Raw genomic sequence first — 72,089 nt, forward strand, 5'->3', positions numbered from 1 at the left:
GGTTAGCCATTTTTAAAAATTGGGCCGTTTAATAATACAGAAATTAACCGAAAAAAACTATGAAAAACCTCTAAGCGTAAAATCAGTCAAACTAGCAGTAGTTCTGAAACTTAATTTATATCTATAATTTGTTTGTTTAGTATACATCAATATTATTTGCAAAATAAAAAATTGCTAAAATGGGCATCATGTGAGTATGAAAATTATATAAGCACTGAATCTTAATATCTAAGTACGCCACCATATAATGACTGATTATCACTTACTAATATACCAATTATTCCACTCAATAAATAGGAATCAGGTAGAAGCGAAATAGAAACTATAACGAAACGCCTTAAGCTGAGTTTTAAATATCGGATTTTAAATTGGGATTGAAAAATCAAATATAAATTTAAATATATTAAGGTTTATTTTTTCCCGATTCAAAAAGATTTTACTATTCTTTATAAATCGAGTTATATTCTCAAAAATTTGATATAAATCACCCTTTTCTAAATAGATGATTAATTTCTGAGAGGATTTTATAGAAATAGAAAATTAAGAAGAGAATTTTATCAATTTAAAAACAAACTAGTTCTATTAATTATAGATTTCATCACTTCAAATCAAATATATTTTTTTATTTAGATGCGCCATTATCTTAAAACACCAATGAAAACCTTTTGTCCTAACTTTACAAAATATATGATTGAGAGATTGATTGTTTATTATTATCTAAAAGAGCACAAAAACACCAATGAAAACGCCCTAACTTTATAAAATATATAATTTATTAAGAAATTGGTAATATATTTTTATTTAAAAGTATCAATATCTTAAAAAACCAACGAAAACCCTTTTCTATGATTTATTATTGAGAAATTGAGATATTGATAATATATTTTTGTTAAAATGTTTACTAACATCTTAAAATACCAATAAAATTTGTGTCGTTTTATAGATATCTATAATTTTGAAATCTAAATTTATAAATTAAAATTTTGTAATTATACTTAAGAAAATTGTAATTTCACAATACTACACAGGTCCAAGTTTTTCTTACAATAAAATTTTTTTTAAAAAAGAAACAATTAATTTTTGAATAATTTAAAACCAAAATATCAGTATAAAATATTATACAATACAAATAAAAACAAGCCTCCATTTTTTATTTTTGGATGACCGTTATACGTCGTAAAAATTTAGCAAATTTGGGTTGCTAGCAAATATTTTAAACATCATTCATTTATTATGACCCGCATTTTTTATTTTCGAATAACCCTTTTTACCGGAAATTCAAGCAGGTGGCATAGAACAGAGTCTTCTTGGTAAATTTTTTAATGATCTATTTATTTTTATATAAAACTATTTATTTTTAAAATTATATAAGAAGAGTAAAATTGCTTAACTAATTTCTTATGTTTAAACTTTAGCATGGAATCCTTCGAATAAATGATGAACAATATGCGATTAAAAGTAGATATGTAAATAATGGGCGAGCAAATTACCACTTAAAACAACTATCCAATCTAAATAATGCGTTGCTAGCCAATGATCTTAAAGATTATATTGAATATAAGGCAACAAGTTAAAATAAAATAATTAACATTTATACATTATTGCCTTTGCGTGCCCATGTATATAGCGAAAACAGCCTTAATTAAATAAGAAGGAATATTCAAAGACCAGCAGCCCCATACTAAAATCTAGGCCGGTAGATATTCATACCCAATTTAGTCTGTATGTGATATGAATTTATAATCCCAGGCAAAGTTTTGAAATAAAATAAAGGGCCGGGTAGAATAAATTATTTTTAATATTGGACCCATTGTAAAAAATTTAAATTTTATCAATTATAACCATTGCAAAATCACATGATGGGCCATTTAAATATATATTTGCTTCTCGTATTCAATTTCATTTTGATGTTTTTTACAAAATTAGTCTAAAATTAGTAAAATGATCTAATTTAAAAAACCAAAGCCGCGCCTAGAAATAAAAAAAAATTTATTTTTATTTTTAAATCAAGACAAGACTAGAAAAATTTAAATTCAGGTAGGGTTTGAAAATGGGTCTGAGAATATCAAGTTAATTTGCTTAATATTATAGCGCTAAGATCTTATGGTAAATTTTTTAAAATGCCATTTTTTATTATTTTATTCATCTTAAAATAGCTATTTCGATTCTCAATTCCTAATTTTACTCTATAATAGAATTATTTATAATTATTAATTTCTCTTAAATAGAGCTGCTTAATGTCATTATTAATATCTACTAATTCTATCCTAGCACAGATGTTTAAATAAAAAAATAGTTTTGTTTCGAATATTACAAAATAAATATAAAAAATAGATTTCATATTATCAAAATAATTTGTCCATAGTTGAAATGATATTTAATATCTGTTTCACTATATTTTATAATAAGGGCAAATTTATAATTCACCCTCTCATTAAGTTAAAGTAACTTTCTTGTTATTTCGTTATTTTTTTGATGGGCTATTTGCTAATGTAATATAGTAAAGCGATTGGGGTAACAATGTTAACGCAATTAACTTCTTAACCCTTGAGCGCAAAGACTTTAAATTTGGTGTGAAGATGTATTTCTATATCTAATTTCTTACATATATTCATTTTTAAAAACTTTCTCAGTTGGGCATATTTTGCCAAAAAACCGTTAAAAATTATAATAATTACCCTCTAATTTATTTTGCTTTTAGTAAAATATTCTACACCTCTTTCTAAACCCATGGCTATAAAATAAAATTTATTGGAAGTTTATTGCTTAACCAGAAGTCACGCAATAACGATTTACACAATATATCCCCTTGGGGTAAAGTTGCTATGGGTAAAATGGTTAAAATGTTCCATCTGATTTAAGCTGTAAAAAGATAATGTTTAAAAATTAACGTCTACACCATAAATGATACCTTTGTGCAAAATGGAACATTAATAAATAGTTTATATGTTATTTGAATAAAATTTTAGTCTCGAAAAGAATAATTATAATGCACGATGTGCCTAAAATAGACACATTCAAAATATACTATTTTTGATATACATTCCGATATTGTATTGATTTTGTACTAAAAGTGATGAATAGATGTCAAAATTGCAATATTTTGTTCAATTAAACAATATAGTTATGTTAAATTTTAATCTGACCACTTTACCCTGATGCGTAGCCACTTTATTCTTGGTATGGAGTAAAATGGCGAAAATGGCCCATTTTACACAGTAAATACAGCTCCTAAAGTATTAAAGGTAGTGAGCTATACTTTTTTTTATTTTGTAGATGAGGAATTTGACTACTTATAAATATGTAATTTGTTCTGTTTTATTAATATTTAAAAATATTATGCTAAAAAATATAAATCGTTTTACCCCGGTCTCTCCTATATCATTTGACTTGGCTACTTTGGATATTAAGTTTTCCTCGAAATTTAACCTTATAAGAAGTTGGAAGTGAATTTTAATTATCCTAATGTTGTAGGCGACTCGAAATGTAAGATCTCGCAATTTTACCCTTTTAAAATCTAAATTTATATAATTTGTTAGCACGCGAATCGTTGAAAAAGGCAAGAGCTTCCGATCCTCATTTTGAAGGTCCATATTATATTGAAGCCATGTTCTACAAAGATCTCCAAAATTTGCTATTGTCCAATAATGAATTAATTGCCATTGCTGCTCAAGTATAATAATTTAACATTATTGAGTAATTATCATATTTCTTAATTAATAAATGCCGGATAATGGCATCAAGAATCGACTAAAATCTCAATGCACGATCTCAAATTTATAAAATAAAAAAAACAGTTTGAGTTTTCGAGATAATTTTGAACCTTCTGATTACATGTCTGACATATTGTAATTTGACTTTTGGTTGATGATAAAACACATAAAAATGATCATTTTTATTAAGCCTTCCGTAGGGAAAATCCTGGAAATCCTCCCAGAAACCGTCCAAAGAAAAACCAAACTTATTTTTGTATATTATTTTATATAGATTTTGTATGCAGTCAATATGTTTACTTCATGTGTTATTTCTTAAATAAAATATATTCTTCCAACCCTAATATCGATTATTGGTTAGATCGTAGTTTGTAATTTTAATATGCATTCATGGTTTCAAACAAAAATTTTAAAAGAATATAGGATCTCCTAATCAGGAGTGAGAGTTTATTGAATAAATAGTAAAAGAATAAAAGGCAGATAAGAATAGTAAGATCACAAAAATAGAAACTCGGTTCTAAAGAGAATTATATATAAAACCACCTTTAGTAAGATTACTCAGAAATTGGGTTCCATTCTATAATTTTAATAGTGACTCCAATAAATTTCAAAAACAAATTGAAGCCTTTTGTGTTTAAAAGAATAAACAAATTATGTTGTCTAATTTATCAATTTATGTTTGACTAAAAAAAAATAAAAAGTGGTACTTTTAATTATTTTGAATTTTTTTTAAATTTTAATACTGAGAGCCAATCTCTCGGGTGTTTTTTTTCTCCAATTTTCTGATTATCATATATGATTATTATAATATCTCGCATAAATCTGTTAATTCCTTCTATTTGAACATCAATTTATTAGTTTTAATTTTGTTTGATTCTATTTAAGGTTGAAAAATTTTTTTAAACGATTATTCCATGTTTAAATGGTAACTATTCAGTCATTTTATTACAACAAAGATTAGATATAATTTAAGTGATTATGTTTTTAGTAAAATTTTGTTCAATAATAATCAGATTCTTAGGCCTAACCCTATGTATTTACAAAATTTCCCAATTTTCAAGCATGGCGAATATATTTATGCCTGTATAACGTAATTTTAAATTTTTTTTCATAATTTTGAAATATTTGGCTGTATTTGTAAATTGTGAAAAATTTGAAAATACAACTAATTAATTTATTTTAAACTTTTTTTACATTGTCCTGGTTCAGATTTTGTAAAAAAAAAATAAAGTTCGGGTTAATATAAAAATATTTTAAAAATATTGGCATTTAACTGACCCCCACCCTGTTCAGGCCTGAAGGTCTGGGAAATTGATTATATATTTAAATATTTTCTATAAATTTAATAGGTGGATTACATTTTAAGGGACAACACATTTCAAAACGAGGCCTATTTTGTTCTCAAGGGAATCCAAAATTATGTAATTTTTTTATTCGAGATTTTATAAAATGGTATAAAATGTAATTATAATAAAATAAGTTAGAAATCAAATAAATATTGAAAATTAGATGGAAAAGTATCATAATAAAATAACCTTTTATAAAAATTAAATATTTAATATGGGCAAAATGATATATAGCGTTGGTCATCATGTAGCAATCTGCTAAACAACCACCAATTGTTATTTTAATTTAATTGACCATTTCCATAAAAATGGCCTATCAATGTAAATCTGAATAAGATGTTAATTGTTCAGCTGAATATAAGTGCTATTCTATCTTCTCAGTTTCTAAATTTAATGTAAAGAAATTTGGAAAATGACCATCCTATTTTCAAAATTGTAAGAAATAGGGATCCTTTTTTATTTCAAAAATCTAATTGAAAATAGAAGTGGATAAAATTCTCTTATAAAAGCAAATAAAATTTAAAATCATTCAAATTGTCAATGGAGCTAGAGAGAGAACAAAATACTTAAATTCAAATCGTAAAAAAAATTGTAGACATAATCTTTAATTAAATCATGGAGATATAAAAAATCTCTCTTGAAAATCAAAAAATCATGATTTTATATATATGTATATCTATGTAAAATCAGCATATTTTAGAAAATTAAAATTATTCTAGACTGCCTTAATTTATTTTTAATAGGTGTATTAGATGTTGTAAGGATTGTAGTTAACCCAGTGGCTGCAGTATTTGTTGCAAGGTTTGTAATTGTCCCAGTGGGGGCAGTAGTTGTAATATAGTAAGATCTGTAAGTTGTTTTCCTTTCTTTCACTATGGAATTAAGGAGTCTTCGTCAATGTCTCCATTATCGAGCTGAGAAGTCTAAAACTTACCCCAAGAATAAGATTCTCAAATATGGGATCTCATTTATTAATAATAAAACTGAGATAAAAATTTAATTTTTTAATGGGTGTATTATATTATAATCCTCAAAAATAATAAAACGCTGAAGATAAAATATTTTTATAAAGATATTAAATTCGTGAAAATATAATCATTTCTTAACCCATTATTTAAAGGAAGGGAAGGGAAAGGAAAGGAAAGGAAAGGAAAGGAAAGGAAAGGAAAGGAAAGGAAAGGAAAGGAAAGGAAAGGAAAGGAAAGGAAAGGAAAGGAAAGGAAAGGAAAGGAAAGGAAAGGAAAGGAAAGGAAAGGAAAGGAAAGGAAAGGAAAGGAAAGGAAAGGAAAGGAAAGGAAAGTAGATGAGAAGAAAATTATTATAGGCTTGGAAATTTTTAAAATATTAAATTTAGGCCTGGGCCTGCAAATTGTTTTTTAGTGGGAGCCTGGGCCGGGCCTGATCAAAAAATAGGCCCATGAATGTCTCTGTTATTACATATATAATTTTTAGAGAGGCCCTTCGATTAGACGTTACACGGAGCTTAATGTATTTTGTCAAGCTACTGCTAACGCTCGAATCCAAAAAACGGAAGACGTTTCTTATTTAATTTCAGAGTAAACAATTGAAATTTTAATTGTTAGGATATATTAATTTTATTCCATTTACAAAATTTGAGTTTTGTGTTTAGCAACTAGCAGTAAAAAATCATGCTCTGCGTGGTACTAATGTAACGTATTTAATTTTATATAAATATTCCGAAACAGGTTCTATCATTGTGATTAATTTAATAAACAGCTTAATTTAAAGGTTATATTAATTTTCAAGGGAAATCTATCAAAGGAAAAAAAATTGGAGGAAAAAAAGGGAAAGAGGAAGTGGAGTTTGAGAAAATTGAAAAGTTATAAATTTTTTATAATTTCCCCCCATAGATTCAGTAAGATTTTAGAAATGTTGAAATCACCACATAAAGGTGGTGCCTTTAGGCATAAAGTAAAGCATCTTTCATGCCATGTCCAGTCATTCAAGTTTCCATTTCATATACTAATTTAATTTATATTATAGTTATCTATTTGTCGTCCCTTTTTTGCCATTTCTTGTGCCGCCCTTAAGAAATGCCTAGGGTAAGCTGTAAGGATGATCCCGAATACAAGAAATTAATTATGGAAATAAGGATGGGTTTGAACTAACTCGAATAGGTGTTAATTGTTAAACGGTCGGAAAAATATTAATGTTTAAAAAATATCTTATTTATTTAAAAATAATAAAAATCTATAACAAAAAAAAGTACGAAATAAATGCATAATATAAGTTTATAGAAAGTTTTCTTTCTTTCTTTCTAAAGTTTTAAATATATATATTGTTCAACAATTCTCATTATGCAGAAATTTAATGTAGTATATCATATATTATGTATATATATTTATCCATACTCAAAAATAATAATAAAAGGTATAACATATTATTACTTTACGTTTCCACTCTGGATAGATAATGTTAAAAGGCGTAAAGCTCTTATAATTAGTTTAGACATAAGCTCTCAATTCCTGAATAAACCTTTTAAAATTAAATAAAGGATGACTTAAAGTGAACATGTTATTGACAAAATCCCCTATATCTTATTATGTTCAGTAATTTATATTTTTTAAAATAAAAAAATACTATGGTTTAGAAACTGGAAAGGAAATGATAATTTCATCGGTAACCAATAATATAATTATGCTAATTTTTAGTTTTCCTGTGTTAGTTAAAATTCTTTTTAATAAAAAATTATTCTTCAGTCGTTTTATACGCAATGTATGCCATATTTTATATAAGGATATGCCTTTATAGGAGGCTTGTGCGATCCTAATGTAAGCTGTGCTATAATTCATCCAACTAATCTTGAGACATCGATAACCATTGGACATGAAACGGGCCATTTGTATTTAACTAATTATTTAAATAATTATCATTCATTTAATGAGATCTCGAAATATTATATAAATTCTCTAAATGCAAAAAATAATAATTAGCAATTTCAATAAACGAGATTTTTGTTAAATAGATTTTTTAGACTCATAACCTTTTTCAGTCACATAGCTTTTAAACCTAATTGCCTCCTCTGGTCTAGTTCGTAGAAAAGGGGCACTATGTGTTTGAAAAAAGACACTATGTGACTGAATGATACGACAATGTTATATCTGGCAAAGAGTAAATGTAAAATTTGTATGTTTCATTAAGATCTTAATGTATTTAAAACAGATTTCGCAGATTATTGTATAAAAAGTGGTGTTTTAATATATCCAATTAAATGATGCAAATTTAATAATTAATTTTAATATAGGCTAGGGGCTGTGCATGATATGGAAAATCAATGCAGCTCTCTAAATGCCGGGGGTATAATGCACTATGAATCAAGATACCCAAGAAGAGCTGAATGGTCCGAATGCAGCGTTCGTGAAATAGGGACACATTTAGGGTAATTATATTTTTTTGGCCCTTATATCACGTTAGTGACATATTTTATCCAAATTGTAAAGGAAATAAGAGACCTATAACGTAAAAATTTTTTGGATATAAGTTAATGATATACCTAAAAAAATAAACCTCTTTTCGCAATATTTTATGTATATTTAAAATAATAAACTTTGGTTTCATTTTTTTATAAATAATAGGCTATCTATGTTAGATTATATATAATATTAATTTATCTTACTGTTTTTTATATTATAATTTTAAAGGGTTTAAATGTTAGAAACTAACCATTTCAATTTCACCAAATTTTATTCTCCCCACACCACCTCCCATATATAGGCAGTAAATTCTTTATTATTGAATATTGGTTTGGTAGCTCCACCCGTCCAAAAACTGTACCAAAAAATATATTTAGATGGAATGAGAAAGCTTTATAACATGTTGTTAATATTATGATTAGCATGAATATATAATATTTATACTGAAACACTTAGAAATTCGATGCAATGTATGGCTAATGGGGATAGCTATAGAGGTTCCAAGTTTTCTGCTCCAAGTTTTGATTTAAACAATGCTTGTCGCTCATTGGGGAATTATAATTTGCAGCTCGAATATGTATAATTAATATATAATGTTAAAATTGGCATATTGATTGATGAATATTTAGTATAATTTTTGTTTATTTCTAATTTTATATTGGCATTTACATATTAAAAATCAAAAAGCTAATAAAATTTAGAGATTATTATGCTAGAATTAAATTTATGAATCCTTTAAAAATACTATTTCATAAACGGGAGTTTTTTTTGACTCATAGAATTATAAAATGCCTAATTTATTTTAAAATACTTGCGGGATAAATACTTTTATTTTATTAACTTTAATTTAAAACAATTTAATAACATTTTTTTAAATTACATAAATTTAAATAAAATACAATGATAAATACTCTACTCACAAATTTTTTCTTACAATTAAATTAATAATTCTAAAAAAAATTTTTTAATTTTTAGAAGGAAGTTATAATTAAAAACTAAAATACGCCCTACCCACATGGTTACCAATATTATTAAGATAAATGATGAAAATAACATTATAAACAGTGTTTTAGAAAAGAATTATAACATACATGAAGGAATAGGAAAAAAAAGGAATGAGATAGGCAATGCCATCCCTAAAATTCGAAGATGTGCCTTTAGACTTAGAACATATTTTATGTCATGTCATTTTCGTTTCCATTTTTTTTAAAAATTATAATTATCTATTTGCTGCCTTTGCCATTATTTGTGCCGCCCTTAAGCAATGCCTAAACTAAAGTAAGCTATAGAGATGGTCCTGGATACAGAGAATTAACTATAGGATCAAGGATGGGTTTGATATGAATCGATGCTAACTGAACGGTTGGAAATTTATTAATGTTTTAAGCTGTAATTACGATATGACACCGCTGATTGATTTTTATATATTGTTAATAATATCAATTTTTCTCTATTAATAATTTTATCTTTAATTCTAATCATGATATATAATCTAAGAATTATTAATTAATAATAAAGAAAAATTGTTCTCATTAAAGGATTTTAAAAATAGATCAGCTGTTAAATCGTGTCGTAGGATCCCATTATGATTCCAGTCAAACTCTATTTCAAAAAAAAACAAATTCGTTCTATTTATAAGCAAATATCTTAGCATCCAATAATTATTTGCAAAATTAGAAGCACGTTAAAATCAGCACTTTCGCGTTCATTCATATCTAAAAAAAATTATTTTTTATAAATTTAAACATAAATAAATTGCATAATATAATAATATCATGTTAGCCGTTGGTATTGATATATTTTTTTTTGTAATGGGATATTGTGAAAAATTATGATTTAAAATAGAATATGTGATTAGATTTTTTTTCTCAGAATTTTCATCCGATTAGCTTCAACGTTTAAATTAAAACTGAACTGAATTAATTAGTGTTATTTAGGTTTTATTTCTGGAAATTGATTAAATTTTAAAGTTTTATATTTTGTTTCTAAATAACTTAGATAGAAATCATTGTCAGAATTTATTATTAATCTCTTGTCAAAAAATATAATAGTTTATTCGTAATTATTTTATTCTGCGAAAGCCTTATTTAAGTCCATTTGAGTTTAAATACGGAGCTGTATTATTGAGAAACTTAATATAAGAATAATTGGCTTGATATTGATAATTTAACTTGCATCAACCCAAGCAAAACTCATCTACTATTAAATGCAATAATTTAAACATACAATTTTTTTTTATCTTTGTTGTAAGAATCAAATAGATCAAATGCATTTTATCTTAACTTTCTAAAATGGGTTGCTCTTGGCTCGCAGCTATATTACTATTTTTATTTTAATATTCTTCTAAAGAATAAAAATTGAATTACTTATTGTAATTAAGCCATGAGAAAGATATATAATCTGAGACTGAACTCTCAGATTTATCTATAAAATAATACATAATAAAATAGAAATCATCTTAGAGTAAAATAGAAACTATTCAGAAAGGAAGCATGATAAGAAATAAATTTCTCAATCAAACTCTTCTTTGGATATAAAGTACTGGTATAAAAACCAGGCAAACCTTTTATTAATTTCATCATTCCATGTGTCAAAAATATTATTGTATCATTTAATAATAATTATTCTTACATTTTAGAAGATGTTGTATCCATTCTATTGCTTCAAAATTTAAAAACGTTTCAAAAAACGCAAGCTATTTTGTCTTTTAATAAATCATTTAAAATGCAAAACGTAAATATGCTCATTTAAACGAATGAATTTAAAATGCATTATTTGCGTTTTGAAACGCAGCGTTGAAGCGTTCAATGTGTGCAATAAGGATAAGAAAATAAAAAAAATTTATTAAAAAATTCAGATTATTTTTAATTAAAAATTTTTTGAATCGAAATCTTAACCATTTTAGAATATTTAAACTTTTTGAAAATAAAAACTTAAACATTTTTAATTAAAATAACTTAAAAACGCGAACGCGTTCATCAAAAAAAATGAACATGTTTACATTTAAAATTAGTCTAAAATAAAAAAAACGCCATTTACCATGTTTTTTCAAAAAAGCAAATTTTATTCCCGAACGCAACAATATCAAATTAAATAATGTAAAATAATATTTAATAGCGAATAAAAAATGCAATTCTAAAATAAGAGAAATCTTGTTAAAAATGTTTATATTTCAATTCGTAAAAACAAATAAAGCTTAATTGATATATAGGCAGAGACCTAACACAAAAATCTTCGACCGCCAAAAATAATTTTAAGAAAATTATTATCCATAATTTGAGGCATATCGAAGCACTGGCATGGGTCTCTCCATTTAGCAGGTGTTGCTGGGTATTTATTCTGCCTTTGATAAATAGTTTAATGGGTAAATTACAAAAATTTATTTAAATAATGATAAAAGGGGAATTAATAATATCCGACGTAAGATATTTTACGAATACCAAAAAAGTTAGTGTTTTATGAGAGGAAATGATTGGCGACCACACTAATTATTAATGAAATGTTTAAATTTTAAAATAGATTTAAAAAATATTTTACACTTTAAAAAAAAATAACAGAGTAATTGCACTGCTATTCGATGTATTTCGCATAATGGGACGTATTACATTCTACCGGAACCACTAAATTTCCTACCTTGCAACCAATCTTCTAATCAATTATCAAGTTCCGAAACCGGAGCAGTACATATACCTTTTTATTTTCTTTAAATATAATTTGTTTTTATTATAGTATTAGAGAGCCTTGATTTTTTCAGGTTAGCTCCGATTCGAGGACAAATTTAGAAAAGTTTGTTCAACCAATCAAATCAGAGTATTTTTTTCAAATATCCAAGTCCAACTAGATCCCATCCAAAAATCCGAATACATCCGAAATAAAATTATGTTTGAAAAAAAACGATATTAATAAGAAAGCGGTAATAAGCGCATAAAAAAATATAAAAAATTGGTGTTTTCTTGAAAATAACATTTATAAAAACATTAGGAAAACAGGATTTAAATATTGTCGAAGTCTGCGTCAGGCTCACCCTATTCTAAATAATTTTAAAAAGTCCAATCCGGAGTCTGATAGAATGCTTAACTGAGCCCACCGACTCGAGAAATTTCTGTTTCCCGGCCTCAGGATCCCTGAGCTTATCATTCTTTTAATCTGACATGAATTGGTTCGTGTATGTCTCTTATACTTATATACAAACGTATTAGTTTGCGTTCATTATTAATTTTAAAAGAATCAAATCTTGAATAACTTTAAATATAAATCTTATATCCATTTTATCATTTCTTTTTTTACAAGAAAAAAACACATCTTTTAAAAAAAAATTGGTAAAATATTTTATGTAAAAAAGTTTCTTTGCTTTCGACAATGATTTTAATATTTAACATCGCGATGCGAACATTAAGAGATGCTCGAAAAAAATTTAGCCTCCAACTATATTGAAAAAACTTGGCTATGCCATTTGGGTAATTAGGTTAATAATATATAAAAAAGAATGAAAATATATATATTATAAATATTGGCCTTCTCATCCAACAGGCTATATAGGAACTTACCCCAGTAATAATTTAATTTTTTTTGTCATATGCAGGAAGATATAATAAATAAGTATTAATGTTACATTCTAATTTTTAAAAGATATGCTACAAGGGTGTCTGTATCTTAAAATCCAATTTACAAGAAAAGGCCGGGGAGTGGAGTTCCTGGTCGTCTTGGTCAGCGTGTCAAGGCGATAACATAATAGGCTATGCTACAAGGGATAGAAAATGCGATAATCCAAAGTAAATAATACTTTTCTTAAAAATTTTATGAATAACATTTTTAAACATCTTCAATTAATAGATTTATTGGTTTAACTGCACACATTGATTAGAATTTAACATTTTCTGCTACTCGTCAAAAGTTTCCAAAATTTTTGATTCGTAATAACTGAAAGATATCAATTGAATTTATTTGAAATCAGAGATCTGCACAGCCCAGGCCGAAGCTTGGGAGCTAATTAGGCCTCGCTATTTTACGTAAAAAATTTTTAATGCACATATATAATTTTTCTTTCATAAAAATTATTATGGGCTGGGCAACTTATAAATTTTTATACCTATTTTATAAGTTTAAACAAAAAATGTTAAGATAAAATAAATAAAGAGCCAAAGCCAATCATATAATTTTTTTAAAGTGGCAAAAACAAATTTAAAATTCCATAGGCTAGCGGGATGGTTAAACCTTTTAAAACAAGGAAAGACGAGTCATAAATTTACCAATTGCTAAACTCAAGAGTGGAGCTCTGTAAATTCAAATTTCCCAGATGGGCCAAACTTTTTATTTATTTTCAAGCTCTAGGTCTCTAATTTTTATCATTTTTGGCCTGTTGAATCCCTCGTCTTTATTTCTGTGCGGAACGCACAGAGCGGGGACTATCGCAGTATCTGTTTATCAGTTATAAGGGCCGCTGGCTAGCTCGGGTATAATACTTGAGAGTTCTGAGGTGGGGAGAATACGTTGAGAGGATAGAGAGCCCAGGTTTATGGCTTTTACTATGATGGAGAAAGGGTGGCGTCTAGATTAAGAGAATTTACAACTAAATGAAATGACACAAGTCAGGTAAGATGTTTTTATTCTTTCAATATATATAATACATATGTCGTCGTAGGCACAACGTAATATGAAGAAATTATATTCTAGTTAGAGGTTTAGATGTAAGTATAATTTAATTAAAATAAATTAACCCCAAAGAAAAGTTAGCCGCTTCCCAAATATAAAAAAAAAACTCCTCTATTTATACTATTTCTAAATATTTATGTGTACAAGTTATCTAACAAATAGCATAATGTAAATATACATAAACGAGCGAGATATTTTGTGTATAAATTGTTCAGCCAATCCGACTGCTCGGGGCACACATGATAAGCAAAAACATAAATATAATTAAAATGATGTAATTATTTGATTATTTTCCACTTAATTAGTGATACAAAATTGCTCTCCTAGCCAACTCCAAACTGTTTAGCCGGGATTTTAAGCAAAAATATCGGTTCGTCTTGGAACGCGAATCAAAAAAAATTAGCTCAGTATGAGTGCAAGCCGAAAAAATTAGTCTGTTTAGTCTTCAAGTGCGAGCCGAAAAAAATTTCAGCCTTATAATACTAAAAAAAATGGCTAAAGCCTTGGAGATTGAGCTGAAAAAATCTGTTTAACCTTAAAGCGCGTGTCGAAAAAATGGCCCAGTCTTAGAGACAGAGGCGAAAAACTGGCTCAGCCTTAAAATACGATTCTAAATATTCGGGTCAGCCTTGAAGTGCCCGCCATAAAATCGATTCGCGAACCGCTTAAATTTTTATTTTAGAAATTAATACAATGACAATGAAGTAGATATTTTTGATCCTGAACCTGATAATTATATGTTATTCCAAAATATAAATCTATCAAGATAATCAGTATATTAAATTTTTTATAAGCCGCTAAAAATTGGAACTTAATAATTATAGATTTGTTAATATATTTGACTATTTTTTAAAATAAAGGAACATTTTGTTGGTTTTGGGAAAATTAATCTTGAATTCGATATTAAGTATTAATGAACTTTTATTAAAAATGACTATGACAATTGATTGGCTATTATGAATTTTTTTTTAAAGTCTTTAACTACTAATTTTTTCTAAATATTGATAACTATTTGGAATATTTTCAATTTTTTCCTATTTTAATTAATCATTTTAAACTTTTACATATTTTTGAAGTAAATTGGTAACAAAGATGACATGCCATTAATTGTGTGGTTGAACAAGGTTTAAAATGACTAATAATAATTGTCCCTTTAGCATTTCGGAAAAAATTGAAAATATTCCTAAATAAAAATAATTATTAATATTCACAAAAAATTATTAATAAAAGATTTTTTTTAAAAAATTATAAGTAGTCAATAGTCATCTTTAATATAGGTTCATTCATAATTTACACATTAAGTAATATTCTCAAATAGGAAAATTTCCTATCAATATTTTGTTTTTCTTAGAAAATAGTCAAATATAATAACAAGTCTATAAGAGTTTAATTAATATTATTAGGTTCCAATTTTGAGCTACTTGCATGAAAATTTAAATTAACACACTGTCTATCTTGAAAGATTTACATTTTGAAAAATATATAATCTCAGATTCAGGGGAAAAAATATATACTGCCATTATATTAATATTTAATATAAAAATTAAAGCGGTTCGCTAAGCACTTTTATTCTGGCACTACAAGGTTGAGACGATATTTCAGGCTCGCGCTCGAATGCTGAGCTCTTTTTCAGCTCTAGCTTCAAGGGAACCGTTTTTCTGCTAGCACTCCAAGGTTGAGCCAATTTTTTAACGGCCGGCGTAGCAAGGTTAAGCCGGTTTTTTCAGCTCTCATTCCAAAGCTGAGCCGATTTTTTGATTCACGCTCCAAGGCTGAGCCAACTGGAATATGCTAGCGTTGATGTGTTTTTTCTTACAATGTCTTATTTTTTGAGCTCATTTTTAATAATTTAAAAATCTGATTTTACCGGAAATGTATGCCGTCAAGTATGGAATATTTACACTATGAATTTCAGACAATCTTTCCATGAACTTTTAAACTTACTATAATTTATAATGAATTTTCCATATATTTTTTATATAAATTATAAATGACTCAAAGGTTAACAGCAAAATTGCCTACAATTCATTAGAAAGTTAGTTATTCCAAACATGATAGAATATATTTACGGTAAAATCCGATAATTAAATTTTAAAAAATGCGGTCAAAAAATGATTCATTGTAAAAATAACACATTGAGGGAAAAAACACATTGAGGGAAAAAAACACATTGACCCTAACATATATGACACAGTTGTTACTAATGTCTTTTAATAATAAAAAAAAGTATGTATTAACTTTTATAAAATAAAATACGTTTACCATTTGTGATGACCAACTAAAAAATATAAGTTGTGTTAAATACAACAAGAAGCCCGGCACGTTTCAAATTTTGAAAAATAAATTAAAAGCATTTTTATAAAGTTAAATAAAATTAAAATTCTAAATAGCTTTGTTAAGTGTAATTGTAATTTTAGGGCTGACTTTAAGGGTTCTAGTGGGGAGATATGAATAACATTTACCAATTACGTTCTAATAGTAAACTCTCCATTTGTGCATTTCATTTCATAAAATATACAATGTCAAAAAATTATTATATAAAAATTAAAGAAAATCTAATAAGTGAGGAAAATAGAAAGATGACAAACAAAGGTAAAAAAATTAATGAAATATAAAAAATATTATAATGGAGAAAAGAGAAAAATTTAAGAAAGATGACAAGAAATAATATATAAAGATGAAAAATAGAAAATAAATTATTAAATGACAAAAAAGTACATAAAATCGAAGAAGGATCAGAGGGAAGAGAAAAATTGAAGATGGTATAGGGCAAAGATAAAATATCAAAAATGAAATGAGAAAACAATAATTTGCAGAAAAATGATAAAAATAGTTTTAAAATGAAATAATATTAACGAGAGATGACAAATAAAATTTTAAAGGAAAAAAAGATTAAAATAAATTCCTTACAAAAAATTGGAAAAAAAATGATGAAGAATGGCATTTTGATATAATTTGAATAAAAATTTCCCTTTTTTCATTGGACCTTTTCCTTTTTTTCTTTGTATCTTTTCCTTTTTTTGATCGTACTATTTCTTAAGCTTTTGACATTTTTCCTTTATCTGTAGTACCTTCTCTCTATTTGAGGAACTGTCACTTTTAATTTTCCTTTACGATTTCTGAGACTTCATTGTTTCGATAATATTGAATTTATAAATAATAATTGTTCATTTTAATTTTGGTACCTGCCATTTTATTAAGTGTTGTGTGTTGTTAATTCATTCCACCCCCTCCAATATTTTATAAAATATAGGTGCACTTTTAATTTCCCCCGCATGTTATTATCTACATTTATTATTTAATTATATTATTTTTGCTAATATTTTTAAGGCAGGAATTCGGTGGACTTTACTGTCAAGGAAATAAAATCGATAAAAAAGTGTGTAGAAATAAGGTAATTATTATATTATATTTAGAATAGATATTTTATTATCAAAATACATTTAAATTAAAAAAAAAAAATAGGTTGATAGAAATAATCTACAAAACAAGGCTATCTGCAGTAAATACGACAGATCTTCAATTTATAGAGCATTTGGTATTATTTTATTCCTATTTTGATTATAAATATATTTTATTTAATCTTTTATACAAAATATAGATGCTCAACCATGTGTTCTATTTTGCTTTGTACAATCCAAAAATATCAACATGAATATTGGGAAGGCTGTCGATGGAACAATCATTAAAACTGAAGACTCCTTAGATATGTGTCTTAACGGCGATATTATTGTCAATTGAATTTAAAATATTTTAACTTTACCACAATTTTAATGTTTCACACCTATTTTATTTTTATTAATAGTAATCGATCCCCTCACCCCACACCCTCCTTAATAAACTTAGATAAAATAGTCATTCAAAAAAAATTCCAAGGGAAAAAAATTGTTAGAAAATCCCCCCCCCTTCCCCTCCCTCTCCACCACACTAGATTATATAAATAATAAGATAGATCTTGTACAAAAAAAGGTCAAATTATAAATATTCGATTCGTGCTTTAATAAAAATTATATATATAATATTAAGTTGGATTTAAAAAATTATTACATTCTTACAATATGGAGGAATAACGTGCGCATCTCTGTAGGGAACACCCTAATTTAGCATTGCAATTTTGCATACTCAATTGTTTATATTTAATATATTTTAACATTCGGTTATCCAATCCTTGCAGAGCTATTATAATGGGGAAGAGGTAACCTTCTAAAGCGTCCTTGATTTAAAAAAAAAATATTAATAGTAGATTTTATATCTATTTTCTTAAAAAATATTTAATTATTTAATACACCTTTTATAATATTAATCAACTTCCGTCTAATCATAATTACACTATAAAAATTCCTTGGTTAAATACATTTATAGTTGAATTTCAACTTTATTTTGTATTTCATCCATAAAGATAAAGGCTTCAATATATGATACATCCATTTCCCAATATTTTTTCTATCATAATTAAACAACTTCAATGCGGAAGTTGTTAAACATGAGCAGCTGAGATTGAGAATTAATAATAAAGTTTAATTAATGAAATTGTATTTGAAATCAATATTTATTTATTTTAGCCTATAGGTTGTGATGACCAGTTTTATTCTATAGCCAAAAGAGACAAATGCGGTATATGTAATGGAAATAATTCTCAATGTGTTACTTTTGAAGTTGAAAAGAAGATAGATTTAACAAACGGTAAACAATATTGTAAAATATTTTATAAATTATATTTTATTCTCATAGTCAGATTGTCGGAAAATAAAACTACTTGAAAATAATTAAATAAAAATATTTTAATTGTTTAATTATAATTTATATATATAAAAAGCCTATGCTAATCAAGAGGGGTAGAAAGGGAGGGGGGGGCATCATAAAAAAATTCCAAGGATTGATCATGACTTGAACAATTTGTGATATCTTATATCAATTTTAGTCCAATATTGAACTAATAGTCAGTTTTTGTATAAACCTATTTAGCAAGCCAAAGGTTCTTTCGAAAGTAATTTTATAAAAATAATCAGTTAGTTTCATAAAAATGGGGAAATTAAGTTTCGCAAATTTGTCAAATAGATATAATGAGAGCAGAAAATTAATTAATAAAATTCAGGCTTAATATCTGATAATTCAAACTCGTCCGATAACTCATTTTTTTCCTATTTATTTAATAAATTTCCTCGTTTCTCATACAATATACCCAATAAAAATTTTTATTGAAAGGATTGTAATTTCATGCTTTTTTCTTTTTTGGCTGACAGAAGTCTGGATACGCATTTGCTTAAAATTTGAGATAATTTTATGATTTATAGACAATGAATTCCTATTTTTGAAGTATTTAAAGTATCCTAATAAAAACAAAGGACTTAGAAATAGACAGACATTTACTTAGTCTATATTTGTTTATGATCATATGAATACAGATTTGACTGATATAGCTAATTTAACTCAAGGAATAACGTTCTTATATTTCAAACTAAAATTGGGTTATTTTCAAGGACTCAATGGACCCGGAAGTAGTATTGGTAAAAAAATAAAATTTGTTTCTCAGATTTAACCTCGTGTGATCATAATTTTTTTACACTTATATTAATTTTAATCATCAGAATACTTGGTTTATTCTGTTAAATTTTTAATCACTTTAAAAAGTGTCCATGAGAAGATAAAAATTTTGACTCGTAAAGGATTGGCATTATATCTGGCGATTAGTTTCCTTTTTATCAATATTATATAAATTGAAATAATTAAACAAATTATTTAGTTTTGGTCCGAAATGGAACGAGATACATGGGAATTCAGATAAGTAGCCTCACTGATATAACCTATGAGGTCAATACAGAAAATGAAATCATACTTTCGGAGGCCCTAAGAGGTTCTCTTATAATACAAGTAAATTATTTTAATAAATATTTTAAATTTGACCCGGTAATTTGTGATGTTACTCAAGTGGTCAAAATATTTTTGGAAAAAATTGAGAATAAGTGGTCATTTTTAATTACAAACTAAAGCTCGACAAGACAACCTTACTAACTAAAATATTATATATCTACTATATTTTTTTCTAATATAACAGCTTAAAAATAATTTGGTGGGAAAAAAAATTTCGGTGAATTACAAACTGAGATATGCAACTCCAAGATAATCCATTATTATTAATTATATCAACTAATTTGCTTAAATAATTCAATGATTTATATATCATATCATAAACAATATAATATTTGTTCTTATCCTTTCATTTAAACATACATTATATTATACATAATAGTAATCGTAAATTTTTAGGCTTGTGCTTGCTTATCTTTTTAAATTTCAAATAAATAAAGCTGTGCTCATTGGGGTTGATTATAAAAAAGAATATATTACAAGTTTAGATGATTACAAGATGTATAGTTGTAAAATTAAATGTAGATATTTGACTAAAATTTTGATAGCCTAACACCAAAATTTTTGAGGAGCTCACATTCTATAAAAAAATTAATAGATAAAAAAATTATAATGAATGTTACAAAATTGTTTATAGAATTAATTTATAAATTTATGCTAAATAATTGGTTCATTTAATAATTGTAACTAATATTTAAATAAAATTTAGGTATCAAAGTAAAAAAAATTAATATATGTCCAAAAGTATTATATACCAAATATAATTGTAATAAAAAAAAGAAAGGCGGAAGTATAATGTTATTTTTAAAAAAAATTAACTATGATAAATGAAATTCCACTATATCAAGATATAACTAAGTTTTAGACGATCCTTAAAGTAAATCATTATTTTCATTGGCGGATTTCCCAAGATTTTTGGTTTTTCATTTTCCTCTTGGTATTTTTTTCCTACAAATTTTAGTCATGGCCGTGAGGCAAGGTGAAAAATAGATGAGAAGCAATATTTGAGGAGAAAAAAACGAGTCAGAATGAAGGAGGGAAAAAGTAAATTAATTTTATTGATTATTTTAATGTAGCAATCAATAGTTATTATATAATATTGATATTTTTAATTAATTTAGTAAAAAGATATTTATAATTTAATAATCTTTATTCTGTTTCGAGTAGTTTTGTTAAACTGCTTGATATGAGCAGATTTTTAAAAATGGCTAACTGAGTATTTTATTCAGAAAAATATTACGCAGACCTGAAGATTTTGCTCATATAAAATAAAAAACCACAATCAATTCAATATAAAATTAAAAGTTAAGTACTTATTGCATTATAGTAACTTTATGAAATACCTATCAATTTTTTTTATAATAAACTTCGAAATCTCAACTGTGCATCATATCTCGCAAAACCTCTCAAGAAAATAATTTAGATAAGGTAGTTTAACAAAAAATCTAATTACTATTATATTAGCCCCCTATAGGGGAAAAAATATATGGACACCCTTTATTCTTTATAATAGTTGAACGCTCTATGCGTAAAATAGGGCCTATTGTTTTTAATTTATATATAAAACTTACATAATAAATAAATTCACAAATTATATTAGACCTAGATTAAAATCGTAATATTTTTATCGACTGATATAGGAAAAGTCTCTTTTTTAAAAAAAAAATCCGTGTAATCAGAGAGCATTCATCCTTTATTTCTGTATAAAAGTTTATAAATATGTATTGCTATTATATAAAAGAGTCGGACGTTATGCAGTGTTTGTATCACTATTGATTTGTTTGAGTTGTTTGAGCAAATTTTCGTGCAATTTTTTGCGATCATTTTTTTTAGTCATATTGCTTAGCAAATTGTCTCTTTGTTTTTCACCCAGCATGAGCCTAATAGAAAAGCAAACAATAAGTTAAATCAATTGAATAGTGATATGTAAAAATGAAGAATTTTCTTTTTTAAATATATCCCCCTCCGAAATCATTATGCCTTTTGTGAACAAATTATTTTAAAATATTTCCGTTAAAACAAGTTTACTAAGTTTTCAATGCTTAAAAAAAATCTATATAAATTTTTCACTAAAACAAACCATTAAAAAAAATTCATAAATAATCAGTGATGAAATTTTCAAATATTATTTCATTTTAAATGCAACGTTATTAACATTCAATCACACCTGAGTTATTACATAAAACGTGTTACATTATATAATATATAGTATATGTATGTATTTACATAATCTCGTTCATCAAAGTCCGTAAAATGAATATTAAAAAATTCAGTTAACCGAGACTATCACTCATACAAAGTAAGTTCGGAAAAGTAGTAAAATTATGCATAAATATATATAATATGTATGTGAAAAAAATGAATGCTGATTTAAAAATAAATACTTTTCGAGCATTAAAGAAGCGAGTTTGGAAGACACGAGGGAATAATTCGAATTTTGCTTGCCATGCTCGGTAATAAAATTGGCCCAGTCCAATTTTATAATCAGGTTTAAAAGCTAAAAAAAAAAATTTTACATAAGAGAAAAACAAATTATACGTTTAGTTTATTTTAAATTTTTAATTATTTTGCTACTTATATAGTTTTATGAAATCTTAAACTAGAGATGGTATGGAAGATAAATATAAAGGGCAAGTAAAAGAAGTAATTTTAAACAAAATCTCTTTTAAAAACTTAGCCATTATTAAAAGTTAATTATAATAAAAATTATTTTACTTTATAAATTTAAATGAGCCCAAGGGATGAATAAAATTTTTTCTACAGTGACACTTGATTTTTTTATATATATATTTTTTTTAAAAAACCTTCTGTTTCGAAGTTAAAAAATAGATTTTTATCATAATATCGAAAAATTTTAATAAATAATTTAGTATAATATCTCTTTTCAACCTGATTTATTTCACGGAAATGGCGAAAAACGTTGAGCGATTTTAATTGTTCGTTTTGCGATATGACATTGTTAAAATTTTCTAAATGTATTATTTTTTTTTAAAAATATGTAATTCAACAAAAATGACTAGCTCCTCAATCAAATTATTCAAAAAACCCTAAGTTTAAAGCTGTGATTTTTTTCTTTTACTATTTGTTAGCTCTAATGTAAAAGTTAAAAATAGTGGAAATGAATAAAATAATAATCCGACGTTGACAAATAGTGAATTAATTTTAAAATATTTTCGAGTTCAAAATTTAGATTCATTTTAATAAACCACCCTTTCAAAAATAGATAAATTTTTCAAAAAAAGGTATTTATTAACCGATGAGATAGGCTAAATTTTGTTGAAAATTTTGAAGGGCAGGTAAGGAAAACATTCGCACTCTGTCAGCTATCAGAAAACCCAATAAACTTTGAGCTAGGTATTCGAAAGCAAAGTCTAGACATAGTTTAAACATAGTTTCCTTTAGAAATATAGTTTTCAAAAAAGATATATGACAAACTTTTTATGATTTATGAATTAAAAATATAAAAATTTACCAACGAATAAAGCCATAGTGTTTAATAAAGTAATAAGAGACCCTAAAATATTTTATATTTGAATAAAACGCTTTTTTAAACATGCTTTAATCAAAAGATTGAACATTTAATGCCAAAATGGTCGGTGTTATAGCGACGCAATATTCATGCTTCCAAGAGTTTCAATTTAACTTAAATAAATAAGATTTATAATTTATATACGTTTGTATTGGGGAAAGATAAAACAGAGTTGCGTATGTCATCTTCGATTCGTAAGACAAAATTGCTGGGCTGTGTGCTTTCATTATTATCCATCCAATCGTATTTAGCTTTTACAAAAATAATTGTTTATTTTTATAAATAAAACAGGAATGCTTTTTTTGTACTTTCATAGGTGTGACGAATAGGGGGGGGGCGTCGATTCGAGGATTGGCCTGTTCTCGTAAATATCATTTTAAGCTAATAAAAATCTTACCTCGTAGAAAAACCTTACTCATCTCTCTTCAAAAATGTATACAAAATATTACTATTAACCATAATTAAAAAATTTCAGAAAAAAGTGAAAAATTAAAATTACTTTTGTAAAAAATATAATAGACAAAGGCCTGCTAAAGTGGACCTAAAGACCTCTTAAATATTTATAGGGTAAACTCACATAATAGTACCCCTCCCACTTTAGAAATTTCGATTGTATCTAAGACATTCGTTGGCGAATATAAAAAGTTTAAGATTATTTTGTACAGGAATTTTAGATAATCTTTTTGCATCCTATATTGTCTATAATAAATAAAATATACTTTCACCTATTATAATTTTTTTTGAATACAACATAATTTTACATATAAAATTTTCAATGATGATAAAAGCCTTTTTTAAAGGATAAATATTTAAAATTTAGCTTCACTTATACTATTTTTTACGAGTTTTCAACTATAATAAAAGAATGATCAATCAAATTTATAAATATATAGTTACCATTAGTAAGGGAGTATACTATTTTTTTGGATATCTCTTGCTTTATCCTAGATTCAGCTTCTTCCCTAATTTCCTATAATAATGATTCGTTAGATTAAATATGTTGCTTAAATTATAAAATCAATTATAATGTTTAACTAAGCTATAAAATTAACGAAAGATTATTTTTTAGTGACCAACTAAAGTATCAAATCACCTGGAATGGAATACAACATATTTTAAAAGCTAACTATAATTAAGGAAAATGCCCCCCCCCATACGGTTCAGAACCGGAATTAAAAATATAGATTTTTAATATAAATTTGCAAATACTTTCATGATGTTTTTGCTGTGCATGCCTGATATCTTGATACTTTGAGAAGTGGATCTAACAAAAAGGAGAAAAATTTAATAAAATTTTCTTAAATAAGCAAGTACGACTTAATATCTCATTTTTTGCAAATCTATTATTCAAACATTCTTATATTTTCTTTTAACCTGTGATTCACACTCTGATATCAAATATTTTACATTCTTATCAAATTTTTTCCCAATATTTTACACCATTTTAAGATGTTTAATTTACAGTAAAACCTCTAAAAACGAACGCCTTGTTAAATATTCTAATTCAGTTCCCAAATCCTTTAAACTAAGGTGACGTCACTCAATAGTGATAAAGGCGTGTTCTTTAAGTCTAAATTAAACCAGGCCTGATATATTTTCGATTTGAACAAATCTCTTTAAGCACGCCTAAATATCAAAATGACTTTTTTTTTGGAATATCACAAAGTTAAAGACGCAACTGAATCAAAGGGGCTTTGAGTATCAATTTATTAGAGGTTCTACCGTATTTTTGAAGTTATTTGGTCTCAAACTTTGTAAACTGAGTTATGTAATCGTCCATGAGAGGCATACATTTTTCAAGGTATTGGATATTTATCGCTATTTGAATCAACTTTTTCAAAAAAAATATGAAAATAAATGTCTAAAAAAAATAAATAATAATATAAAATGAACGATAGGACAAATAATACTCAAAATTAATTAATTTTTCCTAGATAGCTTTGTGGATAAAAAATAATGAAATGTGATATATGTTATTATTACTTGATTAATATTAAGGTCGGTTCTTTTCAGAGAAGCGGATATGCAACCGGATAAACTTCTGGTTAATAAGTTTAATACGGATTTTCTTAAGGAATCGTCGACTTCCGTAAAACTATTTTTAAATCATTTTTATTTAAATAAAAAATTAAAAAATATTAGTTATTGTTTTTATAGCTTACAACATTTGCGGATAAAACAAATAAGGATTAAAAAAAAATATTAGTGCATCTATTCATAAATGACCAATATTCAAGGTCGCTTGAGTCATCATGTAAAAATTTACTAACCAACGACCAAATTATATTATTTTAAGTTAAAAAATATTTTTAGCCATGTTCGGTCCGAGCATATTTAGTAAACATTGTTTTATTTTATTTACTCCTTCCTCATCCCCTTTCATTAGCTCAGGTTTATTCGTTTAGTTTTTTTTCTATCATACAAGTTTCAAAAAATTATTTTAAAGACTCAGGCTTACCCACCCGTAGAGGGAATAAAAGTAGTTAATCTGGGCCAGATCCAATGGTCTCTGAGAATAGGTTTCCATTTAAGGAATAATGGATTATGATTCATTTATCCATATTTTTTATTAATGTTTATAATAATAAAAAAATAGATCAGGCCGACAGTTCAGGTCAGAGTTGATAAGTTCTAACCACGGCCTGGCATGGTCTATATAGTCGTTTTTTGAAACTCGCATGATGTTGGAAGACAATTAAATAAAAAAACCAAAGTCGGGGCAAGCCCATGAGGGGGTGTGGAGTTGAAAAATATAATTCATAAAATAAAGAATATCTAAAACATATTTGTACCAGGCCTGGAAAATTCAACCTGGGCCTGCAGGTCTCTGACGCATATTGACCATACTCCCTATGTGGTTCACCTTTGAACCATAACTTAACCTCGTATAGGTTGGTTTCAGAAGAAAACAATCCACTGGGAAACTAGGGCCTGCTGTGCCTTACTGCATATCGTCCAAACCTTGGAACCTAACTGCCATTCAAAAAACTATGATTTAAACTACAATTTGTCTGAGAAATTTGAAAAATTTAGGACGCTCAATCAGCTTTGATCTCTAGCCTTCACAAACTAGTTCGAATAAATTAACATTTATATTAGAGATCTGCAAGGTTAGGCCCGGGCCGGGCCTAATTCTATTTAAAATAATCGAATTCGGGCCGGGCTTAATATTTTCAAAAAAATTTCGGGCCGGGTCGGGTCGGACCTTGAAAATTTTATTAGATATTCTAAATTTATCAATTTTATATTGAATTTTTTATGTAAAATAAAAAATTTTGATTTAATTTATTGAAACTAAACGCTATATAACATATTTCTTTTATTTGTAATTATAAAAATTAATTTCTATATTTAAATAAATTCGGGGTTGGCCGGGCCGGTAAATTTTTTTAAAAATAAATTTCGGGTTCGGGCCGGGCCGGCAAAACTTTTTTAAAAAAATTTTCGGGCCGGGCTTAAAAATTAGGCCCGATGCAGATCACTTTGCTGTTTGACATAAATATCTGATGTGGTGGTTAGAATTTTAAAATGATTTAGTGGTGGAATGACATTAGTCCGGGCTACCTTAGTCTGAAGACAACCTTAATTTCTTCCGAAAAAAAAAACAAGATATGCTATACGCCTTAATCTACGTTGGTAGACATAATATCTTACCAATTGAACCAAGGTAGCAATCAATAAGGTAAGATAATATTAAAGGTTTAAAATATGTTAAAAAAACACTTTAGCTGAAATTATGTAGTGACTTTCTAAAGTGAACCAAAAAGAATTAAGTGGTTAGATTGGAACAAAAAATTTAAATTATTATTTAGTATTTTAACTCAATAAAATCATTGTGAGATGTGAGGTTGGCGTCCCTTTTAATTCAACTACCTTAATTAAGATTCCTTTATGATTATCAGACCTGCAGAGGTACCATTTGCATGGCCCAGCCCGGATTTTTTAAAATATATAAATTTATTTTTAATTTTTATAGTTAATGGCATTTTAGAATATTCGGTTTATTTTAAAAAAAAAATTCTTAGGCCCGGCCTGGGTATATTTTTTTAAAAAAATTAAAATACGTCCGGCCTGTGGTCTCTGATAATTATAACTTACGAATTTCCTTAAAGATAAATAATACATTAAATTTAGTACATTTTTAACTATATTACAAGATTTTAATTTAACTAGTAAATTGTACATGAAGATGCTTGTGTTGTAAAAACACCATGCCAAAAAATAAAATTATATATGATCTATATATTTTACGAAAAAAACAAATTTTTTGAATTTCTTTTTAAAAAAACAGATATTTACGATCTCGACTCAAACTCAATAATGTTTAAAAGCAGATTTAGAGACCCTCTAATGATCAAAAATGGTGAATATATTTTTAAATTTTTTTAAAATTAACCTTAAATTGGGTAAATCCTTGCTAAACGTTAAACAAGTCAAGATGTAAGTCTTGATATGGTCGTATATGACTGGAAGACTACCCGAAAACGGAAAATAATACGGATAATTCTAAGTATTTTTAAAACAAATTTTAACGAAATAAAAAAAATAAATAAAGGAATTTATGAAAAGATCAATATAAGATGTAATAGCCATTTTTATGCAAATATTCTAGTTGTATTTTTCGACATTAAATTGCTGTACCGGCGTAAACTAAAGGAAAATCTGATACCTCAAATTCTGTGTATTAACTCGATTAACCAGATTGAGGATCATCCATGACCTCCTCAGAACTCCTCAAGAGTTTAACCTAGGTTTTATTTCAAACGAATTCCCTTAGCCTCCGAGACGTGAACCGATAAAATTAGTGATCTAGTAATCTAAAAATTTGGATGAATTCACAATCGCAATTCCCAAAATACGCACCATTCTTTTATTTCTTTTATTAAAAAAATATTCTACCGATCTTTTTCCGAGAGATTTAGCTATACTACATATAAATACATATATTCATAGGATGGAATTGAAGTTTAATTTTTTTTAACTTGGCAGTTAGCTATGTTGTTTGTAATTTTTCCTTCTCGCGCGTTATCAATAATTAGGCAAAAGTTTGTATTTTTTTTGGCTCAACAACATGGCGATAATGTTTCACCCTATTAGGATGGGAGGTTATATTTAAAGAAAGTTTATTTAATTATATATTTTAATTCACAAGAATTAATATTAACAAAGAACATTTAAAGATCGATTTCCATCTTAAATTCTAAAGGTTGTACTGAATGATTCATTAGGAATCCAAACCCCCAATATAATATTCAAATTTGTTTTTAAATTATGAGCCAATTAAAGATCGTTTAAACAGAGCCCATGTTATTCTTAGTTAAAGGTGATAAAGCACTAAAGGCATACCTTAACTATAACGGATGTCATTAGTGTTGTTAAACGGCTCTTTTAAAAACGGCTAAAATATTTTAGCGAAAAAAAATTATGCAGACCTGGATTTTCTCGTAGATGACAAAAAAATTTGGACATCGAATAACGAAATCTCGAGGCTTGCGTAATATTATTTTGGCTAAAATCTTAATTTAAAATTGACAACTGTTTAACAACACTAGATGTCATACTTATTGGGCGATAATTTGATTTTTAATTCAATCAATTGACTCAAGAAACAGAGTCCCAGTCTCCAAATTTTCCTATAGTTCAGGCAGTCTAAATAACCAACATCATCCTCAAATGAGATAGTCGGCCTAAATAAGTCTTCAGAAAAGAACCTATTTTTTAAATTTTTTTAACAATTACGTTTGCTAATAAGCTCTCATTATATTTTCTAAGAACAAATAATAATTTTTATTAAAATAGACTTATAATATACATAAGATCATATGGCAATTTATTTTATCAATTAGAAGCCATAATATTTTAACCTATTTATGCATATTATAATAGGAGAACCGTTGGTCACTTACATATGTTTCTTTGATAAAACTTTTGCAAATCTTCTCGATGAACTTTTTTATCATAGTAAACATAAGGCAAACTATTATAGGTTCTAAATGACAAATTTTAGTGCCTTAATTATCAGTGTATGTTATAAGTCTATGATCATAATATGGTAAAATTTATGTAACGGAAAAATTGTTTCACATATTCTTAAATGTAAAAATTTATCTAATTTTTTATAAAACAGTTTAATAATATAATTATCATATTTCCACTAATAACTCTAGTTAGGAGAAAGTCGTCAATTTATTTTAAAAATTTATTACAATTACATACAAAATTGTTTCGATTATTTGCATAATCAATCTTAAGAAAAGGAAATGTGATATTTAAAAAAAACATAAACTAACAGTAGTCTGAAGTTTTTTGGCGGAAGAACTTTGGTTGACGGAAAGTTGGTCGAAAAATTTCCCGTATAGTTTTTCGTCCTTTTTCAAATAGCTCTGCAAACTTTCTTCATTTTGACAATCTATAGGCCGATAGAAATCCAGAGCCAAGGCCTTGTGAAATAATTGCACCATTTGCATTCTTAAAATCTCTTGATATTGTTCTCTGTGGTAAATCAACGGGTGAATATATATATGCTTCAAAAATAAATTAAAAGGTTTTATTTTATGTATTTATTATTAATTGGAAAACAAACCTGATCTCAATGAGCAATTCATATACCTTGTTAACGAAAAACCCGTATTCCTTAATTATTTTTTATTATTAGTAATGTTTATAGGAATTATTTGTAATTATCTAATTGTAAAATCATGAATGATAATGTAATAATCTAGAGGCCTGCATCGAAGCTGTTTTTGGGAGTCCGACCTGGTCCAAAAACATTTCAGCATTTTGTGTTTGACGTATTCATTCGATAAATTAGGCCCAGAATTTTTTTAATTTCTATTTCAGGGTCAAAATTTCCTGATAGTTACAGATTAAATAAAAAAATATTATTTAATTTTTTGAGTGATTTTATATTTTTTAATAAAAATAAATATATTATACAATAGTTAGTCGCATTTTTCAGTTTTTTAATAGTTACATCAGAATTTTATTTATCAATCTTCAAAACTTTATATTTATGATTAACTTAAGATAACATAATAAATGTATAAAATCAAGGCTTAAATATAAAATTTTGAAATAAGGGGAGCTATGCCTCACTTGAATAATTCGAATTTAACAGATTAGTAACGAACACAAATAGTAAATTCTTCGTTTTTCAAATCATTTTAGGCGATTATCGATTATAATTATGTTTTTAATGAAATTCAATCATTTGTCATTTCTATTGATAACCTATCAAACGGACAGGTGATGTGATTAACAAGGATCATCATTTACTCGTGAAAGGCTTGTCTTAGTTGGAACTAGAGGTCTACAAATGTTTTAAAAATATTTAGATGGATGGGGACTAAAAATGTTAGTGGGTCCATTCATGAAAGAGTGATACTCAACGGCATTAAATTATTTAAATGAAAAATATAAATGACTTTACATTTAAATAACAATAGATGAGCAGGTGAAGTTGCGACAGAAGATAGAAGTATACACAAAGATATCACAAAATATTTGAATTTAAGAGTATTGGTTTGATTTGAATTACCCGTGTTTTTTGAAAATGAAAAGAATTTAAATATATTTTTCCAATCATAAAGAATATTAGCTATTCCGGTAACAACCACGCTTTAGCTTTGCTGGAAGATTTCTTCGACAAAAAACAACGCTTGAATCTAGAAAAAGGTGGATGCATTATTACTCTTATATTATAATTATAAATATTATCAGAACCGAATTTTATTAATTTTACCTTATAATTTTTTAACTATTTTGGATTTGATGAAATAAATTTAAACCCAACATTTATATCTTTCATTGTATTAGGAATTTATATACCTATTTTTTAAATTATTTATCCCAATTATAAAACTATACTATACTGAATAAAATCCTTAAAAACTGTTTAATTTTATTTTACAGTTGAATTCTTATGAATGGTATTTAAGCGAGCATAAGATTTTTTTAAAACCATGTCTGATTGATAACTTTTTTTTTTCAAGACCATTGATAGACAGGCTAAAAAATTGAAAACAATGGGCGGGCTGATATATATCTAAAGGTTATGGGAAGCAGGCTCCTTAAAAAATGTGAAAAGTGAGGGTGGGTATTTTTTCGTAAAACATGGAAAGGGGGGGTTAAAAACTTTCAAACGATAGATGGGTGGGTAGTTAATATTTTTCCAAAAACCATGGACAGGAGGGTGGGTTAAAAAATAAAACATGAACGGGCTAGATCGTGGGTTTAAAAAATCAGCTCATTGCAGACCTATAGTTGGTATTAATTGCTGTAAAAAATGGCATGTCTTATATAGAAGAAACAACTCTGCCTTAAAAATTAGCTCAGCATTATAAATTAAACTAATATGTCTTTTAATTTCGTAAATAACTTGATTGCGTGTTTTTTATCATCATATTAAAATAACTTTTTGTTTAAAATAAGATGTGCAATTTTAAAAAAAATCTGCCAGTATATTTTCGCATAAATTATTTATATAAAGGTTTTTAAAAAAAATTTATTCAAATAATTCGAATCGAATATAATTAGTAAATTATTCGTACGAATATAAATAATGCACTATTAGATGTGTATTTGTTTTAGCCCGCCATTGAAAGATATTTAGACTACATGTGAAGGGCATTTAGGGCATTTAGATAAAAAGCCTTTCAATGGCGTCTACTACAACCAATGACATTGATTATCGCTGACTTTCAATGTGTGTACACTAATGAATCGCCAGTCAAGGTTAGCGACATTGGAAATGATATAATATATTATTAGATAAATAAATAAATTAAAAACGTAATAAAATAATAATGGGTAGTATATTAAACTTTTAAGGTTAAGCAAAACAGGACAATTAAATTCTTGAGATCCAGGATTAAAAGGGAATCGGTGCAATAAGCCTATACACGGTTGTCATTGAAAAAATAATATATAGGCAACTAGTTTTTTTAATCATAAATTTAATGATAAATAACCATGAAATGCATAAATGAAACTTACCCGGCTAAATAAATGGCTATAATAACACAATCCAATATATTGCACTTATTTATTTATTCTTTCTTTCATGTATATTCTTAAACTAAATCAATTATGAAGATTGTTCCACTTAACTGTTAATGAACTCTACAAAATTCCATAGGTAAATTTTTATTTCCTTCCCGTTTAAGATAATAATGAAAAATTAACTCAAATTTTGGTCAATCAATTTTTTAAAAAAATTCCACGCTCACCGATTTGGTCTTCAAGAGAGCTATGGATTTAGTCGACGTTGTATCCCACAATTCATCTAGATAAGGCTTATTAATCAAGCCAGATTTACGGGTAGTCACCATAATGTAATCTTCCATTATGAAAAAGCTATTTTGATAGAAACACGGAAGAAAAAAAAAATAAAATATACGGTTGACGTATAACTTACCTAATTTTTAACATCATGTTTTTTTAAATATAAAAAATACATTTGTTATGAGAAGAACCAATTAGATTCAAACTAGACATAGGCCACAGTATATATTTTTCGTTCCGATTGTCATAACCTTTCGGAACCGTCCCTTATATGACTGAGGCTTTTTTTTCTTTCTCTCTATGTATATTTATATAATCTGCAGTTGAGTATGGTTAATCTTTTTAGTGTTGTATAATCTCTTTATGCTTCTAATTACGATTTTTAGTATTTCCATTTTATTCTATAATTTGGGTATTTTATCAATTACTTAATTTTGATACTTGATTGTAGACTAAACAACTTTTGAACTAAGACACCTTATTATGGTTTTTTTTAAATTATTTGGTGGATTATATTTTTCATATTTTATAAAAAAAAATTCTTTTGCTATATAGGCTGTTTTGTCTATACTAGACGGCTGGCTGTGCTGTTTAGTAATAAGTGACCCATATTGTTTAAGTATTTATTCAGAGCTTTTAAGAATATGAATGATTGATAATTATGAGGGAAACATCAAAATTAAATCTTTTTTAAATATTGGTCATCTTATGTCCATATGAAAATTAATATTTCGAATTTATTATGAGCTGCAATTTTTCAATTTTTTTCTATTATTTTTTTACTATTTTTCTAAAAATTTCTTCAATAATAAGCGCGGTTAGATAATTATTTAAAAATTAAAATATAGCGAATGATGTATAAAAAACGTTATATATTTCCGTGCAATAAGAGGTTTTTTCTATCGTTAAAATCATTTTAAGGCATTATAAATCATTTACGAGTGATATTATGCATATTTAAATAAATAAATTTTCCAATTTATTTATTCTTTAAAATATGGATAAAAAAAATTTTATAAGGAAATATGAATAAAAAAAATTTTTTTAATTAAAGATCATCATAATCATTTCGAAATATTAATTTTCAAATGGACATAAAATGATCAATATTTTAAAAAAATAATTAATTTTGATGTTTCCCCCTTAATTATCAATTATGACTTTATAATTAAATATTAGATTCAATATTCGAACTAATTTACTTTTAATTTTTTTTTAATTTATCTCATTTTTTATTACATTAAAAAATAGCATGATATATATCTATATTATAATCACATTTATTAAAAAGACATTTAAAAAAATTATTAAATAATTTAAAAAAAGATAAATATAAGTTTTAAAAAAAACATAGCCGTGGCGGGCTAAAAAAAGGCTATTAACATCAATAAAACGCTAAAAAAGCAGATCTTTGTATTTTTAATTCCAATCTCAAGTAATAATTGATGATAAGATAAAATTTCGTTTCAGTTATTACTAGAACATATATAAACGTGCCTACAAATTTTTATAGAAATTGAGAGGGATGACCGAAAGGTGTTAGATTTAACATGGAATGAACTATATAATTCATTTTAATTTTTTTTTACTAAATATGTCACTAAATAAATCTGTAATGAAGAATACTTACCCTGCAACTTCACGTAAGTAAGTTTGATAAGAACTCAACGATTCGTTCTATATATATTTATTTTTTTAGAAAAAAAAAATTGAAAAAACTTAATATATTATATAGTTAAGCCGTTTAATAAAGAAAGTTTGTAGAGGGCCCGGCCCGTAAAGTTAAAATGTTAAATGCGGAAAGGAGTTAATATCGGGTTAGCCTGTATTTAATTTTGTTAATTAATATATCAATTTATTTAATTCATAATGTATAGCTACATTCCAATCTTAAACTATAATACAATAAAAATAAAATCGGAATTGGGGACGACAAGTTCTCCAAAAAAATGAATAATTATATTTTAAAATAGTAATTTAAATACTTTGTTTTAAAAAAATAATTCCCTTGCCACTTATATTTTTTAAATTTAATGCTTGGCATATGTCCAAGGGGGAATAAAATAATTGGTTAGAATTCCGTTTTAATTAATTGTAGTAAACGTAATAATAACTAATGAAAAGAGTTGAAATAGTAGAAATTAGTAGTTTTGTTAAATGATTATTTAATAAATTATATTATGGGGATTAATTATAACCTCAGCTACTATGTTTTTTTTTGAGAGATTATAAAAAACTTTAAAAATCAGTTTATATTTATATCAGCTAATATTTCTCAATTTAAGATATATTAAACATTATAATGGTAATAAAAGACAGTGATGTACCATTTGATTTTGGGGAGGCTGCAGTATGAGTTTGATCTGTTTTTGTCTTTGCTTCCTGTAATAATCGATGAAATTATCTTTATTGCCCTGTGTATAATGAAGAAAAAAAATATAAGATGAACCCAGGGTTGGGGATATTTTCAAAAAATTGTATTAAAATATGAATACAATTCAAAAAGTATTTACATACAAATATTTTGCAGAAAACTTTATGCAAAAATAAATGCTTTGATGAATAATTTTTTTCAAGTCGATTTTTTTAGTATCACACTATCAATTTTTTTTGCTTAAATAATATTTCTATTATTAATCATTTTTAAAATTATCGAATATCTGCAGTAATACGTAATTATAATATTTACTATTTAACCAGTAGCATAACATAAATTATGTAATAATTGTAAAGATAATTAATATTACTTTTTGCAGAACATATAATAAATTGCTAGAGGATGAAATATCTCCATATTGGTTTTATTTTTAGTAGATATTACATTTCTTTCCCTATATTAATAATTTTGGATAAAATTTTGAAAAAAATTCCATTCATAATTGTCAAATTACATTTAAAAGATGTTGCCGTTGTGATAGAATCCCTGCAAAAATATCTAATAAATATAATAATCTAATATAGAAACTCTTTTTAATTAGTATATCCTTATAATCATCAAAAAAATACTTGTGTTCGCTTTAGATAATACTCATTTTAGAAATAAAATAGGATTTAAAATGTAAGGTATTAATCTTTTCGCTAAATAAAATAATCAAGGGGATTTACATTTTATAATTTTATAATAAAAAATAAAGTATTTGTATTCGTCTGAAAATCGTAAAATACAAAATACTTTTTATTTTGTAGTATTTAAAACACAAAATTATTTATATTTTTTAGTATTTAAAATACAAATACTAAATACTTTCTAAAATATTTAAATAAATAATATAAACAAAAAAGTATTTGTATTAAGTATTTTATAGTAAGTATTTGCATTACTGCCCAATCCTGGTTGGACCAGAATTTCAGACAAGACGACAAATTTTTTGTTTAGAAATCATACTTTTTATTTTTTTATTTTAACGAATTTGTTATCCAGGTTTCATATTCATTTTGATTTTTAAAAAATATTTTTATTTTTGTCCAGTGAAAATAATCCTTTCATAACCTTAAGTTGTTTATTCAACGTATTCAATCCTTCTTTTTTTATTATTAAATTATCTTATTTAGTTATTGTTAAATATAAGTTATTACCATTCATTCCAGGGTTGCTGGAATTTTCAGATATGCCCCTTTCTAATGAAAGTTAAGAAGAATTCAGTAAAAGACAAAACCCATCTTGATAAATATTTAATGGAGTTTGATTTAAAAAAGGAAGGAATTAAAACTTATATATATATAAAAATGCACTAACTAAGATGGTATTGATATGTAAACAGCGATATAAGAGCGAAAAATCGACGAATTTTGAAGGATCTATCCCCTAAAAAAATTACATAATTATATTTAGCATATATATATATATATATATATATATTTTATGTAAGGATTAAGGAGGTAAATAAATAGTTTAATTTAAATGTCACATTAAAGAGTTTAAATATAAATTAAGTATATTTTTACAATTAAGTAAAACCAAATAAAAAGTTTATCTGCCAGAAGAAGATCATTATCTTTAAGAAATAAATTTATATTATTTAAACACAAATAAAGAATGTGCCAAAAAATATTTAAAGTGAAATAACAATGAATGATGATAGAAATGCTTATAAATATTCTCTCGAGTAATGATATATAATTATTAAAAAATCTATAAAAATTAGCAATTTATATAGCTTACTTAATCTAGGGTCACAACCCTCCTCCCTTCACTCGCTGCAAAAAATAAAATCCATTTTGTACACAAACTATTGCGTATATTTTAAAAATTCCGTTATAAAAGATTTTAAAAAAAACTTAAATAGAAAAAAAAAGAATTCTTTTAAATCATTTAATGACCTGATATAAAATGCTAGGATTTTCCTCTCCCGATAAGTTCCGCGTGATTTCAAAATTTTCCCCTATATTGTCGCTTTCAAAATTTTGGCCAGGACTCATTTCTGAATCAAAAGGTGAACCCCTGCTTAGTCGAGAAGAATTGTTGGCATCGCGTAATAAGGAAGTCGGAGGTGGAGGTTGTGTGAGATATTGATTAGATGGAGTCGTTTTATCACCGGAAGTATGTATTAATTTCAGCCTCTTAAGGACGGATTGGAGACTGGAGTACCGGGATTTAAAATCCTTACAAAGTTAATTTCATTTTTTTAACGGTGTAATAAATTGGGAAAAAAAGACGAATATAAAATAATATTAGAAGAAATAAAGTATAAACAAACCTGATTTTTCATGGCTTCCCTACCCAAAATTGCCGACTTTTGCCTAATAATTTCTAAAAAATCTTTTAATTCCCCCTCCGACGCCTTCTTGATGTTGTTCCTCACCTCTGCTACCGAGATTTTAAGCGCTTTGGCTAATTCGAAATTGTATATCTTAGGAAATTGATTGTTTTCCAATATTTCCAAGGTTTTGAGAGCGGCATAATAACTAAACATGTTTTTTTATAAGGAATATAATTTTTGAGGATAAACTCAACGAATTATTGAATAAAGGGTAGAAAACAGTATGGGGTGATATTGGATAATAGAAACAGTTATATAATGAGATTGGGCATGTCAAATTGGGTTTATTTTATCGGTTTTGCGGAGTTAGTATGATATAAAGGAGAAAGAATAGCCATGAAATACACAAAGATTCAGGTGAATGTTACACAGACCAAATTAAATTCAGGAGAATAGTAATAATTATCAGACTTTTTATATATTATTTTTAACAAATTTCTCAGAAAAATGTTTAACTTGCTGTAATTATTGCGAAAATATGAATAAATCTTTTTGTATTTTTGTATTCATTATTATTTTTTTGCATTTTCTTAAAAAAGATATTGAATTTAATAAAATGGAGAATGTCACAATAAGAGATATATTATTATATGAATATATATTTAAAAAATTTCATTGCATAAATGCAACGCTCATCTTTAAATCAGCATTCATAGTTAGCGCGAATTTGAGGCAAAGTATGCAAAATATAATATAAGTATAATAATTTTACATTTTTTTATACTTCGGCGAGAATTCGCGCCATCTGTGAATTCAGAGTAATAGGTGAAAAAAATAAATAGAAAAAAATGATTTATACCGTTTATCCTTGAGTTGTTGCTGAAGTTTGATATAAGTCGTTAATACTATAAATTTTTTTAAATACATGTATATTATTCATTTATAATGTATTATTCTTTAGATTTAGTTCAAGAAATATTCTTTTTAAAATTTAAAATTTGCCTAATTTGGCAAATATGAAAGGTTACTCATTTCTGATAAATCTATTTCATATTTGGCAGCTTCCATTATAATATTATTATGAAAATAATTAAATTTATTCTTTCCCATATTTACTATCTTTCTTTCGAAATGATCAAAAATAAGCATTAGGACTGGGCTAAAAAAAAATCCAAAATAATCCCAGACTGGGCCTGATTACTTTTCAAATACGTACCAGGCCTACAATTTCGACCCCTGCAGATCACTGATATCTTTGAATTTTGGCATCTATTAAATATTTATATACACAAGACAGGAGAACTAACAGGGGTACTATAGCTTCAAACTATTCTAACTGATTTTGAGTGTACCGCTCAAATGCTTTCAAAAAGACATTTACCCTAATTAATCTCGCATGTATCATTTACAGTCTATATGAAGGTTAACAAAACTATCAGAGCAGAACTTAACAACAACATGGATTATGTGTTAAATAAAGTGTTCTATCCTTGGATTAATATGTTAGCTAGTAATGAGTATAATTGAATAAATACCTTCCTTATATATAAGAACATAATTTATTTAGGCGATGCGATATTCTCTTATGGAATCAGTAAAAAATATATTATTTATATTTTAAATATATATTTATAAATTATAAATTGATGTGATTTCAATTTTTTATTAATTTTTTTTTTTAAAGTAGTTAACAAATTGCCTAGATCTAACACTACGGTGAAAGGCTGGCAGTATACCTGAAACGAATTATTCGTTATCCGATTAGTATTGCACTAATATGAATATCAAAATTATCCGATTCAAAAATTCGAATCAAATACAAATAAAGAAAATATACATTATTTGTCGAATAATTGTATATTCATTATTCGATCGAAGTATTTGAGATTATTTTAAAATTATTTTATAATAACCGTAAACAATGATAACTATTTTGCTTAGGAAATTATTCAAAAAATATTTGAAACCATACCTATTTAATATTATGTTCCTAATGAAGGAATTAGGAACTTTTTACTGTACCTATTTAATAATATATTTCTTGTGAAGGAATTGGTAAATTTTTACTGTGCCTATCTTGTGAAGGAATTAGGAAATTTTTGCGTTTATTTTATTTCATTTCAAAACGTGATAAACTGAAATAATTTTAATATAGATTTGGAAATAAGCGAACAAAATTTGAATGTTTTAAATTGAATTAATTCTATAAATAATTAATATTTTAAATAAATTTTTATCATATTAACCCATTTATATTAAATTGATGTTTTACTTTTATTTTTATCCACTCAATTAAATTTGTTCATCTGTTATCTGGATTTTTTTTACAAAATTGATGTTTTTTGAAAATATTGAATATAAATTAAATTTTTCTATCGAATAATGATTTTATATTCGATTCGTTAACCTAATTACTCGATTCATACAGAGTGCCTTTAATAAAACGGCACATAGAAGAGCATTCTACATTAAAGTTATTGTGCAAAAAAAAGCAATTTGAGTATTATAAGGCTATCGGGAGACGACAAGCGATGGTGGAATGGTCTTCTTCGTAGAGTAACTTATGATGAAAAATATGATTGGTAATAAATAAATTGGCGCATTTATTAAATATCGTCATAACGTGATATATTTACTAATAAAACTAATTTTAATTTAATTCCGATAATCACTTTAAAACTAAATTGAAAATTAAAAAAAAATACCCACTAAATTAGTACTATTCTTTTAATATAATGATGAGAAGATAATCTTAAATTTAATATAGAACACGGCATTTTATATATAAATTTTCAAAAGAAAATTTTTAAGACATCTCTGGACATTGACTAGCATCTTTCTATTGTTAAATAATATGTTTTTTTAAGTTTGGCGTAAATTAACCAACTTTATAAAATTCGATCTCCATTAAAATTGCATGTAAGGTGGTGAATATTCACATCAATAAACTCCATATTTAATAGGGATTTTTAATATTATAATGTTTGCTAATTTTTTTTTAAACTTATTTCTTTTTTATATATTAGTTTTTTTTTAATTATAATTTGCTTTTTTGGGATTATAAACTGTATACATATAGGATATTTAGAGTGTTAAAAGGTTAGAAATCTATTTGTAAAAAATTTTATTTTTAATTTTAATACAGTAAAACTTTTATAATGTTTTCTAAAAGGATTAGAAATTTAAGATTAAAAATGCGAAAATTTTAAAACCGAGGTTACATTGTTTAAATATGTAATTTATGTAAGATCTTGATACAAAAACGACAAAAAAGAAAAGCTATAAAGTTTTAAAGTAAAATCTTCTGTTGCAATCATTCATTGTTAAAAATATATGAAGAATAGAAGAGTAATTAGCAACAGGTTTATGAATGTAAAGGAAAACTTTTAAGGGATTCTCTTTAATTTAAAAACCTTCTATAAAGTGAACATAACTGGTGTGCTATTGATTGGTAGCGCTTTAAGGGGGGTGGGGAATTAATCTAATTAAAAATACATTCTTTTTAAATGCAAAAGAACATAACCTGGGACACAAATTTTTGCTTGATTCACAGATGCCTCAATGTTAGTAGAGATTCTTTCATATTTGGCAGAGTCCTCTAACCTTTTAATCAAAACTTTACCAGGGAGTTGTACATCCGTGTTCGTTTGTATTATATCATTCTAAACAACAATAAAAAATTCGAATACAAAAATTTCACAAATAAAATGATGTATAATAATAAATAATTTCATTTTTATATAATACTTTAAAATGGGATAGGTTAAAAAAAGTATGATCTTAGTTGATAACTTGGTGTAATTTTTTTTTTTTCATTTTGCAAATTCTTGGTCAAAATTAAGTTATGGTCATTATCTTTCTCTAACTAACACCTCCACCATTAAGAACCTCAATAATGGCAATATATAGTGATACTAAAAAATAAATATCAATGCATTTATTGTTTTTTATTGTTTTGTTAAATGTCAATCTGTTATAAAAATTATTTATATTCTTTTCATAATTTAAATAACTGACTTGTAGCTGGCAAATTTTTTAGCAAATAGGTCATAGATTATAAAAAAAATTAACAATGGACTAGATAAAATTTGTCTCAACTACTGCTGAGTGTAACAAGAGCAAAGGAAAGTAAAAAGCTAACCTAAGGCACATTTATTTAATCTATGGGAGAACAATTCTGGAATCTATAATTTTAAAAAATTCTTATCATTTAACAGTTAAAGCATATCATTTGTTTTGATAGATAGATTTTGATTTTATAGGTAATAAATTATTTTTACAAGTTAGATATTCCATGTATTCATAACTATTCATGCAGAATTATATTAGTTTAAAACAAAAACGTTATTACAAGTACTTTTTTAAAAAAAATCGGTCTTTATGTCATTTTTTCTTATGACAGATGTGTCCTAGGGTTGCATTATGAAGGAAGGACAGTTTTTTAAGGCCAATTTTTATGGATGGCCAGAAATGGGATTGGGCCAATGTTTTCCAAACAGTCTCTTCCCATTTACTAATCATTTATTTAAAAAAAACCAGATTATTTTTATATTATAAAATATCATTTTAAACTAGCTAAATAACAGCACCCAATGGGAACAACCAGTAATTTTTTAATATTATTTTTCCTAAAAAGCACAATTAATTTAACACCCACCCATTGCTAATCCTTTTCTAAATAAATGCTTATGAAGTTGTTTTGGGTATACCCACAATGTTGCTATGTTAATAATAAAAATAATGAAATCATGGTCAGTGCTGCCCTTAAAATATTTACTACCCTTGGGCAATAATTTCAATTTATTGAAAAACACAATAAATTATATACTATTGAGATATTACATTTCATGTCAATTTAGATATCATATATACATTTATCTTTTAATTATAATTAACAATTTGCTGTCCCTATTTTGCCACTTTTTTGATATTCTTAGGCTATAACTAAGGTAGTTCATAAGGACAGTCCTGCTTATGATCTCTTCTTGATTTTTCCAATTATTTTAAAATTCAAGATGCATTATTAAACTTTTAATTTGGTCATATCATTCCTTATATGAGGTAATTCGTGAATTGATTCTGTGAAACCCTGATAGTAGTGGCTGCATAATCGTTCAATGTCCTTATCAAGAGATTTTATCCTCGCCTGCAATGATTCTAGAAATTCTTTTTGTGCCTCATGATCAAAGAGATTCCTTTAAAAAGTATAAAATTTTAACAATGTTTTATCCATATAAAAAATATAATATTTAAAAATCCTAATTTACTAATACCATTATTTAAATTAATTTTCAATAGAACAACCATATTTTATAAAATTATGCAATATAATAGATTAAATTATATATATAACCTAAATGTAGGGCCTAGTGGACCATCAGTTGATTCTATGTCTTGAATTATATGATCCAAATGTGATTGACTAAGTTTGCTTTCATTAGTCATTTCTTTAAAGAATTTTCAATAGTGTACAATGCAAAAAAATCATATTGAAATATAATCTATAAAATATAACATCTATTTTACAAAAAAACGCATTGATATTTTCGTTCAGATATGAACAAGATAAATAATAAACTAGTGTGACACTTCATATAAATCAAAATTCGCAGTCAAACTGTCAGCTTAGAGCCCTTCATAATCTACAGCCTTCTTCAAATGACAGGACACTTATCGTTCATCAAATGTGATGGATACACGTCATTCTATTATAACATAAAAATTATAATGATAGAGAAACAAACCACGATTTTGAATTAAGTTATATATTTTGCATTTTAATTAAAGAATATTTTTTATAAAAATGTTGTTAGGAACCTGTAAAAATGGATTATGATGATTATGAAACTCTGCCACAAAATACTACAGTATACACCCATATGTTGGCGGGTGCTGCGGCTGGTATTATGGAACATAGCTGTATGTATCCTATAGATTCTGTGAAGGTTGGTTAAATTTTTATTTTTTCTTTATTAGATAAAAATGTAAATATTTATAGAATTAATTTTGGAGGAAATAGATTGTTTTGAAATTATATATTTATAAAATAAAGTAAAATATATTTTTTTTAAATTAGGTTATGATATAACTGGCTAAAAAAATTTTATTTTAGATTAATTAACATTCTTGGACACCAGCTTAAATTGAAAGTATCCACTATTTATTACCCTTTGAATATTATTTTAACAATATTTGAGTATGTTTCAATACAAACATACATTGAAAATTATTTAAAATTAATGAATGCTAGAATATTTAATTATAGTATATATAAATCAGGAATGACATTGGTTTACCTTTTCCTGGTTTTAATGTTGTATGTTATATTATTTTTATAACACTTGTATATTGTTTTTACATTATGCTTAGGCTGTCACCAGATTTCTTCAATGTGTGTAACAATTTTTATCGTTTCACATTAGTGTTCTGCATTGGGCCTAATTTTTCAAGCCTGGCCCTGTCCAATTCTTTTTAAAAAAAATTTGTCCTGCCCAGCCTGATCCAGAACAAAAAAATTTTATTTTACCTAAAAGCCCTTCAAAATGAAGATTATTTGTCCACCCGACCCTAATTTATTTAAATATAAAAAATTTAATATTTTTTGATTGATTGTAAAAAAAAAATATTCTAAAATAAAAAATATTAGCACCTTGTTTCTGCAAGAATTTTAAAATTTATCAATTTATTTGACAAGATGTAATGATATCAAAACCCAGCCTGGCCCAAAATTTTTTAAAAATATTAGGCCTAACCCAGCCTGAACTAAAATTATTTTTTTTAAATAGACCCAGTTAGACAAAAACCACTTTTATCCAGGCTGGGTACGGGTCTGGCCATAATTTGCAGACTACTTCACATCATGTTTTTGAGCAATTTATCATCCAAAAACATCCAAACATTTGAGAGTGGTAAAATAATATTCCATATTTGGAATCTGGTACCTCTGTATGAAATATTTTCTGGTTTCAGATATAGATCTCTAATTCATATTTTCGAAAGTTTAAACTGCTATGTTGCGATATCTGTCGACATAGAATCAAAAATATTTTAATACTAAATTCTTATTAAATTAAATAACTATATTTATATGGGTGCTGGTATAAACAAAAAGGGGGGGGGGGTTAAATATAATTTTAATATCTAATAAAAAGGGTTCCCCTATATCCTCCCTCTTCCCAAAAATATATCTATATGGCATAAACAATATTTTTAAAGTTTTAGTTTATAATTTCTTAAAATATGAGTAGATTTTTTTTATGAAATAAGTGTAAAACTAAAAAAAATTTTCTAATATAATCCAGCCCTATGAATTTTAAAGAGGAAAACATTAACAAATAACCCCCTTCCCTTGAAATACTGGGATATACCATTGTATATGGAATGCAAATTATAAATTTTGTTTATTGATATACTCAATATATTATCAAAAAAAATTATTTTATATTGTGATTATATATATTATTTATTTGACATTTCATTTGACATCTTATGTTTGTTTTTAGTATGAGAAAATTTTTAAATATTAAAGCTAAATTCATAAAATTTGACCAAGTATAAAACAAATTTAGCCACAGGCAGAGTATGGAAATAAAAACCAAGCAAGTTTTTTAAAATTAAGTTGGAGAACTTACTGCACCAAAGAGATGATTGTAGATTAGAATTATTTTTTTATTATCACTAAAGAAAAAAGTCAATTTTAAAATCTCTACCACTTATTGAAAGTGAAAACATTTTTATTACTAAAAGTTTCTGATTTCGTTTTATATACTACCAGGTATGCCAGTCATTATTCAACACAATCAGATGTATTCAATTATTTTTTTGCAATTTATTCAAGGATTTTGTGATTGAAATTAGTATCTTTTTGCTAATTTCTGTTCTACACATATTATTGGCCATTTAAATACACTAGGATACTGTCTATGTCTGGTCTCTCTACTCTGATCTATAGTGCATCTAGGAGCTAAAATATTTCTAAAAAGCAGAATTTATACCAAAAGTATTCACCATTATTCGTGAGTACACTTGTAACCCTGTTAATATAATCATTTTTGTATTTTAAAATAGGGCCTATCTTTTCAAATTGTAAATTTAATTGTCCTATGTAAAATATTTAAAATTACTTTTCATATATTTAAATATAAATATGAAGTATCCTTCTGATGAAAAGGACACTGGAAAAACTTCTCATGAATCCTCATATTTAAACTTTGGTCATATAAAATCCAACCTTTATTTTTTTTTTAAATTGATTTATTTACACCCAAAAGAAAAGATAATATCTGAAATAAACTATTCATATTGATTATAAAACTTTCTCACATTTTTTGTTTATAGGCTAATCAATAATTTTTTAATAAAAAAATAATTAATTTTTCTTTTGTTAAACTTTCTTGCCATAAAGATCGCGCTTATGATGATTGATTTTAATATTTAATATAAAAAATTTATCATTGTTATAATTAATAAGTTTTTATCAAATATTATTTTTCTTCATATCTTTATATTTGACATAATTTTTATTTTTTTTTATTATTTAATTTATGTATTAATAAATAAATAATATTTTTAAACAAGGAACTACTTCACATGGAAACGGAGGACCTAATAAAAAGATTTTTTTTAAATTCTTATGAATTTATCGTTTTCAATCATTTTTATATTTTATAATATTTTCGTTAGTATATTGTTGTGGAGCTCCGTATCTGACGTTTTTTTCATAGAACGTCCAAGAAATGTTTTCTTTTTTCTGACCCATTTGAATCCTCTCGATAAAATTTTTACTTTGAGATTTAAATTTTTTAAAACAATATCGATCAGCCAGATGTGGTCTAAAAATTTAATTTTTTGTGAAAAATTTTTAAAAAATATATCTTTTATATACAAAATATATAAAGAAAAAGTGCTTATAAAATATAGCCCTGTTTGACCTGTATGGTCTGACCCACTCCAAGCAGTTGGGGTTGGACTTGGACAAATTAGTTACGAGTTTGAGCTGCATTAAATTTTTATTCCGGTCATTGGAGCTCTACAAGATATAAAACTTATATTTTTTCACTAATGAATTTATCGACCATAAAAAGTTATTCTGCATCGCTTATAATATTTAACCGTCTTTTAAAATATCCTACTTTTTCCTTAGTTTACTATATATTTTTTTGGATCGGCCTCATCGTGCTTATTTATAAAATTAGATCGGGCCAGAACTGAAAAAAAGATCCAATGGGTTCTAAAATAGTTTTTTTTTAAACGAAGTTAAAAAATGTATTTTTATATTGATAATATGGAAAATATTTCTGAATCCAGAGAACTTATTCAGGTTTGACTATATAACATATCAGTAGTCTGCAATAGCCGCCCCATGGGCAGGGTCGGGATAAATACTTTTTTAGACCGGGCCTGATAAAAACTCCCCAGGCAGGGCAAAAAAATATATATTTTATGAATTCTGATATTACATAGAAATGATAATCCATAAAGTATATTGTCTTTAGTTTAACCACTCTCCAAGATTGTAAATAGTTGTTTATAAGGCTATACCGAAATTAGATATCAGATTGAATGGGCGCCGATATTGGACTTTTAGTAAAAATATCGGATCGGTCGTTATTTTTTTTAAATTTAACCGGATACCTATTTTATGCATATTTTTATATTTTATTAATTTTTGGACTAACCTTTCTCCTAATAAATATTCATAACTCCCGTAAAAAATGTGTCTTATAGTGCACCCAAATTGAGCGTTTACGTTTTGCCGTAATTTTCTAATAAAAAAATGTAACCGCATCCCTTGTTTAAATTAAGGTTGCCTTTTTATTTTTTATCGTCGATTCAAAATTTTAAATAAGTTCTAGAAATAGGATTTGTCTTTGAAAATTATAATATCACATGCCATCTTATTTCTTTAATTTTTAAATATTCCTTTTTAGGATATAAGTAAATTATTTATTACATTTTATAAAATATTACAAAGTAAAGAATAAAAAAAGTAATGAAAAGGCAAACCTATTTGCGTTTTTCTTTGAGATGGTTGCTAATGCCAAACGGTTACCAATTTGCACGAGGCCATTTGTGATGCATTATTTGCTCTTGCAATTCAGCGTTTGAAACGCTCAATTTGTGCGCACTATTATAATAAAAATATTTAATGTTTTTTACATTTTTTAACGATAGGAAAATTACCCATAATTTTTGTGTTTTTATTGAGAATAACTTATAGTAAATAAAAATCATCCAAATTTAAATTTGATTAATTAACAAAGATATCAATTATCGCCGATCGATCTTCTTGATTGTTGGAGGGTTAATGCTCAAGGGTTTTTAATTTTGGCAAACCTTGCGCTTAAGTATTTGGCATCACCTGTAACAAGTGTTCAATTAGAATTTATAGATAGTGTTGTTAAACTGCTCTATTTGAGCCGTTTTATAAAAACGTCTAACTCAATAATTTCGCCAGAAAAATATCTCCTAAGCCTCGACGCTAATCCTACCTTCGTGCTATCTATAACCAAAATATTCAGTCTTGTATACTATTTTTCTGGATAAAATATTGAGTTAGTCGTTTTTAAATATCGGTTCATATCCCGTTTAACAACACTAGATATAGATAGCCCTCATAGAAGTTTATTATCACATAAACACGAGGCTCTTATCTTTCCAATATTATAATTTGAATTATTTTATATTTCATTATTATATTATTTTGTTAATTGATGTACATATATTAATTTGTTTTTACTTTTTATTCAAATAAAGATATAATTTTTTTATACAGAAAATTTAATATGAATATATATAGTATTAGTATATTAAATTTATGCTTACTTGTATTAAGGCTAAAATAGATAAGTGAAAATTCTGATCATCATTCAAAAAATAATATAGAAGATAGAACTATATATATTTATTCTCTAAAGGCTATAACTTAATAAGAATAACTATATATCTTATAAATAAAAATATATCTACAAAATTAAAGACATATTTTTAGAATTTTAAATCTTTGAGACTTTTTCTGATTTACAGCCGGGATAAGTGAACAAAAATTTATACACAGATTTTTATTATTCCACATTATATTATATAAAATAATGATAAAATATTAATTGTAAATATCGGATCGGTGAAAGAACTGTGGATCGGTACAGCCCTAGTTGTTTATTTTGGTATATTTATACCTTGTATTTAAAAAAAATTTTAAAACTTTGCAGGGCCAGACAACTTTAGTAAAAATTAAAACTGCGGTGAACCGTTCAAAAACTAAATTCCCACCAGGCAGGGCTTAAGAATTTTGCCATTTGCAAACCACTCTAATATACTATTTTATAATTAGATTAAAGTGATGCTTGAGAAATATATCTAAGTTCGATAGCAATGTTATAGTAGTTCTTATTCTTAATTAATAAATTTAGTGTTGGAAGGAAGTTCAATAATCTAAGATGTGAAATGTATCATGGCTCGAAGAAACCAAAATATAAAAGAATAACATAAAAGGCAGACCTACCAGGCGACATAATTCACGCCATTATATATATATTTGAACTTGGAATAAAAGTAAAATATCGAATGAAGAGATTTCTCATATTGTATCAGTTGAAATTGGTCGAATTTGTGTTATTTCAAACAAATTTATAAAAAAAATATCCTAGATATAAAGTGCAGGTTCGGTCTTTGTATTAAAGACCACGATTTCGTCAGGCCTTTTACAAATATTGCGGTTCCATCAGATCTTTAAATTTGGACCGCAATACGGCCCGAGTCGTGAGATACGGGAATTTAATATGTCGGTCTAACATGTATTGGCCCATTGTTTTTTTTAACTTGCAAAACGTGTGAATAGGAAAATTTAATTATCGACCTAAATAAATATTTTAAAAAATTAAAATAACATCATATTTAGACCCGAATGCAGAGTTTACTATCCTACAAATTATATGAAGGCAAAAACCTGCTCCAAAATCTATCCCAGATTATCAAAAACGAAGGTATCTTGAGACCCATTCGAGGTCTTAACGCTGTAGTCATTGGAGCTGGTCCGGCGCACGCGCTTTACTTTTCCAGTTACGAAGCGATCAAAAAATTTCTGATCACGCAAGATTCGAAGGCTCTCGATACTAAAAATCAGGGTATTAATACTTGTTCTAGGACCCATCAAATTTTGGCTCATGGTACAAAACATATGTTGTATTGTATATATAAGTGCTCAGCAGACCTAAAGAGTATGTTTAAGAAGTCCTCCTAGATCACTTTTTTACCTGCTTTTATATATAACGTTGATGCTTTCTTTTTTGTCTACAGCTAATTTGTATTATATATTTGTTTTGTATGAATTAAAATTATTTTATTAGTTAAAAACAAATAGTTATTTTTTATTTAAAAATCATTGCTAATGTAAGTGTTCATTTAAATTTTTATTATTGTTGCAACCATTTAAAAAGCAGCGTCGATTTGTTACCTTTTTTAAAATTAGCTTAAAAGAAGCGATCAATAACGGTCTCTAAACAGAAACTAGCCATACCTTCACTTTAATTTACTTATTTAAAATATATTTTATATTACATTTTTTTTTATATTCGTAAGAAGATACAGTTTGTATTTGTTATAATATACAGCAGTACCTCTATATAACTTTTCTCTAGGGAGCAAAAATGTTAAACTTTATATACGGAAAACATAAGAAGAAATGTGTTTCTTAAGCTTAAATAAATAAATATACAATTTAAAGGTAGGACCGAACCGACCTGCAATAATTTTGTATAAATAAATTTGCCTAATTATCAGTTTTAAAAACATTTTCAAATTTAACCTTGTCGGTGAAAATATTTTAAATAATTTATCCTACCCTATTATACTTCTTCCCTTCGGCTTTGGATCGGCGCCGACCTCTGACAGATTTATGAAATAATATATTAAAGTAAATCAAAATCGTTTTTATTACATCGCAAATACAAATGGCATATTACATTAATCCTTTCGGAGAAAATCTAGAATAAATGTTTACCGACTTTTGTTTTCGTTCTTTTTTGTTTTATCTTGTAATTAAGTCGCTAAAAAATTTTGAAATGTGATCCTTGTAAGATAATGAAGGAGTGTCATTTATTATTCCATCATCGCTTTTAGGCACAAATTAAAACCGCTAATATTTTATTAGAGATGCTAGTCTAAATGGATTCGAGATCAATCATCCCGGCTCATTTTTGCCCCGACCTGTAATATTTTTTTGCCCCTATTTAAAAAAATATTTTACTCCAGCAGTCCACCCTTAAATATTTTTGCAAAGCTATTGCAAAATTCGTGATTTAAAAACTGACACGGCCCAAAAAAAAATTCTTTTTATAGAGAGGGCCGTGATATCAGATACGAATATTATTTTTATAAAAATAAAATTTAAACATATAAACGGAAATTTTACTATTAATTTGAAAGAAGTTTTAAAAAAATATATTATATGCCGAATATTTAACATTATTTTAATGTTAACATTTTCGGGACCAACCAAACATTAAATACTGGAACTTTATATCGAAGCTATACTCTATACCGGTTTTTTTTTAAATTTATAGAGCAAGTATGCCAATAGAACAAATTAGGCTATCAATATATTTTTTGCTAATCGAAAAATAACTTTTTTTAATTAATTGGATTATAGTTATTTTGTTTTCTTGTATGTGGGTGTCAAAAACATCATTTTTTAAAAAAATATTATTTATTTACAAGGTAAATCATTACTAAAATATTATTTTATAAATTCTCGGAAATTATTATACATATATAACATTAATAATAAATCCGATTATGCATCATTTAACGTTGAAAATCAACCTAATATTTTATTTTCTCATAAAACTATGATATTATAAATAATTAGTATATTCTACCTTCACTGAAAAATCAATTACTATTATACTATCTTTAATTTTTTTAGGAGCTGCTGGGGCTATAGCCACGTTATTACACGATGCCATTATGAACCCGGTTGAAGGTATATTAATCTATTTCTGCATTTCACGCCTTTAAACATTTTTGTTTAAACTCTAAAAAAGAAAAATAATTTAAAGCCCTCATTTTTTGATTCCATTATAATATAAATTAGCTTGAATAGATGCTTGCTAGCTGTAATCCTAGTGATACTTTTATCATTGTATATATTTTTTTAAGTGCTTTTGATTTTTTTAACTTTATTATTTGGGTTGTGCATTTGACCGGTCAAATACGTTTCGGTCAATTGACCAATATTTGACAGGTCAAATATGGACAAATTCAAATATATGTTTTTTTAAAGTCAATATTACTTTTTTTTGAATATAATAATAAAATCAATCTATAATATTAATTTTTTAAATTTATTACATTCAATAACTAACGTTTAGCTCTCCGTAGCAGACTCTTGTTCTGATTCATATTCAATATTATTATTTTCTTTAATATTTTTTAATCAATTTTCCTGATGTCGAGATCTTCAATCGATTTCTATTGTCATAAGAATATTAACCCAAATCGACCTATTTCTTTTTAAAGAAGTATAGAACTAATAATTGTTAGTCTCTTAATGGGCATGGTGGGCAAAGTTTAATCTATTAACTTGAGATCAGAATTGATTGTTTCTTATGGAAATTACTGTTTTCCACATAAATTGCTATTAATCATGCTGTTTTTGCTTCTGAAATTAATTATGTCACTTCAAATATTTTGGTCACCACGCTGTAAAATAGCTAATTCTTGAATTATATCACATACTTCAATGAGTTCACTACTAGTGAGATGCTTCTCTTGATATTGGGGATCCAAAAAATAAGTAACATTGTGATCACATGTATTTATATCGTTTTTTTTCATTTTTTAAACATATTCTTAAATTTTTTTAGAGTATTTGACCAGCACTCCTCCGATCACTTGACTGAATTTGACCGACTTACAAACCCTAATTATTTCTATGACTTTTTTAATATGGCAATTTAATTTCTAATTTATACTTAAACTTATTATAATTCTATTTACTAGTATTAGCATAATTATATTATTCTGAATATATAATGCCATATAACCCTGCATTCACAGTTGGCGCGAATTCACGATGAAGTATAAATACAGCATATTTAGAATAATTTGCCGCGAATTCTTGCTAAATGTGAATGCAGGGTACTTTTAAATGGTATTCTCGTTTATAACATTTTCCCTATTTAACTTTGAGATCATTATTTATATTGTTTAAAATAATAAGTTATAAAGCAAAGGCTTCAAGCCCTGAACTCGCCTTATACTGGAGCCATTAACTGCGCTAGCGCCATTTTCAAAAAAGAAGGATACGGTGCTTTTTATCGCAGTTATAGCACCCAATTAACTATGAATATCCCTTTTCAAACCACTCATTTCGTCACTTACGAATATTGTCGCAAAAAATTTTACAGACTTCGTTCCAAAGGCAACACCAAAAGATATAACAAGGGCGTAAGTAAAAATAAAACTACAGACCCCGTTTTTTATTATGACCCGCTATCACATTTGATGGCCGGAGGTATAGCCGGGGGTATAGCGGCCGCCATAACTACCCCATTAGACGTCTGTAAAACTCTGCTCAATACTCAAGAATTGATTTTATCTGTGGGCGATAGTAAGTTCTATTAATATCTATTTCATGTTTATTTTACACACTTCTTTTAATGCATATGTAGATTAGATCTTTCTATTTTTTTTAATTTAAAAGGTATCCCTTCTCCCCACGTACACCGCTATAATAACCCAGTGTCCAAATTATTGAGCCACACTCACTTTTAATTTTTCTTATTATTTATTTAGAAAATTTTAATTGTGTATTTTAAATATCATATTTTCTTTTGATGTATAATTATAATATCCATTAAATCTTAGATTTGTAATTTTAATTTCTTTCCTTTAGTATTGAACGTGTCTCTCCACAAATTTATTTTAGATAAAAAAATTTGAAAATCATTATTTTATGACAAATAATAGAAATAAAATTACTCAGGTCCAGTTCCAAATTAAAAATAATTTTTCAATTTAGCCACTTTATTTTTTTTTAAAATTATTATCAAAAGATTCTACCAACAAATCCCACCACTTTAGTGCTTCCCCTTCAGGATGCTGCTCCCCTCATTCTTCCAACCTTTCATCACACCCCTCCATATATGAATCCTCTAATAAAAGTTACCAGGATAAAAATAAAATTTCTAATCCTAACATCACAGAGCAGAACAATACTAAAACAGGTACCAATAACATTACTTTCATCAAAAGAAGGCAAACCAGCAACCTATATTTACTATCCCACAACTTCAAAAAATACAATATGATAACCTCTACTACCATTAAAACGTGCGTTACCGTCCTATCGACTAGTTCTCGCGTACTTGGAGCGCCTCGCGATAATTCTTCCTCTACCTTTAACCAAGTTAACTTCAATAAAAATCTTCATAACGATAATAAAAAAACGCAGACATCTATCAATGGCTTAATGCAGGCCGCTAAAATGGTTTATAAAATAAGAGGGTGGAGAGGTTTTTATCAAGGTCTACAAGCCCGATGTATATATCAAATGCCCGCCACCGCTTTTTCTTGGTCCGTCTACGAATTTTTTAAATATTTTTTGACGTCTAAGAAACATAATTGAGTTCCGATTTCGCGCACATTTATTTTTTTTTAATATATCAGTATTGATTTTCGCTCTCTTTGACTAAAATTCAATAAATAGTTTTTTGGACCTTTTTAAGGAATTAAAAAGCAAAATGATAGACAACTATATTGCTAACAAAATTCCATAATATAGAGAAAATAATAGTTAAATAAAAAGTTTTTTATATTAAAATATTTTTGGTTAGATCACTTTTAGTTAATCTTTGATTATAATATTTCATATATTAGTGTGTGAAAATTTAATTTATTTATACATTCTTGAGAAATCTGTTTAAAATATAAACAATGCTAAAAAATATATATATTATATAAATATTATTTAACATGCTAGACGTCTATAATACTAAAGAACTTTAGTCTTATTGAATTGTTATATAGTGATTATATACAACTCAACGATTACAATTATCAAACAAAATTATGTTATATTCTTGTATTTATTTTTTTCTGCCACAAATATAAATTTTAGTTTTTTTTTCAAAAAATATTGAAATGATGTATACACATAAACATTGCTATACGCACAAACCATTTTGGTATTTTTTTGTTATCTCAATTAAATTTTATAGCCTATTAAGTTCTTCTTAAAATTAAGACACTCAAGCTATTCAGAATATTATTTTTTTTAAACTTTATAAAGATTACGAATTGCTAAAATTGAAACAAAAATTATCTTGTTTTTTTCAATTATTGGTATATTTTAAAATTTTGAATCTAAATTTTATTATCGATTAAAATTTATATATAAAATATATACTCTATATTGTAAATTCGTTTTTTTGACAACTTTTCTATCATGAATTATATATTATAATCATGTCATGGTTTCTTTAATGCAAATTTATATAATAAAGATATTACTTGGTTTAAGAAAACAAAATTTATCTTATATCAGGTGCCCAGAACAGAACTTTAAATAATTGGTGGAGTCAATTCGAAAGTTTCTGATGAATAATATAGATTTTCTGAAAAAACGCAAATTAAAGAAATCGAATCGTACCCTACAATGTGGAGACAATAGCTTCTCCAGTGCAGTAGATTTTCATCCACTGTTAGGCAGTAATTTACCCTACTGTGCCCGTATAAAGAGGAATGCCGGTACCCCTTTAAAGATTGAGCATAGAATATTGGCAAGGATAAAGAAATATGAAAATATCTTTTTCTATATGAGATTAGTTTTTATACTTTTGCTTACTTTGTGATGAATATGAATTCTAAAAGCAGAAAAAAATATTAAAAGAATGATGGTGGTTATTAGTTTTATTTCTTTAAATGTCAATCATTATTAAGAAATTTTAAATTTATTATAAAAAAATTAACATTTTATTAAATTTAATATTTTTATTGTTAAATTTTGACATTAACTAATAAATCTAGACATCCTCTTTCAGCCAAAGATCCAAGCCATGATCTATAATGATTCCGGTTTTGTAACGGTTCAGGGAAAATATATAATTTAAGGTTTGGTTTATTGCTGCATCGTATTTCTTCTAGTCTGGCCAGAAGTTTTTTTAAAAATTTGTCCAGCCCGATCTCAAAGGAATTTTTTTATTTCACCCGATAAGCCCGACCCAAAATTATATGTCCCCCGCCCGAATATATTTAAATATTTATTTTTTTGCAAAATAAAAAAATATTGGCGTCTTATTTTTTATAAGAATTTATAAATATATCAATATGTTTGACAAAATATAATGATATCATATTAAAACCCGGCCCGGCCAGAAATTTCTTTAAAAAATTAGCCCGACAGCCCAGCCGATATTATTTTTTAAAAATAGAATGATTTGCATATCTCTAGTTTCGTTACGATATAGCTGTTTAAAAAAATAAAATCGGGCCGGTTACGTTTTTGGAAAAATTAACGTTTTTTGCGTTTTGAATTTTTTAAAATATCAAATTTTGCCTAATCTGAACTATAAAAGCTATATGGATCTTGTGAAAATTTACAATATACACTATAACAAAATATAATAAATATTTAAGATCTGTAAAAAGTATATTATTAAAAACTTCTTAAACATTCTCAAAATTCTTTACTGCCTCAGATCATCAGAGGCATTCCTATTCCCAAAAATTCTCCAAAATTATCAATTCATATTTGAAGCATATTTTTAATTACCAAACTTAGCTAAAATTACCCTAACCACGAAATCTGGGGGGCTTGGGCTTCTCTCTACCTCTTCAATTTTTTCTACTTAGTTACCATCCATGAATTTATTCTGAATCTAATCAAACCAGTCTAAGATTTGTTACATAATCTTGCGTTATCTAGTCAGCAAACACAACAGAAGGAGCATATATTATGATCACAAATTTAATAGATTAATTAAATCGTTCATTAAATTATTTTTAAAATATCCGGAAGGTAGCATATTTGTTATATGAAATAAAATAATTTTAAAACATTAGGACTTCGGGATTACTCAACAAAAGCATTAAAGGCTAAATATAATACGCTAAATTTGGAACAAATTACTAAACAACGACCAATTTTCATTAAATAATTTTTTTAAACTGTATTAACACTATTTCGTATTTTGCTACCCCTTTAATCTTAACCCTAATCTTGTAACTATTTTTTTAAATGAACGAAATTATTCTAATTATTTAAAATAATTTTATTAAAAAATTTATTACTAAATTTAAATTAAGGTAATTAAAAAATATATCATGGAATATAAAATTTATGGCTTGTTTATATTATAAGAAAATAAATCTGAAGTTAATTAATGGAGTATATTTTTTTTATTTGCCGAATTTCCACTTTACTTAGGTAGTTAAGTTACTCAAACCCTTCCAATATTTTTAAATTCCAAAAATTCACAATTAAAAATATTAAGAACTTCCCAAAAGCCAATCTCCAAGAAAAATTTGTTCTTTAAAAAAATTACATTTTTTTGTTTGTTGCTCAAAACTAGATTATAAACAGACTTTGAAATGCTATTTATCTGAAAATTTTATAAATGAATTTTTTGAGAATGCTCAAATAGGATTTTTAATCGAATTTTACCTAAAATTCCAAATGTTTTTTGTAAAATATCTTTTATAAGTAAATCTTTTGCGATTATTATCGTTCAAACTTGAAATCACAAATCATTTATAAAAAAATTTTTTTTTTTCAAACTATGGCTATATCCAAAACTCAGAAACGTTTTTTAATTAATTTAGGAACTGGAACTATATTTTTAAAATATTCAGACCAGGAACTTTTTTAAAGTCCACTAGGAAAAAATATGATTTCGATGATATAAGAAGAATTGTAGATAAATGTATAATTAAAATGTCATATCGATGAAACAGAATTAATTTACTCTCTATATTAGTTAAACAATTAATTCCATTAAAAAAATGGATATATTTATTGAACTAAACTTAAAAACTTGTAAAAAAATATGTAACTTCTTATTTTAAAATATTCAAATTTCGCATCTAAGTATAATCTTACTCTATGAATATATGTCATAGAGAAAAATCTGTATGCAATGTATTTTGAAGCCAATGTAATGTGAAACAGAATTTGAATATAAACTACCATGGTTCAGATTTGTAAAGGCCAATCTAATACTAGTATTTTATAACTTTAGGATGATTATTAGTAGAAACGTACAAGAGACACATTTTTTCGACCTGACCCGAAGGAAGAAGACATCTTTCCGACCCGACAGCAAAATATTAATAAAAATTACTTATTTTTTAGTATGTTATAAGAAATAATCTTGATATGTAAGCCACAAAAGTCAAGGCATTCGGAGCTGTGAAAATTAATAAGAGGCGTGGTAAAGTGGGATGAAGCGTCCAGTACTTAGTCCCCCCATCTAGAAAAATATAACGTTAAAACAAATTTAAAGGGGAGCAAAAAAAGCAATGAAAGAATTGGTAATTATATTTATTTAAATCTCATAGTTAATATGCTTTGAGATTCAGAAGCCAACTGTCAAATAAAAGTTGGAATCAATTTTTTTAAAGATTAGATTTTAAAAATTTATTGTTCCTTAGGAGGGAAATGCATTCGGACGATTAACCCTGCCTGCCTGCGGAGATAATTTTTGTTAAATTTTGTCAAAAAAAGTTTCGTTTAAAATGTTTTCCAAAGACTCTAATATATTTTTTTTTGTAAAATAATATACAATCAAACCATAATTTATAGATATCATTGATTATATTCAAAATTAAACAAAAATATTTCCAACCCATACTTAACCCGATCTACATGAAAAATGATTTTCCCACCCGACCCAACGCGAAATAAAAATGATTACAAAACCCCGACTTGACCTAACCTACGAGTTGGGGTTTTATAATCTCTAATTATTAGTTTAATTTACTAAATTTTTTAGAACGTCAAAACTTAAAACGATAAGTTTTGTTTAAAAAGAAATTTTATCTTGATCTTACTCAAATTTAAATATGAATTCCTTGTTAAATCATACTATAAGTATATATACAATTTAAAATTTTATTCTAAAGAGTTTTATAAAGGTTTTATATTGTTATAACACGGAATTAAACTCTTTCTTTTTTAAAATGGCGAGTATAAATAAAGCTATTTTTTTATGGAAGTTGTCTTTCTTGTAGCTAAATATATAATCAGATCAACCTTTGATAATTCCTATAGCGACAACTGTTTATTATCAGAATGTCCTTCTTATTTTCAAATAATATGTATAAATGCATTATGTTTTAAATTTAACAAAATCAATTTATACAATTAATAATATTTATATTTTTTAAACCTTTAGGTTATTTTACATCCATGTAAAGTAAACTATATTAAACCAAATTAATATAAATTACCAAAATCATTTTTTTTTAAAGTCCCCTTTTTAATATTACTAACAAAGAATGATATCATTCATTTGGATATTAAATGCTTGGCTAGTTCTCATAAAAAGCCAGAATTTCGAATATCAACCTAATTTTCAACCAGGTTATCCTTTTGTAGTAGCGAATACTAATCGTCTTATATCAGAATGTGATATAGGAGATAATAAATTTTCACCGCAGTGCCAAATATTGAGCCAAAAATCGGATGTTCCTTTAACTTCGAGAGCTTCCTCAAGAATTAATGACAATATGTCAACAGTTAACTCGGAGTGCCGCCAGTTTAACGGTATTTTTAATTACTAAATAAATTTAATTTTTTATAAAATTACCATATAAAATAAAATCATCATAAAATTTAAAGGCTGAGATATAAATATCAAAAATCTCCAAGCTCAGCAGGGAGCGTCACATACAATTGTATTATTTTTAAAATCCGAGCCGAGCTTAAAAATTAAAAAAAAAACATATCAATAGGCCTCGAGTTTGTTTTAGAAAGCTTGGGACAGACCAATTTTTTTAAGGTGAATTTAAATTATATCAATTAAGAGGAAATTCGGAGAAAAATGATGAAATAACTTTATTTTACTGCTCATAATTTTTTACCTTTCAGATAATTATAAAATGCTGCCGAAATTATTTCAAATAAAAACATTTAAAAAGTCCTGGCTAGGCCGGGTTAAATTAAAAAACTTGGCTAGGCCAGAAAAAATTTATATAAACATTTAATCCAACAGGGTATGATGCCAGTAATATTAAATAATTGTTACTTTTGAATTATATATTTTTTAGATATTCTTTTGTAATTTTATTGAATTAATCTATTTTATATCAAGTAATAGTGGACTACATCAATGCGAATGTTATTGGGAAATTAGAGTTGATTTACAACTCATTGCTCAGAATTGAAGGTTATTTATAGATTAACTAATTTTGTTTATTTTTTTATAGATAAATGCTTAAGAAAATTAAACCCAAATATCTCTTCAGGAGATAACACCGACTCTATACATAATAGAGGAAACCAAATAAATACTACACCATTTGATATTCAGGTTCTTTTTATTTAACTTACAGATAATTTAAAAAAGTATCATTATAGTAAAGTAAGTAAATTTGTGCGAATATTTCTCTTATTCATTGCTTTAAAAGACACTATTAGTTTAGGAGTTAAGTCAATCTATAGGAATATTTATTATTTTTTTAGACTCCCACGGAAATTGATGTAAAAAATACTATAAGTGACATTACATTCACTCCAAGTACAATTTCTACCGCTCCTTTAACGGGGACAGTTTTTGAGACAAAACAAAATCAAATAACGACATCAGATGAAAATATTAGTCTATTCACTGAAGCGACTAGTTCTCCAATAACGACATCAAATGCAAATATAATTCTATTCACTGATGCAACTAATAAACCCCCTTCCCAGACTGATTTAACGGCCCAAAAGACAAACGATATCACTGATATTATTGATAGAGTAGTTTCTATAAGAACAACTGCTATAACTGAAATAACACCTAAACTAGAGGAGCCAATTGTGACGACAATTCTTCCAACCTTGCTGGAACCTGATACGGCCTTATTTAAAATATTAAAGATGAAAGGTACGAAAATCTCTACACGTAGTTGTATAAACATTTTATACAAATTTTATTAATTAACAGGCCTCTTAGCTTACTACCCCTTAAATAAAAATTTCGAGGATTATGGTAAAAATAAATGGAATGGAATAGAAGGTGGTGATGCCCAGATACAGACGTCGGATAAAGTTGTTGGAAAAGGTTCAGCAGAATTTTCTGGAAGTGGATACATAGATATAAACGGATTTAAAAATTATGCATGGGGTACCACCTTTAGTACAAGTCTTTGGTTCAAAAGAACTGGTAATCTTATCGACTAAAAAACATTTATATTGAAGATTTTTGTTTTCGTTTTTTTAATCGATTAAAATTCGAAATGATTTGATTAATACTAAGGTTTATTTTTGATATTTATAATTTCACGAATTCGAAAATTTAAATTGGTTCATTGACATTGTTAATTATTATATTTTATGTAATTAATAGGCCTATTTAGAGATTATTCTACCATTATTTCAAATGGTTATGCGGAAAAAGCTAGTTGGGATATTCGAATGGGAAGAGAAATGAATGGACAAAGATTGGGAGCGGGCATCATTACCAAATATAAACGCATAACTTGGGACTATGCCCGTCAGTCAAATTATAATTTTTTATCAAACTCTTATTTTATATTTTTACTTTTAACATCTAACCCATAAATTTACTTTTTAAAAAAATGGATGTTTTCTACATTTACAGTTAGCACGAATTCGTGGTGAAGTTAACAAAAAATTTATGTAAAATTATTAATTTATTTCATATTTTAAATGCTTCGCCCGCAAATTCTAACTAGGGTTATAAATTTATAACACCAATATATTCTTAAAATTATTTATCCCATTTTCTTAATAATTATCAAGTATTTTATAATGTATTAATATTTCACAATTTTTATGTAAAGAATCTTTCGCGCTCAAAGATGCTTGGCATCACGTTGTTTTAACTTACGATGGAAGAAGATTACTTTTTTATTTGGATAATGCGGCCGAATTAGGTATTATTTGCAACAACAAAAAGAGTTGATAGTACAGGACTATAATTAGAAATTTTTTCTTTCTCGTAGCTACGGCTGTTATGGTGGCTCTAAAGAGTTGGTCATAGTAATTGCTTGGATCTTATAATTTATCACTTTTTATGTATGATTGTTATCTCATTTATATTTAACAGATTACACTCTTAACTTTTTTTAATATATTTTTTTAAAGGAAATTCTTTTTGCTGTCAAGGAGATATCAAGGTAAACCCAAACCCATTGACAATTGCTAAAGCTGGTTACGGAGGAAATGGTGAATTTTTTATTGGGAATATTGACGAAGTTATCTTATTCAATCGAACGTTAACTGCTGCTGATGTAGATTTTTTGTATAACCTCAAGAAACACTGATAACATATTTTTTATCAACATATTTTAAAAATTTATTATTTTTTAAATTTACTTGTTATAACTTTTAATATGTGTAGTGTCTTTTTAATTTACCACGAATAAACAGTTTTATCTTAATTGAATGTATAAAATTATATCTTCTCTATATAAAATGATAATTTCTAAAGATTATAAACTGTAGTATAAATAGAGGTATGATTTTAAATAAATATCAATATAAAAAAGGTTGAAGGTCACTGTAAAAAGTATGATTGAGGTAACGATCATCGGAGAATAGATTGAAATAAAAGATAATATGAGAACTTTTGGCAAGTAGTAAGAAACTTTAATAAATTAAGGTTTGAAAGACCCTGTAATCTATAACTAAATGGTTGCTAAAAAATAATCAACAATATATAAAAATATGAATAAATAATTTTACTATCACTTATTACATGATCTAACATAATTATAAAAAAATAAGACATAAAAATTAAAAATATAAGTAATAATAAAAAATTAAAATTAAAAGAAATATCAAAAAAAGTTAATAACTAAAACAATTGTTAAACAGTTTCTACAATTAACTCGCGCTTTCATCTCATACATAACAAAATTACTTATCTAACAAAATATACTGTCTGTGATACCAATCTTCATAATTCGGTAAGTAATTTTGCATATAATTATAAGCCATAGTATATCACAATATCCGTACAAATATGTTGGTTTTCGAATCAAGGTTGGAACTGGATTGATAGTAATATCGTTAAATTGAAGCAAGCTAGAACATTTAAAAATTCCTAACTATGTAACTCATGCCTTGTTTCGTTAAATGGTTTACTTTTGGGCAAAACTTTCCGGCTAAAAAAAATTTCCAAACATAATTAGAAATCTTATTTGATATAGTGTTGTAAACGAACGCGTTCAAAATGTACGCGTTCGTGAACGAAGTTCGTTTTTTTGGAAAAAATGATGAACTTCGTTCCTTTTTTATGACGAATGCGTTCGAATTTAACGTTTGTTCAATTTTAAAAATATTTTTATTTATTTGAAAAATTTAATATTTCCGAATTTTTTTAAAAAATGTATTAATTATATTTTTTAATCGGCTGTGTATTTCCTTTTCACATTTCAATTTTTTTAACACATAGTTTATTAATTTGAATATTATTGTTTATATTTTAATTTAATAGATTAGCATAGGCATGAATATTATTATTTAATCCTCATCATCTGATTCTGAAAATCCAAAATCAGATGAATTATCATTACTATGGCCAAATATGATAAATGTTTTACATTAACATCCTATATTGAAGGAACTAATCCAATGCTTACCAAGTGTAAAATGTGGCCAAAAAGTAATATATTGTCAAAATCTTCAGGTTCCAATTTAAAACGACATTTGATTTTAATATTAATTATTTGATTTTATATGATATAACTAAGTTAAATCATTAAATTTGAAGAAATAATGCATTTGGGATATTTGACCCCAACAATAACGATAGTTATTTTAAAATTAAAAAAATTTGTGGCCTCAAATATGGTCAACCATTGATAGACGCCGTATTAAATGGGATTAATAAAAGGTATTAAATATCACTCTCAATTAATTACATATATTTTATTTTTTTAAAGATTTGAACATATATATATAAGGATCAATATGTTCTTTCTGCAATTATACATCCAGCAAACTTCAATGGCCATGGATAAAACTTCCTCAGAACGAACCTATTAAAAATAAACTTATAGCGTTATTAAAAAGAATGCTTTGAAAACCCTAGAGAACTATTAATTTCGAGATATCCTTTTTGTCGAGTAGAGAATGGATTGGAGAAGGATAACTTATCTCAATTTTTTATAAATAACAAAACAATATGTTTTTTATGTTTTTAATTAATTCTCCACGTTAAAAGAGCTGTTTATCCCTCATCTGCCCCTGTAGAGCGCATTTTTAGTTTAACTAATGCCGTATTAACTGCCAAGTCTATCAGATAAATATTTTGTAAACAATTGTTATTAAAATTTAATAAGAAAAATTTTTTATAAATAAAAATATCTTTTTATTTGCTATATTATATTATATTATCAAAATAAAACTATATTATTTTTTAACATGGCTAAAATATATTTTATTAAAAAATATAAGTTTATTCATATTAAATTAAATTTTAAAAAAATTTATCATAAAATTTTGAACGGTTTTATGAACGTGAATGAACGCGTTCCTTTTTTTTGAACATGAACTTATGTTTACAGCACTAATAACTGATTTTATTTAAGTAAATTATGACCAGTTACTCTAGAGCAATGCCAATAGTTCTTATAAGTCTATATTATTTCTAAGTAATAGGCTTCTTAGGTGATTAATATGATTTCGGTATGAGGAATGAAAAAAGGAAAAATTTCGAATCAGGATTTTATCATCATGTTTGTAGCCAGTGCAATAATAAACTGCAATCCCATATTGGATCTAATTTTTGATATATTTATTAATTTACTAATTTTTTGATATTAGATATATTAATTTTTATAAAATATAAATATTTAGATATAAAAATTATTTTCAATAAAAACTGCAATTCCATAACACTTTTGATATTTTAATTGACTCACTAACTTTTTCATATTATATACTTGAGGCTAATAATGAAGACATTTAAATAAACACTACTCTTTCAAATAAATACGCTATGATACAATTTTAGTTACAATTAACTTGCTCAATATTATATAAATATATGTCATTGATAAATACTGCTCAAGTTATTTTTTGATAAAAGAATACTTAACATTTTGATAAACTTACTGATGGAATTGCGAAAACTAATTTATTAAATAAAAAAAAATTTTTTCACTATTATACAACATATCTAAATTTTAAAGTTTATATAGTATTATAAAATAATAAAAATTTGAATATAAAATAAAATATATAAGTTAGTAAAATTCGCGTTATATTTTATAAAAGTTTATGTAGAAATCGCGATATATTTTTAAAAGGTCATAAGTAGAAATCGCGATATATTTTTTAAAAGGTTACTCAAATATTATAATTATTTTAATTTTATTTTATTAATCTATTATTTTATTTTACATTTTATTTCACGTCTACAACATTCCCCTCTCTGAGAAATCCTACATTTATTTTTTGCGATCGTCGATTTCTTATAGCAAATAAATTTCGTCGTGGTTTGTTATCGCGAATTAGTCGTCGGGTTAATTTGTAGTTTATCGATCTTGTTTGTATGTCAATAAGTGGCATAAATATCTTTTAGCACTATCATCGTCATCGGCTTGGTTATCCGTATCGAAGCCATTCACGTGTTGATTTGAGACATCATAGCATCATCGTGGTATTTAAGTACAATTTGAAAATAGTTTGTTGTTATCATCAAGTTTATATTATTTAATTTCAATATTTATGAATATTTCTATTTATTCTAAACAAATTTAATTTTCTAATCGTCTTTTATTTTGAATATTTCATCAAATTACGAATATCTTTAAAATCTTTATTTTAAATATCATTAATTTACGAATATCAACTTAAATTTTTAATTTACTTATATTTTTTTTTAAAATCAATTACTTTTAAATTATTAATTGCTTTAAATTTTCCTTAACTTTCCCCTCCTTGAAAATATGAACATGAGATAAAACAGTTAGGTTTAATCAAAATTATGAACTTGGAAATGTCTTTCTTATATTTTATCATATTTTGGCATAATTATTATCATATCCTAACTATTTTATTATTATATTGTCATATTGAATTCACCATTTTAATCTAGTTATATAAGAATCGCTTTTCGCCTGGGGTTGGTTTGAATTTTCGTCATCAACGTTAGCTTCTGAGTCATATAAGAATCGTTTTACGCCTGGGGTGGTCTGAATTTTTGTCATCATCGTTAGCTTTCAAGAACATATCATCCAATAAATTTTTCACCTTTGAAGTTTTCATCTGCTTGCCAAGTGTCCATATGTTTTAATTAAAGTTTATATTTAATTTAAATTCAATCCGCTGCCACCATGATGGAAACATATGATTTTAGCCAAGATTGCGAAAACTAAAGTATTATAAAAATAATATAAATTTGAATATAAAATAAAATATATAAGTTAGTAAAATTCGCGTTATATTTTATAAAAGGTTTATCTAGAAATCGCGATATATTTTATAACAGGTCACTCAAATATTATAATTATTTTAATTTTATTTTAAATTAATATTTTAATTTTATTTTATTATTTTACATTTTATTTCACGTCTACAACACTTACTGTCCAAAATTTTAAAATACTGCCCAAAAGATTAATTTGTTGATTATAAAAATACTGCCCATTTTGATTAATTTAATGCCCAAAAAAATCATAGCCTATATTTAACTTTAAAGCAGGAACTATGTTTGTAATAAACTTTTGAGTAATTCGAATTTCTTTCATCCACACGAAAGTATATAGACGACCATTATATTATATGCCACAATTCAATATTATTTAGTTATATATTTATCATAAAATAAATGAGATTAAGGTTTTAGTTTATTTATATTCATAATTTTTCCTATTGTAATTGTTTTACTATTGAAATAACACAATATATATCCTTTTCAAATGCTGCACTTTTTAAAAATAAAAAATAATGACTTTTCAAAATATATTTGCTTTCCTTTCATATCCTAAATAACTTAAGATTTGTTTTTATTAACAATGATTTTTTTAAACTCAACAATTATTAACTTCTCAACATAATTTATAAATATATATTTGAGTGGCATTAATTTAGATAAAATTCTTAAGAAATTTTTATTAGAAAGCTGTTTTACGGGTATTTTTCTGTTATCAAAGTATTAAGTAAGAAGCTTGTCATATTTTGTTTGTTTTTCTAAGATAATAAACCTTACTCTCTATGATATCTATGCAATATATCTTAATATATATTTATATACACCTGAATAATATTAATGTTTTATTACCAGCTCCCTGTCATAAGTTATTATCAATAAATATTATGTTAATTTTTTTTATCGAATCTAAACTAATTGTTTTTTTTCAAAAAGCAACCATTAAATTTATATTTTGTATATATTAAAAAATACTTAAAATCTCATACTGATTTTGTTTGCAATAAGATTATTATATTCTTAATTAATGCAATTTATATGATGTGCAATATTTTAACTTTGAATTTTTTAGAGGAATGTATAAAACTACTTATAATTTAATTTAGTAAAGAATACTATGTAGCACAGAGGTAAATTATAGGTGAACCTCTTTTTTCTTATTGTTATAATATTTAATTTAGCTTATAAAATAGTTAAAAAATATAATATTTTGAAATGTTAATATATAATAAAAATAATTAAATTTCGAATTTTGTGAAAAATTTTATGAAACATGATTTTTGAAAAAAACCTGGCCAAAGGCCGAGATCCCTATAGGAAAATTCCTAAGTACCCATTACCTAATACATTATAAACAAACAAAAAAATATTTTAATATAATATCTACTGTATCATAATTATATAATATAACAATATTTGAAATAATAATTATATTTAATGAATATTAATTATATGTTTTTAAAAAAATTAAAAGTAAATATAAATTTTTAAAAGAATTGTCGATCCTTGAACAACTCTATCAAAAAACCTTGGATGAGTGGAAAATAATGATAATAATGCTGAGTAGCAGATTAAAATGATAATCAGCTTTAAAAGAAAATCATAAAACTTTATGATGATTTATTAAATATAATATTCATATACATAATTTAATTTATATTAAGATACATAATGTAAATATTATAAAAATATATATAAAATAAATTAATCAGAGATGGCGACAAAAATTTTCTAATATACTATAATGTATGATGTTGATTATAAATGGGCAAGGTAACATTTCATAACTAATATAAATAAAATTTGATAACAAATTATTTTAATTCTATTGAATAAAAATAATATTCATATTGTGCTTGTCATTTTTCGAGTTTATTTATTATCATATGAATTATTACATTAAGGATTTATCATTAACCAAAAGTACTCATTAAATATGTTAAATATTTTTGGTTAAGTGATTATATTTCACTGGAAAGCTATTTAAAACAGTTTATTCAAATACTTAAAGGCTAGTTGTTATAATAAAATTTCCAAAAATATGTAATTTAATTTTAATTTGTTTTCATTATATCATGATTATTTAAAAACAAAGAACTTTGAAAGCAAATCTAACAAAAAAAATTTAAGGTTGTTTACCGTGCCTTTTAATATGGCACCTCATATGATCAGCTCGGGTAAAACGTTTTTCACAAATGTGGCATTTAAAAGGTCGTTCCCCAGTGTGAGTTCTAAAATGACGGTTCAACTCGTCCAGCCTTGGAAACCTCCAAACGCAATCAGGCCAACTGCAGGCATATGGTCTTTCTCCTAATGTGTATAATTTTAATGTCAATTATAAATCATATTATGCATAAAACTTATTGAACAATAATTTGCCATTTTGTATTTGAAATCTCAAGCGCATAATATATTTTAAATATAAGCAAGAAGTATTCATTTTTTTAATCAATAATCAAGAGATAAGAAAACCCAGTATGGCACAAATGATATGATGATTTCAAATCTTTAAATAGACTAAAAGATGTTACAATAATGAAAATGACATATTTTTAATTTTTTTATCTGAATAGGTTATTTACGATTAGACTGACCTTTAGTTTCATTTAAATCTTCCATTGTATCCTTGAAACAGATAGGTTTCATTTTAAAATCTTTTTTGATATCAGTGGTATTTTGGGGGTTGACTCGGAAATTATTTTTATTTACAATAGTTTTATTAATTTGTTTTGAAGAAAGCAAACATGATATCATATGTTCTTTATTATTCGGAGAAAGGGTGGAAAGTAGTGCCTTAGTCATTTGAGTAGATAGAATCGAAGCACTAAATTGTTGTTCTCTGTTCAAGTATTGTGTGTAACAATTTGTTAAATAAAAAATATTATTTAGCTAAATGTTATATTAATTTTATCCTAAATAAAAAATACATAATTAAAACTTTTAATGTTGATTACCTTATATGGTGACATTTCCAATGAACAATCAGGTATGGGCAAATGACTTTAAAATTCAAATGTAGTGTTGAATCAGCTAGAAACTATGCTTAAGCCTTATTAGACTTAGTCTACAAATGTGCCAAACCTAATTAGGCTTAACCTAAAAATCGACTATATCTAATTAAGCTTAGCCTAAAAATCGACTATACATAAGTAGGCTTAGCCTAAAAATAGGCTAAAACTAAATTAGTCAAAAATTCTGCATCCACTAATCGTCCGTCAGCGTTCCATAAAATATGCCTAGCATAAATTATTATTTATTTATTTTTAGTAAAATAAATATTTTATTTATATTTAATGTTAATATTTTATTATTCTCGACAAATAAACATATAAGATTTATTATTTTTTATAAACATATTTTTAACGAAAATAAGAATATTCGCATATATACAAATGAGAGGAAGATTTTCTTCCAGTTCTGGGAAATTAAAAAAAAATAATAAAAAAATTCTTAATGCATCAAAATCTAAAATTAGGCCAATTGAACAAAAAAAGTATGCAATTCTTAAAACTTTTGAATAATGAAACTTTGAATTATTATTACATCAAAAAATTTCCACCAATATCCAGTCCAGACCATCACATATATATTTTTATTTGATAAGAATTTTTTCTTCTTTGTAAATAAATCTTTTTTGAGGAATTCTTTTGTGTTTATTTAAACAATCTTTTAGGTGAAATCTTTTATAATTTTTTTTTATCATTTTTGTAAAATTATCTATTTTTTAAGTATATTAAAAGAGATGGTTTAAATAATTTTTTCAAATATTTTTATTTTTTATGTTATTTTATATGATCTTTTTAATAATATTTTTAAGTGACTATTGTCATAATCGTTATTTTTAAAGTTTTTTTAATTTTTTGACGCAAATGGTTAAAATATAGATTGTAAACCTTTTGAATTAAAATTTCATGAAGATGTACCATAGATAAGTGATAATTGTCATAATCGTTATTTTTAAAGTTTAAACTATATTTTGCTTAAAATTTTGGGTGTGAAAATCACTAATAAACTGTAACAAAAATAATATTACAATAGCAGCATATCATTTTTTTATTAAAAAAACATTAAATAAATAAATCGATTTTTAAAATATAATCATATTTCATTATAAAAAATATTAAATCATATAAGTTTATTTGTTGATAATAATAAAATATTAACATTAAATATAAAAAAAATAAATTATTTTACTAAATATAAATAATAATTAATGCTAGGCATATCTTAAGGAACGCTGACGTATGATTAGCCAAAGCAGAATTTTTGACATTTAGTTTTAGCCGATTTTTAGGCTAACCCTAATTAGGTTTAGCCGATTTTTATGCTAAGCCTAAGCCAATTTTTTCACCTAAAATCTTGGCTAAGCCATTTTGTAGTTAAATAAAATTAGCCGATTACACAACACTAATCAAATGTAATATATTACAATTCAAAATTATTTCCAAGCATATTACAATTAAAATTTCGTCAAATGACAAGCATTACATTTGTTAGGTCTATTCATGAATAGTAAATTATTTGTTGATTAAATTTGAGTAAAAAATTATTCATTCAAATTATTTGAATAATTCATTTATTCAACAAATTAATAGTTTTCATTGAATTATTCAAATTAATTATTAAGCATTTCTTTAATAAAATTTAAGCATTTGTCATTAAAACCTATTATAAGTTGACAGGTGATATGATTAACAAGATATACTTCAACTGCTCATGAAAGGCTTTTCATAGTTGACACCAATTTGTCAAAAAAATAGCATGCTTTATAAAGAGATATCAGCCTTAAAAATTGGGTTGACATTATAAATTAAATTAATATTTTTAATCAGTAATAAATTGATTGCAATTAACATAAAATTATTATAAAAATTGTGAAAAAACAATAGTAAATTATTCAATTCTTTTAAATATGAATAATATATTTTTCAATTAATTATATTCATTTAAATAGGCCAAGCATATGTTAAAAAAAAATTATATCACAACTTTAATTATTTTAGGCAAATAATAACTATAATGCAATAGTTCTACATGTCTGGCCTTTCATCTAATGTTGTTAAAAAGCCCGCATTTGGATCAATTATAAAAAAATGGCCCAATAAGATTATAAACAAAATAACATTATGCAAACATCAAGATTTGTCAAACCCAAGCACAAAATCTTTAGGATTATATAATATTATATATGCTAAAATCTTAATTGGGTCAAGAGGGCTTTTTAACAACACTATTTTCATCAAAATATAGACTTGGATAGTAGCTTAAAAATTATTTTCCCTCTTTTAAATGATTAAATAATCATAAAGAATGTAAAAAATAAGAAAAGTCTTTTAAAAAATTATGTTAAAAATCATTTTCTATTCATTTTTATAAATTTTGTAATAAAATAAGCATTAAATTATAAAACTTATTGCTGAGACAAACTATATTAAGGTTGAGTTTTGAAACAAAAAATTGAAAGTTGCACTAAGTCATGTGGTATTTTTAATTATATTTTGAAAAATTTTTTCTTTTATATTTTTTCTGTACCACAAAATTGAATTTAAAAAATAAAATATATGAATTTGTTAGTGTTATTTAAAATAACATTGCAATTAGAATAAAAATTATACTAAACTTTGTTGAAGGATTCTGTGATTCACAAGTTTTGTGTTTTAAATCTTCTATAAGAAATGGCTCATATTCTTTAATGTTTGTAGGATATTTTTCTAAATAGCCATTATAAAAAAAATTTAAAGACTTTATACCTGAGTTAATGTTGGGAAAATTATCTGATCTAGTGTGGTTAATATTTATATGTGATTGATGTAGTATCTTTACAATTGCAGGCAATATTATATTAAGTTTAAATAATAGCTCATTTAATTTATCATTATTGGAGTTCTGTGAGAGGTTTGAATCTGTCATTTGCTCAGTTTTAATATGTTCCATTTTATTATTATCGGTAAATAAGTTAGA

At 25.8% G+C, this 72,089-nt stretch overlaps 3 protein-coding genes and 1 long non-coding RNA gene across 9 annotated transcripts in view; 2 read left to right on the plus strand and 2 right to left on the minus strand.

Annotated features, from left to right (window-relative positions):
- The first annotated feature begins 12,122 nt into the window (after positions 1–12,122).
- On the plus strand, positions 12,123–17,527 carry LOC135926048 (uncharacterized). The gene is made up of 3 exons (XR_010571776.1): positions 12,123–12,173; positions 13,123–13,265; positions 17,476–17,527. It is a non-coding gene; the product is annotated as an uncharacterized LOC135926048 (long non-coding RNA).
- A 3,744-nt stretch (positions 17,528–21,271) lies between these two features.
- On the minus strand, positions 21,272–43,094 carry LOC135925694 (exocyst complex component 6B-like). Of its 2 annotated transcripts, XM_065461139.1 has the most exons (23): positions 42,878–43,094; positions 42,554–42,719; positions 41,048–41,186; positions 38,384–38,429; positions 37,522–37,729; positions 37,145–37,426; positions 36,561–36,629; positions 35,152–35,238; positions 34,455–34,501; positions 32,770–32,896; positions 32,365–32,436; positions 30,126–30,175; positions 29,833–30,034; positions 27,939–28,048; positions 25,526–25,637; positions 25,294–25,373; positions 24,752–24,806; positions 24,440–24,512; positions 23,687–23,793; positions 23,268–23,409; positions 22,903–22,982; positions 22,398–22,510; positions 21,272–21,893 (listed from the first exon to the last, which is right to left on the minus strand). In XM_065461139.1, the coding sequence occupies exons 1-23, from the start codon at positions 42,967–42,969 to the stop codon at positions 21,764–21,766; spliced, it is 2,589 nt and encodes an 862-aa protein (XP_065317211.1). In that variant the 5' UTR covers positions 42,970–43,094; the 3' UTR covers positions 21,272–21,763. The 2 variants fall into 2 exon arrangements, 1 of the variants encoding a protein (XP_065317211.1); XR_010571713.1 differs by lacking the exons at positions 21,272–21,893; positions 22,398–22,510 and having other exon boundaries at positions 23,268–23,384.
- A 118-nt stretch (positions 43,095–43,212) lies between these two features.
- Positions 43,213–54,978, plus strand: LOC135927546 (mitoferrin-1-like). The gene is made up of 6 exons (XM_065463595.1): positions 43,213–43,284; positions 43,338–43,469; positions 49,424–49,691; positions 51,449–51,505; positions 52,745–53,134; positions 53,580–54,978. Exons 2-6 carry the CDS (start codon positions 43,350–43,352, stop codon positions 54,149–54,151), a joined length of 1,407 nt encoding a protein of 468 aa, XP_065319667.1. The 5' UTR covers positions 43,213–43,284; positions 43,338–43,349; the 3' UTR covers positions 54,152–54,978.
- Positions 54,979–64,970: 9,992 nt separating this feature from the next.
- Positions 64,971–72,089, minus strand: part of LOC135925852 (zinc finger protein 596-like) — a 7,577-nt gene continuing 458 nt past the window's right edge. Inside the window, exons 4-9 of one of the 5 annotated variants that reach the window (XR_010571742.1) lie at positions 71,879–72,089; positions 71,749–71,839; positions 68,723–68,967; positions 68,268–68,438; positions 65,783–65,965; positions 64,971–65,297 (exon numbers count right to left, since the gene is read on the minus strand). The exon at positions 71,879–72,089 is cut by the window's right edge and continues 91 nt beyond it. Coding sequence is in view for 4 of the 5 variants with exons in the window: in XM_065461376.1 (XP_065317448.1) it covers positions 65,233–65,297; positions 68,268–68,438; positions 68,723–68,967; positions 71,749–71,839; positions 71,879–72,089 (783 nt within the window). In the remaining variant the exon portion in view is untranslated. Of the gene's footprint in view, positions 65,298–65,782; positions 65,966–65,991; positions 66,072–67,424; positions 67,469–67,828; positions 67,916–68,267; positions 68,439–68,722; positions 68,968–71,748; positions 71,840–71,878 lie in introns of those variants that run through there. The other 4 variants (XM_065461376.1, XM_065461375.1, XM_065461378.1 and 1 more) reach the window with 4 other exon arrangements.

Source organism: Gordionus sp. m RMFG-2023, chromosome 3 (assembly GCF_954871325.1).
Source record: "Gordionus sp. m RMFG-2023 chromosome 3, tfGorSpeb1-WG-v2, whole genome shotgun sequence".
Classification (NCBI taxonomy): Eukaryota; Metazoa; Nematomorpha; class Gordioida; order Chordodea; family Parachordodidae; genus Gordionus; species Gordionus sp. m RMFG-2023.

Excerpts from the sequence above, each read along its gene's own strand:
- LOC135925694 (XM_065461139.1), bottom strand. The coding sequence starts at position 42,969 with ATGACTAATGAAAGCAAACTTAGTCAATCACATTTGGATCATATAATT. Across the intron at positions 22,983-23,267 it reads AAATTTAGCCTATCTCATCG|AAAATTTTAACAATGTCATA; the intron begins GTTAATAAATAC and ends TAATACATTTAG. Across the intron at positions 21,894-22,397 it reads GCTTCTTTAATGCTCGAAAA|GCTCATGCTGGGTGAAAAAC; the intron begins GTATTTATTTTT and ends CTTTTCTATTAG.
- LOC135927546 (XM_065463595.1), top strand. The coding sequence starts at position 43,350 with ATGGATTATGATGATTATGAAACTCTGCCACAAAATACTACAGTATAC. Across the intron at positions 43,470-49,423 it reads ATCCTATAGATTCTGTGAAG|ACCCGAATGCAGAGTTTACT; the intron begins GTTGGTTAAATT and ends CATCATATTTAG. Across the intron at positions 51,506-52,744 it reads CATTATGAACCCGGTTGAAG|TTATAAAGCAAAGGCTTCAA; the intron begins GTATATTAATCT and ends TAAAATAATAAG.